The sequence below is a fragment of the Manis javanica genome, chromosome 2 (genome assembly GCF_040802235.1).
Source record: "Manis javanica isolate MJ-LG chromosome 2, MJ_LKY, whole genome shotgun sequence".
In the NCBI taxonomy this organism is placed as follows: Eukaryota; Metazoa; Chordata; class Mammalia; order Pholidota; family Manidae; genus Manis; species Manis javanica.
The window spans coordinates 213,750,468-213,822,051 of NC_133157.1; the positions used below are offsets into that span (position 1 = coordinate 213,750,468).

Sequence of the window (71,584 nt, forward strand, 5' to 3'; positions counted from 1 at the left end):
GTAGGGTCCAGCGGGTAAGCCTTAACATTCCAATCTTCAGCAATGAAAAGCCAAAGGTCTGAGTTAAAGAATATTGTTAATCCCAAAGACAATAAAACAGCCATCAATTTTGAGGGTGCGCACTCTCACTGAATCTTCCGGACAACTCAAAAGGACAGTTGTGGTTGTTATCATTCTCTATAGAAACTGAGAAAACCCAGGTTCATTTCAGTGAAATAGTTTCTCTAAGGCTCCACACCCAAAGTCAGGGCCAGAATTTGAACCTGAGCTTGCAGGGATTCACAGACCTGCCAAGGTTTAGAGGATTGCTGGTCTGTGTGCTTGCCGTACACACCACCACTGCCTTACCCTCTGCCCTCCTCCCCTTACCAACATCAAGTCCTCTTCACAAGCACAAATGTTGCCATCCTGCCTTGTAAAATGTTCCAGCAGAGAGACAGGATGTGTGTCTCACCAGGCTCTTTGGAGGTCAAGGATTCGTCCATTTGTATTTGTCCATTGTCATGACACCTGTGTTGTCTTTGACCTCTTGGCATTTTGCACCAGGAAGCACATAGCAAGGAGAGGTAAAGACTTGTATTTGACTCCTCCAGCATTTTCCAGAGCAAACTTGCCTGGTCAGCAGCTACAGCAGCAGAGAAATAGCAAGCACCTGGCACCAGGGTTGACTGAGGCTTGTGGTAGAGTGTATTCAGTCGAGCCTGTGGAGTCAAAAGGATTTGGGTGCTGGATCCCATCTCTACCACTTACTCTGTGAGTTTGAGCAAGTGCCCTCAACACCTCAATTTTCCCCATTTATAACATAGAATCTTAATCTACACCTCCTAGGATACTGTGAAGCTCTAATGAGATAATACAGTGACTTGCCAACATTTTTAACTCATAATTAGATGTATTTCACGTAATGACAAAGCTCATACATAGAGAGACAGAGAGAAAGAATTAGAGGATTTATAAAACCATACTTAATAATATTCTTTGATGGCTTTGATATTTTCTACACTAGTCCATTTTTGTGAAAACCTTGATTGCTAGCAATTAAAGTGGTTTCATGTTTCGGTAAAGGGTCATCACTTGTCATGTGAAAAGTATGACACTGTGTGCTTCTCCCTGGCCTGGTTTCTATGGCCATATTTCCATATCTCCCTTCCTCTCTTTGATTCTGATGGGATTTTCCTCTGGGTGGGATTTTAAGATGGTGAGAAAAGGACCTGCAGAGGGTGCTGTTGTAAGCCACTGTGAACTTGGGTTTGATGTTTATTCTAGTGGGTTTTTTTGGTCAATGAGTCCCATCCTGCTTCTCTGAGCAGACTCCTGTCCTATTCCACTTCACCCCAGCCTCATCAGGGCCTTGCCTGTCATCAAGGACACATGAATAAGACCTGCCCGTCAGTGGAACTGAAGCAAGGAGGAATTCTCAAAGCTTCTCTCTCTATCTTTTGATTAAAACTGGGCTGGGCTGGGCATGACTTCCTTTTGGAAGTTCTATTTGCCAAGGGCCCACAATGCACCAGGCACTGTACTAGGCCCCAGAGCCCATGTCATCTGTGAATGGCAGCCCTTGAGTTGTGCAACATGGATGCTTTCTTGGCAGATGCAAACATGAATAAGATACAATGTATTCTGACCTCAGACTTACCGGTCAAGGAGTCAGACATGAAAACCCACAGGAGCAGTGAACCATTAGATTTCCTATCACAAAAATGATGCAATGGTTCAGACTCTCAAGGGAAGGGAAAAGTTATCAGAAAAAACTCCTGGAAGAACATACATTAGCTGAATTACTAAGACCTAAAAGCAGAGACCTCAGATTGGCAGCTGAGGGCTGAATTTATCCCACAGGCAGTTTTGTTCCTACATAGAAATTTTTTTAATTAGTTGCCAACATTTTAAAATCTGAATCTCTACCTTCCCAGGAAAATTAGAAGTGGTGCCACCAATGGACCCGTATTGAAGGGTAATGACCAACATGTGCTGAGTAGCCGCTGCCAGCTTCACACAGGCAAATGTTCTCCAGTTTGTCACAATCCCCACCACTCCCTATTATAATCCTGATTTACATTCCCTGATGCGCCCCTGTAAGCATCTCAGTTTACAACCCTTGATCTAAAATATGAAAGGGGTAAATATGGGCTGGAAGTCAGAGTTTCTAAATCTGGGTGATAGCTGGGTGGTAGTCTGTACTTCCGAGGAGAATTTTTCCAAAGTCTAGGACAGCTCTCTGGAGCAAGAAAACAGACACAGATCCCAGCAGAAGCTTGTCCAGCTAGAAACCAAGGTACTCCTTTGTGCTATGGATCTTCCAGGCCCACACTCTGGTGGTAAGCCACTGGACAGCATATGAATTCAGTTAAAGGAGGGGAGTTCTAACATAATGCCTTGATTTGTATTAAATAGGAACAATGCATAATTCTGCCTTCCAGAGCTCCCGGAATTTTGCATTTTCCAGATGAAGAGGTCTATAAAGTGGTGCACACTTATAATAGCAAGCCAGTCCTGTCGTAGGTAGAGACAGGAGGGGGCTGGGCTGGGAATTAGGCACCAAACATTAGGTAGTCTCTTTGGGAAACCAGACCTTGCTCTTTCACTTGTCCAATGACAAGCTTGTACTAGTCCACCATTTTTCACGCTTGATGAAATGATAGGGGACATGGATGTCATGGAACTCTCTGTGGAGCACCAAGAAATACTGATATACTAAACTTAAAATAACTTAATACATAATTTTCTGCCAAATCAAGTACCCATACTAATCATCACTAACATTTAGTAAGTGTGGCAAGGGTCGAGAAGCTATATTAAATGCATTAGCTCCTTTCATTCTTACCACATCTTCTATAAGATAGGTGCTACAGTTACAGTAGTCCCATTTTACAGATGAGGAAAGTGAGGTTCAGAGAGGTCATGTGACTTGCCAGATTTCACAAGTGGTTGTAACAGAATAGGCCCCCAGGCAAGCTGATTCTCCAGCCTCTGCTCATATGCTGGTCTCCTACATAGCCAAAAAGGAATTCAAAACGTCTACCCATTGACTTAATTTCTTACCCAGTGGAATGTGAGCATGCATTCATTCTCTCTAAAAGGATTAACTAAACATTTTACTATGGGCCAGATCTGATCCTGACCCTGTGACATTTATAGTCTCCTGGAGAAGGAGAAAAGAGGGCCCCTTCTCTGATGGATAGAAAAGGCCGCAGTTAGTTTCAGTCAGGCATCCCCTTGAGCCCACTCTGAGAATAAATACTCCTGTTTCAGAACAGCTTAAATAGATGCTCTCCCAGACTGCTTCCAACTCCAGACTTCCATGATTCTGTAAGAGGGTCATGAGCTAGGACAAAAAGGCAAGTAAGGGGGAAGTGCTGAAGTGGGAATTGCATGTCGCTCAGAGTGACTGCACATAGACCTGTTTCTCTCAGGTACAGGTTGTGAGAATAGCTTCAGGTAAGGTGGAAACCAGAAGCATGAGGCCTGGAATGCCCAGCCCAGGTACAGCCTTGTTTCAGCCATTGGAAGTCACTGAAGGATTTTAAGTGAAAAGGAAAATTAATCAGTGCTCAAGGCTCAATGGAGTGGGAGACTAGGAATCTCCTGCTAGAAGATTCTAGCAGCTACTTGCACTGGGCAAAGGGCACAGAGGTGCCAACAAAGGAAACGGAAGACCAAGCTGAGTGTTTGGGACTGACATCCAGAGAATGTGGGGCTATGCCAGGGATTCTCAGCCCAACAAACCAGGCCTGAGAACTGCCTGTCTGGGCTGTCCTGGACACTGTGCGGCAGTCAGCAGCACCCTGACCTCTACCCACTAGATGCCAGAAGTAAGCTCCGCCCCTTTGCAACCATTCAAACTATCTCCAGACATTGCCATATGTCCTCTGTGGGCACAATGGCCTCCACTTGGAAACCATTGACTGATGGGAAACAAAAGAGCAATCATTTCCAAAAGCCATCAATTTCCCTGACAGCAGCAAAGCTGAGAAGGAAAATAGGGGAAAAGGTCATTGGCTCTGGTGATTGGAGGTCATGAGGTACCCTCATGAAACCTCCTATGACGAAGTCCACTTTAAAGGAGTTACGAAGGGAACAGACAATCTTAAAACGAGAACAACCAAGGGTAAGCTCCTCTCAGCAAGTCAGAAGCTTTGTTTTGGGACGTCTGCATGTTTCTGTTCTCACTGGCGTCCAAACGAAGGTGAGAGATTAAAAAGCAAGTTTCCCCCAGCGACTCTCCCTCACAATCACCTCCACCTCCAAGTCAGTTAGGGGCCAGATGTTGCCCAAAAGGACCATAGCAAAGACAGACCAAGTGAGTGAAAGTGTGGAAACTTCTGAGGTTGGCTGGGTTTGGCACTTACGGAACAATAAACCAAACCTTTGAAGAGCTAAACAAAGGAACCATTTGTCTACTCTAAGCAATTACAAAGTGAGGCAGGATTACAGCAAAGGACAAGGAATAGGCGAATGCCAAGCTGGAGACAAGACAAGGGTTTACTGGGTCCAGCCTAGGACCCTCTGCCAGGGTCTGAGGTCAGTGGGTAAGAAAGTAAGCGAATGTATTCAATGCGACACAGGAAATGTAAGCTCTGGAGTTTTATGTTAAAAATGTCTAATTTTTTTTCCTTCTCAGTTACTTTAATTTATACGGTATAGAACTGGGAAGGAAGATAACATTTTTAAAGCATGCAATGTTTTTTAAATGCACAAAAATTTTTCTTCAGTGCTTTTTTTATTATAATCCCTATGAATCAATGACACAGAATCATATTTTCTTGTCTGCTGAAGAACTTTCCTGTTGCCTCTCATTGAGACACATGGTTGGCATTAAAATGCTTGTGAGACCTTCCCTTCCTTTATCGTTCTCTGGCTAGCTTGGGTGTTAATCTCATGGCCCTTCTTTCAAACCGATATTTCTGCTGGGGATCCGTATTTATCATTCTCATTCACCTCCCTCCCTGACCAGCCTGACATGGCTTGAAGGGGTTTTGAAAGAGCAGTTCGACCATCCTGAGGGGCTGTCCGTCTTCCCCTGAAGTTGGAGCTAGCTTTTTGGTCACCAGGGTCCAGTTTCTTTCCTTATTAGTCACTGCTTTTATCTGTTGAAGACCAACTTGGAAGGAAGCTTTTTCAGGGGTGGGCACTGGTGTTATACAAGTCACATATTCTGAAGTTTTCCTTTGGTGTCTCTGGAAAGAAAGGGGAAAGTCTGGCCCAATTGCACATATTTCCTGCACTCTTTCCTCTTTCCTAAGTGTGAAAGCGGGCCGACTCTCATTGGGAGACCATGCAGTTGTCAGAATTAGTGATTCTTCACTGTACCATCCTAGGGGAAAGAATGTTCCCTGCAGTGACAAGGTGTTCCTTCTGTGAGGCAATCCTGCTGGACTGTTTAGCTGGCGTTGCAACCCTGTGGGTGATAATGGGATGGTAACAGAAGACCTTCCTTAGAAAAGGAGCAGCTCCAAAAACAGGAGAGACCCAGCCTTCCAGTGTCCTAGACCAGCAAGCCAGGAATGTTTGGTCAATAGACACCTTCCACTGACTTCCAAAAGGAGGTCAAAGACCAAGGTCGTCCCATCAAAAGTTTCCTTAAAAGATAAACTCCCGCAACTCTCTCTGGGTGATCAGGATTAGAAACTCTTCCCATTTTCTTATTCTTTCATGTTTCTATTTTACAATTTCTCTTTTCCAGGAAATATGCATGACTTTGGTCATCCAATGATACTATTACTTTTAATCTCTTCAACTGTTTCTCAGCCAAGCAAATGTCTCTTCTAGGTCAAATGGTTCTTAAAAGTTGCTAAAAAAAAGATGGTTAAGTCCCATAAGCTTGGTGAGATCTGACTTTCTGTTTCCTGGGCTGTAAAATGAGATGGACCCTACCTTAGTTTGGAGGCACAAACAGACTCCAAGCCCTACTTGAAAGTAACACCCCAGGTGGTGTCACCAGCCTGGGGGAAAATGAGGTTGCGTTCTGAATGCACAAGCAGCCTGACACCAGGCTGCCATAATTTTGGTAGTCAGACATTAAGATAGGGCCTATGCCATCTTTAGTAACTTCCAAAAACTACTCTTTGAAGTCAAGCTAGACCTACTATTATCCTTATTGTTTGATCCATTGGTTCGTTTTGTGTTTTCCTGTTTTTGTTTTTGTGTTTTGACCCTGTGGAGCACCTCCAGCAGAGAGTTCCAAAAGTGCCAGATTCCTGGGAAACCACCTAAGAGGCCTCTTCCAGGAAGGATGTGCAAGTTGCCAAATTTCCTGAGGGTTTATCTAGGTGATCAGGCTCTGTCAGGCACCCTTCTCTCACAAAATCCTACTTGATATACTCACACCTAGTAAGTATGCTATGTAAATTTCTCTCACATTTACTTCGACCTTTATTGCTCAGTTGTTTTGGTATGAAAACTGTTTATTAAAATGCTCCTTTAAATTTTTTTTCCCCTCGGAATCTCAAGTGGCACCCGGCCCCCATCACTATCAAAACCTCTGACTATTGTTCACCAGCCCAATTTAATTGTTAATAAAACTAAACACCTTTCGCCTCCCACTGTGCCTAGCCTTACCGAGGAAATACAGCGCCTTGCTTTAAAACTTGGTGATTAGAAGATGATGGGTTTCTGAGACGGGTGGGCTAAAGCTGCTGCCGCTGAAATTTTTTTCTTGTGCGTACTTGTTAATTTTTTCACGTTTCCCATCAATGGCATCAGGATGATGTTCATCGTCAGTAAGTAGTGATCGGTTCATTTTCACCACTGCGTATGCGGGTAAAGAGCCGTCTTGGCACCGCTTTTCCCCGCAGTAATTCCTCTTCCTTCCTCTCCTCTGCAGTAGGACTGAAGGAATCATGAAGAATGGTTTGGAAACTCTATTTAAGCAGCCGCCTCGTCGTCAGCCTCACAGGAAACCCTGCGTTCGGGACACCCCAACCCCCACCCGAGCCCCTCCCTCTATTGGCCCAGGTCTCGGGCATCTCGGCTGCCAGTAGAGGGCACGCTTACTTTACTTTCGCAAACCCAGCGCGGGTGCAGCCCGGGGAGGGGGCGGGGGAAAGACGGGCTTTGCAGCAAAACTGTGACTGTGGATTGGTCGCTCTCCGCGTATGCAGCAAAAGCCTAGAGGCTGGAGTCATTTGCAATCCTTAAAGCTGAACTGAGCTGTTCGCCGGGTTTGAAGGAAGTTACTTCTCGTTTAACAATTGAACGCTGAGCTGCAAACTCATCGGGTAATAATTTATCCTGAACACAAGCAAGCTCTACAACAGCCCTTCCCCCTCCCGAATTTGTTTCTATTTTGGAATGGGGGAGGGGTTGGAAAACTTGCTTAAAATGCTCTGTGGGAAGGACCAGGGAAGGAAAGATTGCCTTTGTTTTATTGCCACTAGTTTTATGCAAAATAGCAAATCCGGAGGAGATATGCGTTATGTATATTAAGCATACATCCACTTAGGGAGCGAAAAAATCATGTGTTGGGCAATATGGGTTGACGTGTACATGAAATGTATAAAGAGGTACGCGGATTACACATAATACACTTTCACTACGGTATTAACAAATTTTAGCGTCAATGAACTAGGAAATTAATGCCTGAAATTCGGCCACTTTTTAGTTGGCTAAAGACTCGCCCAAAAATGGTACGTAAGTAATACTTGGCTCCTCTCCTTTGGTCAGAATCGATGCATTTTGTGTGTGTGTGCATGATCGTGATTCCAATAATACAGATGAAATAAAGACCTGTAAAGGAAGTAAATGTCCGGTATGTCCGAAGAGTAAAGAGTTAACGGTTTTCTCCGCCAGGGTCTCTGCAGACTCCTCAAGCAGGGTCCACAAGCTCGCCTCGTCCAGGCTCTGGGAAGTCCGGTCCCGCGGCTCGCGCCCTCCTCCCCAGTATTCTCTCGTCTAGCGCCTTTGATTTCCCCCAAACCTGGGAGCACCAGCCTGGTGCAAACCGGCGCCACAGGACGCAAAAGAGGATTAGACTCTGAAACCTGCCGTTGGAATTGGGAACTCCGAATGAGAGGCGCGGGGGTAGGAAGGGGTGCAGACCCGCAGAGAGCGGGCGAGGGAGGGTCTTCCGCGGCGCGCACCCACATGCGCGCTCCTCCCTTATTCCGGCGCTGGGGCACGAAGGATCTCAGAAATTAATGCGTCCTAAGGGAAGAGCCGGCCCCCGCCGAGCCCGGGTGTAGGTCTGCGCGGGAGGGGCGGAGAAGGGGGATGGTCTGCCGCCTTGGCAGCAAATTGGGGGATCCATTATGGGTGGAAGGTGCTCAGTCGAGATAGCCGTGCACACGTAATGCATAACACCCCCCAAAAAGTGCAATGAGTGTTTATTCATAATATGCTCTCCAAGTTCACGTGGCAATGCGTTCTTGCTGAGTTATTTTAATAATTCCAGGCATCATTTATCCCCATCTACACTAACACCCCACACGCACTCAGGGCGCGCGTCCATAAATACTCAGCCTTTCCTCCCGGGACTTATTTTCTAAAGGCTGTATTTCCCCAGCCTTGGGGAGGCGCTCGTCCGCCCGGACGTGCGTGGCTTGGCCTTGGGTACACTGTGTATCCTCGTTGAAGGCTCAGCTGTTCCGCCTGCAATGATTTAAACACGAAGAACAAGCATGCGGTTTGTCCAACAGAGTGTTGCGCCAGAGGAGCAGCAGAGAAAGGGAGGTTTGAGCGGGAGCAAAAGAAAATGGTAGGCGCGCGCGGTTAATTCATGCTGCGCTCTCAGTGTTTACATCCGACAGCTCCGCGCTCGGGAGTGCCAGGCTGAACCGGCCGAGTCTCCTCCCCCGTCCCTCCCTCAGTGGATTGCCCCTCCCGGGTTCCCAAAGCCGAGGGCGGGGGGAGAAAGAAAAAAAGATACTCTCTCGCGAGTCCCCGCCCACCGGCCCTTTATATGCGAGGGTCTGCGCGGCCGAGGACCCCCGATCTGCGCTTCTCGCGGCTGCAGCTGTCGCCACGGCCGCCGCAGCCCGGCCGCCTCCTGGCTCGCCTCCAGCCTCGGGAAGGGCAGGGCTATTCAGAGGCTTGGCGGGAAAAAGAGAACAGAGGGAGGGATCGTACGTAGCACTATAAAAGCCGGTTTTCTGGGCTTTATCTAACTCACTGTAGTAATTCCAGCGAGAGGCAGAGGGAGCGAGCGGGTGGGCCGCGAGGGTGGAAGAGCAGAGCGAGCCGACGGAGCCTAGCGAGCGGAGCCATCCTCCGGGCGCCCGGGGAAGGGAGGTCCGGAGTGAAAGGGGGGCCTCGCCTCCGACCCACCTGCCTCCTCCCTTCCCGCCGACCCCTGCCAGCGGTCCGCAGCCGCCGCCGCATCCACCAAACTTTGCCCATTGCAGTGGGCGGGCACTTTCCCCTGGAACTTACAGCACCCGAGAGAGAACGCGACTCTCCGGACGCAGAGGAGCTCTTCTGCCTCCTTGGGGAGACGCTTCTCCCTGCCGCTGCCCAGACCCGCTCCCCTGAAAGGCGTTCCTCGCCGCTTTTTGGTCGCTGGATTTCCTTCGGGTAGTGGAAAACTAGGTAAGCACCCGGATCTTTTTGTCTTCTAATTTTTTCTCTGCCGCTCTAATGCCGCGAGTAGCTGAATGCCCGAATGAGGGTGTCTTTTCTCCCATTCCTGCACTATTGACACTTTGTCAGAGTAGTTGTGGTAGGTCGGGGTGGGGTGGGGACGAATCAGAACTAGATGGGGTATGAGCGGCTTGTCAAGATGGAAAAGGGGAAAAGCAGTGGAAAAACGGGGAACGTTTTTGGAGCTAATCTTCAGAGATTTTTTGCTTACGTTTATTGACGCTGGCCCCCGCCGGTTGGGCATTCTTGCTTTATTACATTAATGGATTTCTGCCTTTCTGGGGTAAGGGGTAAGGGGGGGTACTGTACTTCGCAGTGGGCAGAAAGCCCTTTGCATCCTCAGCTCTTTGGAATACGGATTAGAAATTGCGTGTGTGAACGAGAGCTCCGCAGCCTCTGACTTTTGCCCGTCTCAGGAAGGGCATTTAAATTTCGCCTTACTGCCTTCTGACAGCCGGACAGACACTGCGGCGGGTCCCGCCCGCCGTTCCCTGGGGCATTTCCAGTCCCCCACCCCCCGAACCCCCTGCTCCTTTTGAGTTGGCATTTGGCTTTTTTAAAGAATGATAAAATTAAGGATCTCGTTTTACAGATGTGTTGGGAGTCAGTGTTGGGGAGGCGCAGGCAGAGGGAAATGGAGGCTGGGTGGGCAAGGATGTGTCCAAATGGAGACACTGACTTGGAGAAAACGAGGGCAAATCTCCGCACCCAGCCTGGGCTCCCCGCAGCCGCCGGTGCCCCCGCGGGTATCCTCGCGCCCCTGAGACGCTGAGGGACGCGGGGAGCGAGGCTCGGGGCTCTTCCAGAACAGCTGCTACCCGCGGCGGGGAGGGGGAGACACCCGGCTAGGGGCGCGGAATCGCAGCAGGGTCTCTGGCGCAGTTGTGGCGCCGTATTGGGTGTTAAAGGGAGGTGCCCCTGTTATTATTTAACATCCACTTTTTATTTATGGGGGAAAGTGCTAAGGCCCTGCGGCCCAGTTCGCCACAGGAGCGAGAGAAGAAAAGCCGGCCGAGGAAGGAAGGGGGGCGCGCTGGGGGTGGGGATGGAGGAGGCTGGGAGGGGCCGTGGCGCCGGCGGAGGAAGGAGCGCGGCGAGGGCGCGAGTGGGAACGGGCGCGGCGCGGAGGGGCCCCGGCGCGGGAGGGGGCTGTGCGCGCAGCCGCTCCCGCCGAGGCGTCTCTCGTCTTCTCCTTCAGGTGGCGCAAAACTTTGCGCCTTCGCGTTTAGCAGATTATATTCGCCACTGCCGCCTTCCCGGCCTTGTACAGAGACCAAAGCCGATTTCGATTGCTCCGCGTCTGCGGGGCCGACTCGCGGGCCTCGCGTCCCGGGCTCCCGAAGCTCCGCTGACGCTTGGCGGCTGGTTCACAAAGTGTGTGTCCGAGATAGTGGAGGTCGCCCACAGCGGCCAAGTGGTGCCCTTTTTTTTTTTTGCCCCCTCCACTAGCCCCTTTCGAGGATTGCGCTGGAAGGGGAGTGGCTAGGGATTGCGGCGCGCACTGCGCGGCGTTAGGCGCCAACCAGGACCCCCTTATTAACTCAAGGCTGCGCCCCTTTGTGTGTGCCCCCTCCAGCAGGCCGCCGCGATGCCCCTCAACGTCAGCTTCACCAACAGGAACTATGACCTCGACTACGACTCGGTGCAGCCGTATTTCTACTGCGACGAGGAGGAGAACTTCTACCAGCACCAGCAGCAGAGCGAGCTGCAGCCACCGGCGCCCAGCGAGGATATCTGGAAGAAATTCGAGCTGCTGCCCACCCCGCCCCTGTCTCCGAGCCGCCGTTCGGGGCTCTGCTCGCCCTCCTACGTCGCGGTGGCGTCCTTCTCCCCTAGGGGAGACGACGATGGCGGCGGCGGCAGCTTTTCCACGGCCGACCAGTTGGAAATGGTGACCGAGCTGTTGGGAGGAGACATGGTGAACCAGAGCTTCATCTGCGACCCGGACGACGAGACCTTCATCAAAAACATCATCATCCAGGACTGTATGTGGAGCGGCTTCTCGGCCGCCGCCAAGCTCGTCTCCGAGAAGCTGGCCTCCTACCAGGCTGCGCGCAAAGACAGCGGCAGCCCGAGCCTCCCCCGCGGGCCTGGCGGCTGCTCCACCTCCAGCCTCTACCTGCAGGACCTGAGCACCGCCGCCTCCGAGTGCATCGACCCCTCCGTGGTCTTCCCCTACCCGCTCAACGACAGCAGCTCGCCCAAGCCCTGCGCTTCCCCCGACTCCGCCGCCTTCTCCCCATCCTCGGACTCTCTGCTCTCCTCCGCCGAGTCCTCCCCGCGGGCCAGCCCCGAGCCCCTGGCGCTCCACGAGGAGACACCACCCACCACCAGCAGCGACTCTGGTAAGCTGAACCCAGTCCTGGCCTGTCAAGAGGGGGCGTCTAGCTTCCCAATGCTCATTGGCGGTTCATTCAGCTGGCCACTTCAGTTGGCCCTGCCTTTTTCTCTTTTATTTGTAAAGAGAAATGGCAGACAGATTTGGAAGGATCTGGGAACTCATTCTCCTTGAACACTGGGCTTTAGGATTCCCTCCCGTCCCTCTCTGCCTAAGACCGCCCCAGCGGCGAGCCCCTTCCTTTCCTTCCCGCCCCTTAGGAATTTCACTTGGGTTTTTAAATCTTACGGCTTATCTTGCAACTCAATTCATTCCCTCTTACCTTTCTTAAGCATTTTAATTGCCCTGTGTTAGGGGCATGGTGTGTGAATTAGAGTAAGAGAGGACTGATCTCTTTGAGAATGAATGAATTGCGTCTTTTCCTTTAACTTCTGAGAAGTTGTTAGAATTTAATGAACTAAGGATCAGCTGTGGACAGATGCAGGGCAGCCTCCAGCCTGTGTGCTCTGAGCTAGCCAAAGTGCCTTGAGTGGATGGGCTGAGGAATTGGGATCTTTTCAGTCTATTTTGAACACTACAAAGCAAATCTTTGCCAAAATTGGGCTTCTTTTTTCCTTCGCCCATTCCCTAGGACTTTTGGCAAGTCTGCAAGGTTTTTTTTTCCCCTTTTTTGCACTTCCAGTAAAATAGGGAGTTGCAAAAGTCATACCAAGAGATTTGCAGTTATCATTTGCAACACCTGAAAGGTTCTTGGTACAGTCACTTAAAAATAGGAGGTGCTCCAGAATGTGCTTCAAGTTGGGTGTGTCCAAAGCCTTATTAAGTCTTAGGTAAGAATTGGCATCAATGTTGTATCCTGGTAAATTGTAATTTTCTTGGCCCCTGCCATAAACCCAGCTGACATTCTCTTCACTTTCTGAGACTCTGGCTTCATGGGGGATAAGACCAGGAAGGATTGGCTAATTTGTTCTCTGGGAATAACTTTGTGCCAGGGCCCTCTCATATAATGCCTTATATTTGCATAGTATTAATTTAATCTGGTCATTGATTACTTTAAGGAAATGTTGCTAACCAGGTGATTTCTATTTCCTTTCTTAAAGAGGAAGAACAAGAGGATGAGGAAGAAATTGATGTTGTTTCTGTAGAAAAGAGGCAGCCCCCTGCCAAAAGGTCAGAATCAGGGTCATCTGCTTCTGGAGGCCACAGCAAACCTCCCCACAGTCCACTGGTCCTTAAAAGATGCCACGTGTCCACCCATCAGCACAATTATGCAGCACCCCCCTCCACTAGGAAGGACTATCCTGCCGCCAAGAGGGCTAAGTTGGACAGTGGTAGAGTCTTGAAACAGATCAGCAACAACCGCAAATGTACCAGCCCCAGGTCCTCAGACACGGAGGAGAATGACAAGAGGCGGACACACAACGTCTTGGAACGCCAGAGGAGAAATGAGCTGAAACGGAGCTTTTTTGCCCTGCGTGACCAGATCCCGGAGTTGGAAAACAATGAAAAGGCCCCCAAGGTAGTTATCCTTAAAAAAGCCACAGCATACATCCTGTCCATCCAAGCAGAAGAGCAAAAGCTCATTTCAGAAAAGGACTTGTTGCGGAAGAGGCGAGAGCAGTTGAAACACAAACTTGAACAACTAAGGAACTCTTGTGCGTAAGGTGACCTATTGGAGGGAGGAACTGGAATTTCTCTTGAATTCTCACTTGTTGCTAAGGGAAAGTAAGGAAAAGAGTTCCTTCTGAGGAAACTGCAGCAATTCACTGCGAATGAACTTCTTTCAAATGCATGGTTAAGTGCAAACCTCACAACCTTGGCTGGGTCTTGGGATTGAAAGGTTTAGCCACAATGTAAACTGCCTCAAATGGGACATTGGGCATAAAAGAACTTTTTTTATGCTTGTCATCCTTTTTTTTTTTTCCTTTAACAGATTTGTATTTAAGAATTGTTTTTAAAAATCCTGAAGTTTACCCAGTTTTCCTGTGTAAATAATAAAGTGTTTATAGCAGTTATACAAAATTTCCAAACATACTATAAACCATAATTTTTTTTTATTTAAGTACATTCTCCTTTTTAAAGTTGATTTTTTTCTATTGTTTTTAGAAAAAAATAAAATACCTGGCAAATATATAATTAAGCCAAATCTTAAGTTGTGAGTGTTTTGTTTCTTCTGTTTCTTTTCTTTATTCTATTCCCTTTTCATCAATTACAAATTAACAAAATTTGGCCTTTAAAGGGAGTGAGCTTTACAAAGATGGGAAAAGAAGTTACAAGAGTTATAAGAGAGGACAAGGGCTTTTCTTTGTTAAAATGAGTCTAGGGCCTTATGGTCTTGTGAATTCTCAGGATTATAAAATGCCTCCTGGGGATTTGTGATAAAGGCCAGAGTTGATACTTGGAAGAATGTAAGGTCAGTAGTCTGGAGAGGAGGCAAGGATGGAAGAGGTTAAAGATAACAGTTAAGTACACAAAATGGTTAAGGACTGAGAGTTGAGAGGATGAAGCCTTCAGGTTGGTTAACGCATGCCATTCCGCTACTCCATTCACACCTAGAGGCTCTGCCTACCTACAAAGGTGATGGGAGAATAGGAACCAGCTTTGGCTGCTTGCCCATGACTACCTGTGCCAGATTCTTTACCTGGTTATAAGTCCCAAAGGAGCTCTGGGAGGCAAGTTATTAACCCTATTTTACAAATAAGGAAATAAAGGTCAGAGAGGTTACCTAAGTTTTCTGTGGCCATGCAAATAGTCAAAGGCTGAATCCAGGTCCTGTGTTTATTGAAAAACACTTCTCCCATGCCTTAGCTCTTCCTGTGTCTTCAGGACAGAGATCAAGAATACTTTTGGTTTGGGGCCTGATAGGCGAACTAAGGAGATCACCAAGCTCAACTATTATGTGCTGAGCATTCTAAGGATTTTCCTTATGACTCCACAGCAAACCTTTCCAGGAGGTACTTTTGATATCCCCCGTGAGAGAAGGGGAAGCTGAGGTACATCAAGTGTCATTCACGTACCCAAGGTCCACTGATAATGAAGAGCAGAGCTGGGATACAAACCAAAATCCACTCACCCTGTGCCACACTGCTTCTCCAACAGGCCAGCAGGAATCAGCCTGCTGCTCATGAGAAGGGCAGTTAACCAAACTGGTGGGTTACGTACCTTAAGTTTCAACATTTAGGCCCAATGGGACATCAGTTCCCCTTAATTTGCTTATTTTGTTTCATTTTGTTCTTCACTGTTAAACATTTCCCTTCATGTTGAGAAACCCACAGCTCATCACTGCTACCTTAGCTATTTGTTGAGGTTCCCCAGTTGCTCCTGGGAAGCAGCCAGTTTGGAAATGCTACTGTTCAGATCATAAAATAAAACATACTTAACCTTTCCATGTGAGTCATTATTTTGATAACTATAAACACCCCTTCCTTTCAACCTCTTTCATACACAGACACTCATGACACGTGCTCATCATTAGAACATGAAAAGGCGTTTTTTGAATGTAGATATTATTCATTATAATCCTTTGAAAACCCATGGGCGAACAAGAAACCAGAATGTTGACTACAGAGGCAAATAGAAGTTGGTATCACTGTTCTAACTATCTCACTGTCTAAGTCTCAGAGCAGATCTTCACGTCCATCCCTGTACTGTTAGGGATTTTATTCCAGCATCACCACCCATAAATCAATAATTACTTTTTTGGATCTGACTCCTAGAAAAGTTTACTCAAGCGCTTAATGTCTTTATCTTGATCCTTTATTTTGGATCCTACGTTCCACCCTAATAGCTTGAAGCTGTCACACCCTATATCCCAAATTCAAAGGGAGATAGAATCCACTGAAGCTGAGCAGTTCAAAGTGTTACCAAAGCCAGGTGGGAATCTTAAAGGATTCGCTCTTTGCCCCTTTGTGACAGGAGTGCAGCCCTGGAGTGACTCACTGGGGAACTGGGAAGGTGTTAGTTTGAATCACATAGTCCAGGCAAGCCCATGGAATAAGAGAAAGTGTTCCTCACTAGGAAAACAGCTGCCCATTACACACTATCAGGAAACAACTTGAGCGAAACAGAGCTTGGCTGTAGGGATGGAAGGGAACCATTCCAGCTATCTATTACACACCCCCCTCTTAGGTTTATGAAGCCAGGGAAGGCCTGGAAACAGAACAGACGCCAGCTTCTTTCCAGAAGGTGAGGCTCATCTTGATCCCAGCACAAATTGGCCCTGACAGCCAATCCTGAGAGTCCCCAGCGTCTATGCCATTGTGCACTCTATTTTGCAGATAACAATAATCAAGAATTGGAGGTGAAGGGGAGGAGCTTGTAGTTTCATCAGAAATATACAGGAAGGAATAAAGTAATACTGACTCTGCCTTTTACCCAGGACACCATCCAGGAATTAATAATTTCACCAGGGGATTCCTAGGGTGGTTTTGTTTAGGAATGGGACATATAAAGAGGAATGAAGTGTTCTTTTATACTGCCATTTGGAAGCAACAAAGGAGATCCACATCATAAAAATGATCAACTTTTTAAATGAACAAAATTTCACAATCCAGGCCTAATAAGTTACTCACAGCTAAGGTTTGCAAGGCTGGTCTTTAAGGCAAACTGGCACAGAGCTTGGGGAAGAGGACAAAAAGTTGTGTTCAGGGGTTTTCTATAGTTTATTTGCAACAGTCTATGATTGGTGAATAATAACATTTTATTATACATGCTAAGGGTCCCTAAAGCATTTCTTCCCAATAATAATTAACCCTTAAGCTAGAGAGTGCTGACGTACCCCAGAACACTATCTGTAAATGCACTGGTAGCTCCTCTTTTAAGGTCATAGACCGTTACAGGCCTACTTCAAAAGAGAGGGTAGAAACCAACCTAATACAATGAGAACAGGGACCCATTTAAAAAAATAAAACTAAAAGACAGTAATAAAACTACTGCCCACCACTGAAGCTGTAGCAATCTATTTTCTCTAGATCCTTCAGGGAAGAATTTAGACTTAATTCCAAATTTAGAGGAAACACCCAAGAATGTTTGCTTTGTTAAACTGTTTTGAGGGGACTCTAAATGACTCTGAGTTAATTTCATGTTTTGCTTTTAATTTCATTTCTTTCAATGTTAGTCTACAGTAGGCTCTTCAGGAAGACACAGTTGAGGGGAACTAGTATTAATGGGATGTAGATCTTCTGAGGGCACAAGGAATGTTCTTTGTTTTTAAACAATGCCTGGGAGCTCAGCCGGCACAATCCGCACTACTTTCTTTTCTCATTGTCACCTGTCATTCCATGAAGGAATAAAACACCCAGTGCATTCAGGGGCCTCCAGGGCTTGGGAAGGAGAATTAATCTTTATTACGCACCTATTATCTGCCAGACCCTCCATCTCACTGGCCCTCACGGCAGCCCAGCTGGAGAGCGAGTGTTGAAGGTGACTGACAGTAGTCAAGTTTGGACAAATTCAATAGCTCTCCCAAAGTCACACAAGAACCAGGAGTAGAAACAGCAATAATAGTAGTTCATATTTATTAACTACATGCTAAACACTTTATCCATGTTATCTTATTTCATCCTGAAAGCAACTCTTAGGAGGTAAATTCATCTCTTAGGAGGTAAATTACACATTAGGAGACTGAACTTAAGAAATTCAGTGATTTACCTGCATTCACAGAGCTGGAAAAATGGTAAGAGCAAGAATGATTTATCATTCATAAATATTTATTGAACACCTACTGTGTGCCCACACTGTGCTGGGGGTAAGAAAGATGCTAAGAAACACAAGATGGATAGGGTCCTAGCCCTGCATCACCTACCAATAATGGAGGACAAAGAATACTGGCAATTAGACTATAAAGAATTTTACAAACACTTTTAGAATGCTTACTATATAGCAGAAGCTCTGGGAGCTGCTGAACACCACCCCCACCACCCCACCATGTCCCCCAGGGAAAACAGAATCAAGGCTGGAGCCCAAGAAATAGTGGAAGAGGAACAAAAGAGGAGGCATGATCAGAGGGATGGAAAGAAGCGAGGAGAAACTGGTGTAACTGAAGCCAAGAGGAAGCCCCTCCATCGGAAATGTTAAAAACAACAGAGTGTAGCAGGACGCACAGAGAATGGTCCATTGGACTTAACAATATGGAGGCATCTTCTTGATCACACCTCTTCCCCAGCAGGACAGCAACCTAATCGACCCAAGACCCTCCCTTTTCCTTCGTTGTCTTCATTCATCCATCACTTGAAACAGCTGCCTGATTACTTCCCCAGTACCTTGCTTTCTCCAGGAGTTCCCAAAGTACAATTCCTGATCCATCAGCACCAATACCATCTGTGAATTTACAAGTAAAACACATAGTTTCCCTGAATTAGAATCTCAGGAGACAGGCCCCAAGAAACTGTGTTTTAACAAGCCCTCTAGGGCTTGAAAAAGTTTGAGATCCACTGCCTTCCCCATCACTGCACCTCAGTAATCTTTCTAAATCACAAATATGAGTATGCCCTTCCCCTGCTTAAAGCTCTTCAGAGGGTCGCTGCTACCCTCCAGATGAAGTTCAAAGCCATCCTACACCTCCATGGTCATTCTCCAGACACGAGCTTCTGCTTACTTACAGGTCTTGCCTCTCCAGCTTCCCTGCATCTTAGAAGACTTTCCAGACATTTTGCCACCTCTGCCTAAAACGCTGCTGGCCACCAGCCATTCATCCACCAACCCTGAGCCCTCAAGCCTGGGATGCTCTTATTCATCCTACATGGATGAATGTGTTCTAGTATTTGCTGACCACTAGACAAGTTTCCTTAGGAGACTGGGATTGCCTGCCTACACACTCCTCACTCTTTATGGAAATCACTTGCTTTGCCTTGAGGAATGGAGCCACATCGGTCCTGGTCATTGATGATTCCTCACTCAGTGTCAATATAAATGCTTGTCATCAAACAGCAATTTCACAACTCCTTGAGGAATGGGGGAATGAAGAGCCATTTTAATGGCATTGAAAGTGAGTAGGCGGCCAAGTGGAAACCTCAATAACCTTTCCAAGAAGGGTAGCTGGGAAGATAAGGAGGACTTAGTTTAGACATAGCCACTGAAGACAGGATTTTTATTTGCTTTCATTTCCTTGATGGATTTTGATTTTATCTTACTGAAGATTAAAGAATTAGTTTGTACGCTGATGGGATGAAGCTGAAAGGTGGAAACATTGAAGATACAGGAGAACAAGGGCGATGTAGCCAGATGTAACCATCTCAGGGGCAGCTTCCATCTTTGTCTGGTACCGACCACATCGCCTGGAACTCAGCTGTGTGGAATGTGAGCTGAGGTGAGAGGGCCATGCATTCCTAATACTCCAGAGAGTGAGTCTTCCAGGCAGTGATGTCTAGGCCAGACCAGGTCTCTTCTTCCAGGTTCCCCGAGCCCTCCGCTCTTGGCCTCTCATAGGCCGTATTCATCTGTGAAGAGATTATCTGTCTAATTCTTTCTCCATTGCTAGATTAGACTCTATAAACTCATGGAGGACAGGGACTGATTTTCTCCTTCATCACTGTACCCTGTAGGGCAGGTATGGTGTTTAGTATATAAAATTGTGTTGAATGAAGGGATTATGGTATCAACAAACAAATGAATGCATGAATGTATTTGCATATATTTTAAGTTTCTACTTCCTGGAGCTGTTAATCTTTATCATTCCATTTAGTGCTATGCTCTGGGCTCAGCTCATACCAAATCTGATACCTCTAGTGTCTACCTAATTCATTCCAGACAGCAGAAGCCTCAGCAGCAAGCAGACCTCTGAGTCTATCAGTCAGCATCTCTAGGTTATAAACAACAGAAACTCATCTTTAACTGGCAAACACACACACACACGAGTGTATATATTAGCTTATGTATGTCCACAGAAGACTGGATCTAGGCACTTAAATAGTAACCTTAAGATTCTTTCCATGTCTTCTTCTCAAAGAGGATCTCCTCACCTAGGGCAAAGATGGACACCAGCACCATAAGTGGAAAGGATTCTGATTGGTGTCCTAAAATTAAATGCCTAAGGCTGGTAGATTAGCTTGGTTCCCAGCCCCATGCCTGTGGCAGAGTTGTGATTGACATCCATATCAGGTAGGGGGGAGAAACAATTTCTAAAAGGAAAAGATGGGTGCACAAAAAAGACAGGTGTTCCCTAAATGGACTCATTTGGGCAATCGTGGTGTTAAGCTCCTCAGAGCTGTATAGAAGAACCCAGATGTTTTAAAGACCTGACTGATTCTCAGAATTGCCTGAGGATCTTTTTATAAAACAGAGATTCCTAGAGTCCACCTCGAGCTACGAAACCAGAATGTCAAGAGGGTAGGGCCCAGGATCCTATATATTTTTTTATAGTTCTGAAAGTAAGAGGGAGGAACAAATAGGTCTGGGGACTAATGTCGTGGCTGAGAACAGCTGGCTTCTGAAGTCCCTCAGACTTGAGTTTCAATATGAATCTGCTGCCAGCTGGCTGTGTGACCCAGAGCAAGCGACTTTGCCACTCTGAGCCTGACTCTCCCAGTTTGGAGAAGGAAAAGGAAATACAGGGATGGCTAGCAATACGTGAGAATTACACCTCTCTGCCCGGGCTTTCTAGGAATTAAACGAGGAGTTCTATGAGAAATGGTCCAGCACAGGTCCAGTAAATGAGAATGTCCTCTTTGTCTTTCTCCTCTCTCACCCTCTGCTTCTCCCTCCTAAATACATCTTGTCTCTGCCCACATGTCTCCTTGCCTACACCCACCGCCCTCCTTCTGCCTGCCTTCATCTTTGCCTGGGTCTCTACAGTAGCTTCTCACTGCCTCTTATCTGGTCCCCTCAAAGGCATAGACATAGCCTTTAAGAGATGGCTGATCAGATCATTCCCTGACATGGAAGAATTTAGTGGCTCTCCTCACTCTGACTATAAAGTACAAATATCTTCCTACCTGCTCATGATCTGCCCCCAGCTTACCTGTGCAGCCTGCTGCCACACCACTCTCTCTGATACGGGCTACAACTTGGCATTTTCTTCCGAAGTTCTAGGGGCCTTGTTTCCTCTGATCTCTGCTCTTGCTCTTCCCTCTTCCTGAATAATGTTTATCACGCACCCATCCACCATGTCTCACTTTGAATGTCACCTCTTCAGGGAAGCCCTCCCTGATGTCTGCTCCCTTGGATCCCTTTTCTATGCATATCTGGTTCACAGTAGCTCTTAACAATTAAGCACCTTCTCATTTATAAGGTTATCCACCAGTTTTATTTTATCTCACAACATCCCCACGAAATGAAAGCACTTACTTCTTCATCACACCCTCAGGCTACTGAGAATTAGAGTCATCAGCTAACTTTCTCAAGGTCATATAGCAGGGCAGTATCAGGGCAGCGATTCAACCCTGGGTCATCTGATTCCATGTCACCAGGTTTTTCTACTTCCTGCTGCTTCCCATCTGCCACACTAAATTGAACTTGCCCACATCCTCTTCTTGCTTCCCCACTGAATTGGAGCGGCTTGCTTATCTGTCTTGATATCTCTAAGCAGTGACTGAGCACATAGATGGAACTCAATTCATGTTGCCAAATAAATGCAGGCAACACACTCATGCGCTGAGATCCATGGCCAGAAAGAGACTGGCGATAACTCTATGTCCAAAGGAGTTGCTCCTATCAAGCTGCTTGAGGGTTTAGATATGGAATATGTGACATAGAGCTGGAGACAGTCTTAACCTTGGCTTTCTAGATGGAGCCCCTAAAGAAGACACAATCTTTCCAAGGGCCCTCTACTCATCTTTGGATGAATTCGTTCAAGATCTCAGGTCTTTTGAAATAAAGGATTTGTTTGCTTTCCTTCCCTGAATCCAGGATGATCTACTCAACTAGAGGCAATGCGCCACTGAGATGGACCTTCCAACCTGGTCCAGTTTCCAAGCCCATGCCAGATCTCATCCTCACCCCCAGACTGCCCCAGTCAAACAAATATTTATTGAGTACCTCCTAAACACATGGTCAGCACCAATGTGGAAGAAATAGATTCAACAATCTAGTGGAGAAGTGTGACATCAAGCAAGTATTTACACAAAAAATTCACTAAGTAAATTCAAGGGTCCAAAGTTGTGTGGTGCACAAGGAGAGAGCATTATGGGGGCATGTGACAACCTAGGGGTTCAGGGAAGGTGCGCAGCCAAGAAAGACATGGCAGGTGGGTGTGAGTCAGTCGAACCAAATATTCTGAGACCCTGCTAAGGGAGAGAGGGAGACGTGCTCAGGGAACTCACAGCAAACCAGAATGGAAGGAGCAGAGAGGACAAGAAGAACATCCTTGGATGAGACCTAAGGTGTGGGCACTGGGCCAGATCACTCAGGGGATGGAACTGTTGAAGGGGTTTAAACTGCTATCTAAGGAGACTCTGCACTGGGGGAAGTTATGTCATTCCCTCATGTTTACCTAGTTCCTCTGGGCACGGTGGCACCATCCCCAGGGCCTTGGGCTGTGGTCAAGTTAACAGTCATAGTGCTGAGTATCAGTACACTGGATTTTCTACACTACCATTGTCTGAACCCACTGTATTCCATACTTTTATTTATAACACAGATCATAAGTCTGGACCAGGTAATCACAAATATTTAAGTTCTTTCCAACTGGGATATAAAAATAATAATAAAACTAATTACACTAACATTTATCAAGTCTTTTCTGTGGGCTAGTAATGCACAAAGAAATTCAAATGCATGTTCTCCCGTGCATCTTCATGACAATCACATGAGTAGGAAACTATAATTATGCCCATTTCATAGATGAGAAATTGAAGCCCCAGTATTCTCCACTCCCCAGCCTGATTCCCTACCTGCCATACCATATTGCTAGGAGCCTTTAGAAAGTCCTGAAGCCTCAAAAAATTGATGGTTTGTGCCAGTGTAAGATATTTTAAGGCTGTTTTGGCTGCTTTGAAATGTGAACAACATGCCCTGCGTGACCCTAGAAGTTATGATGAAACACTGCAGAAGCGCTCCACAACGTATGGGGGTCTCTGAAGGCCTATGGGGGTCTCACCACGGGGGGGAAGAGAGCCATGAGCCTCAGCTCCTGTACATCACCAGATGTGCTCAGGGCAGCTAGGCATCCTGAGGGTGTTTCTCCAGGAGCCTGGCAGACCTCCCCAACCTTCTTAACAAATGAAGCTATCATTTCCCTGGCCTCCCAAATGTCCCTCCCAAGCACCGAGACTACTACCTTTTTCACAGTACAGTTGAAAAATTGTCCTGGAATGCTTTCCTGGCTGGCCTGTGGGATTTCACTCCAGGCCTCCCACCAGCAGTCCACTCTTCAGAAACTGCTCTCTCACTTGAAGAAGTCAGTCACTTGTGACCACTAGGAAGAAGGTTTAGACATAAGGAAATGAAAGAGCAGAGCAGTGGGAGCTGCCAGGGGTCAGAGAACATTCTGGATGAAAAAGACCCTAATGTCACATAAGCTGACTATCTCATTTGACAAATGAACCAGTTGAGGTCCAGGCAGAAGAAAAGCTGAAGACAGAGAACACAGACATTCACGAGCAGGTTGGGATTGGAATGTGAGCCTCTTAGGCCCACTATTAGGAGCCCTGTGGCATTAGGTGTGCAGACACCTTTCCTCTTCTTTGAGCAATGTACCCCCATCTCCTCTTAGAGTTTCCCCTTACCCAGTGTGGGTGGTCTTGGTAGTCCCAAGGAGTGTCGGGCTTCTTCCAGCTACAGAGATACCCAGGGAGACTAAGCAAACATTTTCTCTCCTGATTTTGCAAGACTTAGAGTTTTAGCTGGAGTGACTCAAGGACAGAACATAGAGCAAGCATATTCTTTCCCATCACTGTCCCTGGAGAGAGAATGACTTGTCTGGGTCTCTGGAAGATTGGCATTGCCTGTATCAGGCCTGCCCCAAGCCTGCCTTCCCAGGTCTCCTTCAGTTCTGGGAACTCTCCGATATCCTTCTAGAAAATTCTATTTAAGATCAAATCAGTCATTAGAAGTTTCTGTTTCTTCCTTCATAAGATTGTATATCAATGATACCTTAATTTTAAAAAAAGAAAAAAAAAACAAGTTTCTGTTTCTTGCAAATAAAAAGCCCTGAAGCCCTGAATGATGGGGCATTTAAGTTTCCCCCATTCTATCACACTGCCTTGTTCTGAGGCAAGACAGCAATCTTTAAAAAAAAAAAATGACCGAGAGACAGGAAAGTGAGAGCCATAACAAGGTATAAACACAATCAAATCCTGGGCAGCAACATCTGCGATGCGTCTCATTGTATCACTGGCTGCATATTTTGTTCTTTGATTATCTACAATTAGGGATAATTTGTACCGGGGTTCAGGCTCACTGACACAGCTGATAGCAGGCTGTCTGAATATTGTGGTGTCTCTGCTCTTACTGTCTGGAAGTACTTCCTCCTATCAAACCCAAATAAACTCTGCATAGCTTAAGCACAATTCTTAGATTTTTTTTTTTAACTTCCATTAAACAAACAAAAAAACACCCCTTCTATTTAAGAAATCATTATTTTGTGACAGGTATTATGCCAAGGGTTTTATCATTTCAACAATTCTATGGATTGTTCAGATTTGTGGCACTCCTATTAATGTATATTATAGTTAATATGTGTAACTAATTAGTGCAAAATATCACTATATATATATATAATATCAAAATATCACTAATGCACAATTATTAGTTCCATTGCACTGAGGAAAAACTGACCCTAAGAGATGGGGGTGTGAAGGTGTGGTAAATGAATTGCCAAAGTCACATAGCTAATAGGTGGTGTGTCTTGGATATAAACCCAGTTTGGTCCTGCTCCGGAGGCCTTGCTCTAAAACCCTTTACTGGATTGCCTGGCAATAATTCAGAGATATCCCCTGCAATTAGTTCTCAATCAGGGAACCCCCTAAGGAAGCAAAGCTGAGTATCAGAAATTCCAGGGAAGTTGTTTGCAAAACATTTCGCAGCATATAATTGCATATTTGAAAAGTAGAAAATAAAGTCAATCCCAATTAGTATTGTTTTTTTAATACAAACCAGGACAGGTTTGAGAGTGGAAGTGGCTGCTGTGAATGAGTAGGTCTGGTGCCCCCAGGCACCTGGATACATATGATCACCATTTCACAGGTGAGAAAACTAAGCCTCAGGTAGATCTCAGAGCATAGAAATGGTGGAGTAGGAATTCAGACACTGAAAAAAAATAATGGGGGCATCCAACATTCCTTGGGATTTTTTTGGGAGTCCACATTCTTCCAATCTTTCCAAACCACAATCAATACTCTCTTGCGTCAGGAAGCCCTTCCTGATTAACTGCAGCTGACTCTGCACCCTCTAGGTCTTCCATTACTTGCTTTGTACTGCTCTCTATTAGTTTTCTCCTGATTATAAACTTTTTGTGCTCTTCCAGGTGTGTATGTGTGTGGTGGGGGGGCGGGGTGCACACAGGCAGTCCTTGCTTCTCAATGTTCCATGTTCACGGAAACTAAACATCAGTTCCCACAGAAAGTGCAGAGTGAGGGCCTAGTTCTGATAGGCATGACTTTCTGTCCACACAGACCCTTGCAAAATGAGGAGTGCCTTCTCTCAGTTTTTCTCTTATGATGACTTACTAGCTTCACAGGGCTGCCAGAACAAATTACCCCAAACTGGGTGGTTTATAACAACAGAAACTTATCCTCAGCAGTGTCAACAGGGCCCTGCTGCCTCTGAAGGCTCCCGTGGGGGATCCTTCTTGACCTCTTCCTAGCATCTGGTGGACGCTGGCAACCCTTGGCATTCTTTGGCTTGGGGATATGTCTCTCCAGTTTCTGCCTCATCTTCATGAGGCCTTCATCCCTGTATTTGTGTGTATCTCTGCATCTCCTCTCCTCTTTTAAGGACATAAGTCATTGAATTAAGGGCCCACCCTAAATCAGTATGACCTCATCTTAACTAATTATAACTGCAAAGACACTATTTCCAAACAAGGTCACATTCTGAAGTTCCTGGGGGACATGAGTTTTGGGGGACACTACTCAGCCCACTGCAGAGGGTTTGCATTTATGATATAGCTCCACTCCACTCTCAGGGCCTAAAAGGGAGTACACATAGTAGGCCCACAGCAATCCTGGCTGGACCTACTCCAGAGCGCAGGGCTGCGCAAAGGCAGCCGTGAGTTCCCTTCCCAGGCGGCAGCTTCTCTCTACTTCCAGCCCTCTGTAGAGAAAGCCACTCCCAAGCCCCCTTCCTTCCCTTCTTGCATGGCTGCCTCTTTCTGCTTCTCACCCACCCTAGCCTCCTCTCTGCTTTCCTTCCTCCTCAGAGGCAGGAATGGCTGGACTGACAGGCAGTTCCGGGAAAGCGAGTATATTTGCATGCATTCCGGAGGTGAGGAAATACCTCCCCAGCGGAGGGCCTCTGTTCTGCTCCCTTCAAGCCCCCTCACCCCACCCAAGCATTTCATTGCTCTGTGCTTGCAGGGTACAAGGCTATGAGTGTCCCGTGGAAAGCCGAAGTAAATTTCCAACCCTTAATCAGATCGCCTCTCTTAACCACACACCCTTCCGATTTGTTTCTCCAGAAGTCCCACGTGCACATTTCCTCACTGCAAGCACTGCCTGTGTCTTCCTCTTTCTTTAGCTTCTGGATGCCAGATCACTTTTTCTGATTAAAAATTAGTAGCGTGTTGTCACTCAATGAGCTTTGTGCGCTCGGTGGTGTGCCGAACACTTCACACACACTGTGTCCCTCGTTCTTGACGTGATTTCCATCGGACAGATGAGAACACCGCCGTTAGCCACTGGGGTTCGCCCAGGGTCACACAGCTAGTTCAAAGGGGAGCCAGGATTTGAACCTATGTCCGTGTGGTTCCACAGCACTTTCTCTTCCTCACACCAGCGTTATGAAAGGGACTTTTGGATGTTTTCTTTTTCAAACTGCTTCTCAGCCAAACTTCCTGAAAACATATAAGACCATTGAGTACGATCTGTCATTAAAGAATTAAGCAGACTCTTCACATTTCCCAACTCCTCTTAAATCATTGCGGGGTGGGGTTGCTGTTAAAAGGGAACCCTGAACACAACGTGTCAGCCTGCAGATCATTATCAAAGATTCTCTTGGAATCAGTTGTTCTCATAGCAGCTGCTTTGGGCTTCTGGGTGCAGTATCTTAAGCTCTAAAATGCAAACTTCTCACGATTTCAAAAAGCTTCTTTTTGGCAGGTTTCCACTGAACTTGATTCAGCATGCTCTGTTTGCTGAGGACAAGTCCCAGTGTGTCCTCAAATCAGTCAGCTCACAGCCTCCCATACCCAGCCACCCAATCCTGGTAGACGTCTTGCAGTTTCATGAGCAAAGCCATTCCCTCCTGCCGTTGCACCTGCTGTTCCCACCACTGAACACCTAGCCCTGATCCCCACAATTTGCCAGTGAGTTTGTCCTTCAAGGCAACATAGCACCCAGGAAGGCATTTACCCACCTGTCCCACTCTGGAAGAGCCCTCATCTGAACCCTAAAGCAAGCCCTGACGACTCACACACAGGGTAGCAGGCGGGGAAGGGCTTTAAAATGTGGTCTTGGCCCCAATCCACTAAGGCAGGATCTCTAGGGTGCAGCATGGGAAACACGCCTCTGAACAAGTTCTCCCCGCACTTGGGAAGATGTCCTAGGCCGAACTTCCCAGAACTGAGGCACTGCTTCATCTCCTAAATATTTCTCCTATGCTTAAAAAAAAAAAATTAACATTCGCTTGTCCCCAGTGTTCTAGGCACTGTGTGCATTTCACACTATCAACTCACACAAGGGGCAGAGCAACCCTCATGAGGAAGATACTCTTATTTATCCCTGTTTTTCAGATAAGGAAACTTGGGCACAAAGAGGTTAAGAAACTGGTCCCCATTTACTCACCTGTAAGTGGCAGAGCTAGCTTATTGGTGGATTCTTTTCTTTATGTCATCCTATTTTTTAAATTAAAAGAAAATATTTAATTTCAATGTAACCTTTAGGAGGGCAGGGATTGTCAGCTATTTGTTCACTTCTGGACACTCAGAGGCTAGAACCGTGCCAGGTGCAGAGTGACCATCACTATGTGTTTGTGGAATGAATGAATGAAAATGAAAACGTTTAACACAGCATTGAAGTGCTATTTATTTTTTTCTTGTGTTCACTAAAAATACACGGACATAATCTACTATGGTTAAAAAGTGTCCAACCTAAAATCTCATCCTGCTTCTGTGCTGGCACCTCTGTCCCACTTTGGAAAGCCGTTGGCTCAAGCTTACCTCTTTCTTAGCACCAAACACAGTAAGTGGTAATTTTCTCTTCCGGACTGCAAGCTCCCGAAAACAGGGACTGGATTTATTCATTTTTGCATCCCTGTGCTGGGGTGAATGTCAAGTACTGCATTCTTCATTCCTGCCAGAGGGAACTGACTTTAGAGTTGACAAAATCTAAATCTTTTCGAATCCTTTGAGATCTGAGGGGAGGCAAAAGGGCTAAATGATGGCGTGGAATAACAGAGCAAAGGAAGCCGGGGTTAATGCCCGCTAAAGGGAGGATGTCCAGATTGGAGTTGCTGGGCCTCAGGGGACCTAAACTCCACTGCGGGCGGACCCTTCCTACCCTGGAGACAGTCAACTTCTTTGAGCTAATGGCCCTTTCTCAGGCTGTAAATTTCTCGCAGATAAAGTTCATGTCCTTCTTGTTACACGCTGTCTTCAGAGCCTGCTTAGTTCCTGGCTTATAGAAGATGCTCAATAAAAGCTGTGGGCTAAATAAATAAATGAATGAGAAACTGTTAAACATGTTCTAATGAGAGAAGTATAGAATGCTTACCCCCTCACTTTCCTGTTTCTATAATCTCCTGTGGCTCTAATATTTCCATCTAAAACATGTTTGTGAAAGGCAGTTTGGCTTGAAAGGCTGACTTGAGGTTGTGTGAGAAGAGCATTTTGCATAAGCTGGAAAAATAATGATTAGCCACATGAAAGGAATGGGATAGTGAGGAGAAGGAGAAGAGTCTATGTCCAGCCCCACCCCAAACCCCAGTAGGCACCTGAACTCCTGTCTCCTGCTGTCAAATTCCGGGGTTGCTACGGTGACCTCACCAGCTGGCATGAGCTCCAGCTCATTATTCTGATTATTGGGTCTGCTTTGGGCGGGATGCCAGTGAGAGTATCACAAGCTAGTGGCAGGGAGGCAGGAAGGAAGTCTATGGCAATTAAACTTTCCTTGGTACCCAGCAGCCAAGCTCAAAGCACACAGGAAAGACCCAGGCCAAGGCTGCCAAGAGCCAAGCAGTGAGGAGAGCGTGAAGAAACAGAACTTAAAAAGCACGGAAGGTCCTCTCTTTGCCGGAATACCCAGTTTTAGAGGGTATCCTGGTTGGTGTGACAGCCAGGCAAGTGGGAAAAAGAACAAGAAGGTTGATGGTCACACATCGGATCAGCAGATGAATTAGATGCTATGTTAAGTACTTTTCAATCCTGAGGCTCTTGATAGAAAGGTGAGTGTATACAACAGCATTTAATCACTAGCTTGACTGTTTCTTTGCATTAAAAAAGTGAGTCATCACCTTCTAACATGTCAGAAGGTCTGCAAAGGGCCAACGGATGAGAAGGGAAGGAGAGGAAAGAGACAACAAGAAATGGAAGTAGAGTGTTTACTACCAGCCAGGTTAGACCCATTCATATGTACGATGGGATATTAAATTAACTCCACTCAGTGGGTATAGCCCATTACGAATGCCCTCCCATATCTGAGGAAGTTTAGACAGGTTGGATTTCATGCCCAAGGTCACCCAGCGAGTGGGCAGTAGAATTGGGATTTGACAATATGTCTGTCTGACAGCACATCTGATGGTGGCGGGTAGCCTCTAAATGGCCCCCAGTAACCCTCACCTTCCTGACTCACATCCTTGTGTAATTCCTCTCCTTGTGCAGTGTGGACTGGACCCAGTGACTCTCCTATAGCAAATACAGTAAGGCGAAAAGCAAGGGGACATCACTTCTGAGGTCAAGCCAAAAAAGGCCGCGGCCCCCTCTGGGTACCTTCTGTGTTCTTCCTTAGATCACTCACTCTGCAGAAGGCTGTTTGGTAAGGCTGTGCAAGTAGAGGTACCTGTGGGGAGGGACCAGTCAGCAGTCAGGCAGGGCCGGAGGCCTGTCGAAAGCCACGTCAGCAATCCAGAAGGGAGTTCTCCCCACGTCCAGCCTTGAGATGATTGCAGCTCTGATTGGTCCTTTGAGTGCAACCTTGACAGAGACCCTGAGCCACAACCACTAGCTAAGCTGAGTGCAGATTCCTGGCCCAACAAAACTGTGATACAATAAATGTTTATTGTTTACCTCACTAACAGTGGGGGTTATCTGTTACACAGCAATAGATGACTAATATACCCATTTAAAAAAATTACTCCATTGAGATAGTCATTAGTTTTGTCCACCAAATATTTCCAGTTCTTCCTCCCTCCTTCTGGATGTGTCCACATGTAATCGCTGCTAAGTGTGGCCAGACAGAGAGTGGTCGGATGAACTTCCCTACCCGCTCAGTTAAGTGTGGTCATATGACCTGCTTTGGCCAATGAAATATGAGTGGATTATTATGCCATGTCTGGGCAAAAGTTTTAAGAGACAGCATGCAAGTTACTCTGTACCTGTTTTCCTGTGCAGCGATCGTGGAGGTAGAGAGAGAGAACCTCTTCCTCTGGGCTCCTGGCTGATGATGACACAGAGCAGAAACACCCAGGAAATACAGTATAGATATAAAATAAGATATAAACGTTTTTGTGACAAACCTCTTAAATTATGGAGTTGTTCATTATTGCAGCACGAATTATTGTGCTGGAATACCCAGTCACAAAGTAGGGATGTCTGTAAGGATCATTGTTGACCATACATAACTTTATAAGAATATGTGGAGTAACTTTTTGTCTCAGTGCCAAGATATGTCTCTTTTTTTTTAGAGACAGAGAGTATAACCTTAAATTTAATGTACTTATTTTAAGCTGTAGGGGCCCTAGGGAAAAAATGAATGATACCATTTCCCTCCTTGCCTTGGCTGCTAGGAAGCTTAGAGTCAAATTAATGTCTATCTGAGCAAGTCTATAAGACTTTCTGGCCCTTAGTTTCAGTACTAACCTTGTCGGTGGCTTCATTCTAGTTTTCTTATCATTTTCCCCTTTCTTATATTCCTGATTTCCCTACTTATTCTTTCAATTGGTATAAAATATATTCATAAGGTACTTGACATCCACTTTGAAATGAAGAAAATAAAAATAGAAGCAGCATAACTTGTGAACATCAGAACAATCTTATACATTGGCATCAGAAAAAAGTCTGGGTATCAATTTCCGTTTGACCACTGAGTGGCTGTGTGACCTTACGAGCATTACTGTGCCTCAGTTTCTTCTTCTTTAAAAGAGTGGGGAGTGGGTAGGGGGTGCTAACGATATCTCCCTTGAAACTTTGTGTTGAGGGTTATATTGGGAAAGTGCTTGGCCCTGAATAAGTGCTCTTACCAAACCTTGGTTCCTTCCTTCCTCAACTCAAAACCCCTTCAGCAGCTATTTGCACTTGAACTTGCTCAATCATGTTCCTGGGTGACCTGGTGAGCTCAGAAATATCTGCTGCTGAGGAAATGGATTTTAGCTGCATCAGGAAAATGTTAGGTCAGAAGGAAGCAGGGGAGAAAGATCTGGATAAGTGCCGTCCAGTGCTTGCTAAGATGCTTAACATACATGAGCTCATGCAATCACTGTGGAAAAGACAGGGTGGAAACCCAGGGCTGGGAGAAACTGAAATGTGTACTGGAAACAGCTCAGCTGTAGGGCTGCCTCTGAGGGGCTTCCCAAAGAAGAACCTCTTCATTGTTGTCCTATAGGAAAGCAGGGAGTGGGTTATACGAGTTAATATTTTAAAAATATTATCCACAATGTAATTCTGTATGATCCATAGAATGCAGAACACTATTATCATTTGGACCAGATTGTTCTCTGTTGTGGGGACTGTCCTGTGTATTATAGGGTTTTTGCAGTTTCTCTGATTTCTACCCACTAGATGCTGATAATCCCCCACTCCAGGTCATGACAACCAAAAATATCTCCAGACTTTGCCAAATGTCCCTTGCAGGGATGGTCAAAGTCAGCAATCCAGTAGAGAGTAACAAAGTATCTGACATTTTTCAGTGTCTGTTAAATACCCATAGTTTGGAAAGACAAAAACACTTATGACAGGATCTCAGACGTCAAGCAACTCAGAACTCACACTCCAGTGGGGGAGATGGACGTGTCCACGTCTAATTGCCGCTAAGTGTGGCCAGCACAATAAGAGGAAAATGAACAAGGGACGAGGTACAGGCTGGGCTCACGACCAGCTCTTCCGAGAGCTTCCAAGGGGATGCTTCAGTGCAGCCTTGACCTGAAGCAACTGACACCCTCCCCAGAGTGGGCCCCTGACCCTCTCCCCTACCACTGTGGCTCTTTTTTCCAGCACTCTGTATGTTTCCTTCAGAGCAACGACTATAGTCATTGATTTCTTTGTTTCCTTGTGAATTTGTGTACCTCCTGCGCCAGACTATAAACTCCATGAGATCAAGGACTGCTTCTGTTTTGTCTACCCTGGAAATCCTGGCCCCTGGCAAGGGGTAGAGCCCCAAACAGGGACCCAAAATCTGTTTATGGAAGGAAGAAAACTAAAAAGGAAAGAAAGGAAGCAGGAAGGGAAGGAAGAAGGGGGAAAAAAGAGAAAAACTAGGATACCCTAGGAGGCAGTGAGGGCCACGGGAAAGCATTCCAGGCAGGTTCCAAGGACCTGGAGCAGGAAACAGGACACCCTACACAATTTATAAGGCCCAAGACAAAATGAAAATGCAGGGCCACTTGTTCAAATATTATTAAGAATTTTAAGACATCTATAGCGGAACATAAACCAAATGTTCACCCTTGTGTGTGCACGGCCCCCTGTGAATGTGCAGGTCTCCCACCGTGCAGTGTACCCGGGGGAAGCAAACCTCATGAGCCACCAGTAGTCAGGGGGTCAGTCCACAAGTTGGCCTGATACAGTAGTCAATGCAGCGTCAGCAGCCACACCATGTTTTCTAGCAGCTGAAGCCATTTTTCCAGAAGAGAACAAAGCCCACTTAAGAGTGTTCTTCCAAATTCCATGTTGATATTAAGAAATACTGCAGGACGAGGTAGCTCGGCCCAGGTTCCACAAAGTGCTGCTGGGCAGAAAGCTCATGAAAACCTTCAGCAAGCCCCAAACAAAGCCACAGTGTGTGGAGTTCTGGATCAAAGCCTGCTAGCTGAAGGGGGAAAGCGGAGTGAGTTTCTACTTAACGAGGCTCATTCAGAGTCTAGTCAAGCCCTCCTCGACTGGACTCGGTGCCTGGTGAACAGGACAATTTGTTATCAGCCCACAGCATGAGCTGCGGAGAAATGCTCTCTGATACTGTCCTTGATTAAACCTCTGATTTACCTGCTCTCTTAGAGGATAACTTTAATTAGGACTTACATGGCATGTTTTGCTTCCAGTTCTAAGTCATTTGCTCAGATCCGTCTAGACAGGGCCCTGGTTCTGACACAGATTACGGAGGGAAATTCTGGCAGGGGACAACTTTCTGTGCGCTGTGAGTGGGTGTGAGTGTGCAAGCACATGTGCACCCATGCCCTCTTGTGGGATTTGCACATCTACAAATGTGAAAAGGATCATTACTTTATTTACTTTGTCTCTTTTAAGTCTTAGATGAAGCTGGTAATCCAAGAGCCCTTGGAAATTACCTTTTCTCTGGTAATGTAGAATATAACCTGGGTACCAAGGTCTCCTTTAGAATTGGAAGGAAAAGCAGAGGAAGTGTCATTCACTGGGCATCAACCTATCATATGTTAGGTTTTTTATGTATACGATTTCATGAATTCTTCACAAGAACCTGAGAGATGAATATGAATACATCCATTTTACAGATAAGTTTTTACTAAACTCAGGGTTTGGTACTATCCCAAATTCTAACACCGCACAGGATTATAACCCAGGACTCCAACTCTAAAACCTATATTCTTTCTATAAACCCATATAAGAAGTAGACAATTAATTTCTCATCTTTGAGGATAAAAAACAGCACACTATTGTTCCATGACATAGGCTTAGCTCCCTACTTTGCTGGCACTGAAAGTCTCATCTTTTTCAATGTTCAACTCCAGAGAGTCCACTGGCAATCAGGCATCATGGCTGATATAATTTCTCATAATAAAAAATCCAAAGGAATAATAATTTGGACTATATGTGACTTCACAAGACATTCTTCTCCCCTTCTGATACTAGAATTCTAGTCATTCCCACCATTTCCAGCAAACTCTTGATTCCGCAGCATCCTCTAATTCTTGAGACTCTAATAGCTCTGTCTCCTTCTGCTATTTGATTTTCAAGATACAAGAGGAAATGCCAGGTCCCTCCACACCCACAGCTCAGAGGAGAGGCAAGGGCCCGGGAGTGGCTTGAGAGAAGGGGAGCGTCTTTGTTCTCCATGGAGGCCTTCCTTATGGAGATACTGCACCCTGCCCTGAGAGTTTCTCTATCTCAAAGGAAGCAGTGAGACCTCCAGTCCCCATATAAGGGTTGGAATGCCAGCTCTGTCATGTGCCAGCTGTGCAATTTTGGAGAAGTCACTTAATCTCTCCAATCCCCAATTTCCTGGTCTATAAAATGAAGGTAATAATATCCAACATTTTTCACATTCACATCTCATCATACACAGTTCATTTAAAAAAGACTTTAAAATGCATATACCTTGGCCCAACAAATCACTTATTTATAGAAATTTATCCAAATGAAATATCCAGACAATTACACAAAATGCTATGTATATACAGAGATGTCACCTGAGACATTGTCTAAAATATTTTAAAAACCTTGAAGTAATCTGATGTCTATCCATATGGAATTTGCTAAGAATTATAACATATCCATAGGTTGCAATAAGTATAAGCATTTAAAATGATGCAGTAAATCTCTATTGAATTAGCAATGTATCTCATAGATGATACTATTATAGATGTAAAGAATAACCCTGTTAGACTATCCAAGAGCCTGAATACAGTGGCTCATTAGCTCTAAGCCCTTTTGTTTTTAGAAAGCTCAAAGTAGTTTTGAGATTATTTATTAGCTATCTAGTGTTGTATAACAAATTACCCACAAACTTAACAGTAATAAACACTTATTATCTCAAAAAGTGTCTATGGGTCAAGATTTTAGGGCAGATTAGCCGAGTGGTTTTGGCTCAAGATCTTTCAAGAAGTTGCAGTTGTGAGCCAGAGCAGGCCAACAGCACAGTGGGTTTCAGTTCTTGGTCACATGGATCTCTTTCCAGGGCTGCTGAGTATCCTCATGACATGGCATCTGACTTCTCCCATAGCGACGATTCCAAGAGGAAGAAATGCAGAAGCCACAGTATCATTTATGACCTAGCTTTAGAAGTCACATGCATCCTTTCTGCAATATCCTGTTGAGTTACAGAAGTCAACTCTGTTCAGCATGGAGGGGACCACGTGAAGGTATGAATACAAGAAGGCAAAGATCACTAGGGTCATTCTGGAGGCTGGTTACCTTAATTACATGCATGAAGAGTCTTCCAAAAACTGTTGAATGCTATCCAAATGATAAGAGAGAGTGAGTCTTACACTTTTGCCCTTTATCTTCTCCAGGGGATATCCTGACAATAGCATCTGTTTTTGCTTACCTGACCACTCATTGTTTCAACTCTGTGTCTTCAAAAGCTCTTTCTTTAAAGAAGTCTAAGTAGCATATAAGGCAAAGCAGGGAGTCAGGCCTAAGAACTTACTGCCCATCTCTTTGCCCATGGACCATACATTTTGCAAATGATGTTAGAACCTTGTTCCAATCACTGGTCTCCATCACCTACCTGTCCACTTGCCTGTAGGTGTCTTGGAGTGTCCCTGGAAATAAAGAATGGAGCCCATACCAGGCTCAAGTATTGGGGAGTTCCTTCAGGCCTATAGTAGTGTTGTATTCATCTATGTATCCCAAGGGCTTGGTACAGTGTTTGGCCTCGGCAGCTGCTAAATAATTGCTCGCTGATTTTTCATGAACGTAAGAAAACCCTAACCTGAAAGGCAGGTCTACTTCTACTAGAAGAAATGAATACAAGCAAAGGAAAAAGAACAATTTAGCCTCATAAAATCTCATCCCTAAGGCTCTACCTGCTCTCATCCTCTTCTCCCTTCCTTCAAACTTGCCTCGATCTGCTGCTTAGCTACCTTCATTTCCCCATCCTCATCTTTTTGTGGCTGATCCCTGACTCAGCCACATGTTAGCTATTTTGTTTTGTGCAAGTTACTTAATATCTCTGAGCCTCAGTTCCCTGATCTGTGAAACAAGGATAAGACTACTTCCTCATAGACTTGCTAGAAATCTGAAATCAAAGAATAATACATATGGTGCCAGAAACTTAGGAGAAGCTACACAAATAAGGTTTTCCTCTCTGCTCTTTACATTGTCATGAGCTTAGTGCACATTTCATTTGATGGTGTACTTATGTCATTTAATATGATTTTGCCATCATTTTAACAAGTTGTCACCTGGTTTTGTTAATATATGTTAATAGTCATATATTTTATTGGCTGCATAATATTTTAACTATTTCCAATTACAAGACATTTAAAGTTTTGTGAAATTTTTGTGGTTACACATGACATGTCATCTTGGATTTTTTTTTACAGGTAACTTCCTAAGATTGATATTATCAGTCCACAGGCAATTTGAGTTGAATTTTGTTATTAATGTGTAAAGTTTAGGTCTCATTTTCCCAACTGGGGTTATATTCTTTGACAGCAGAGATGATATCTCACTCTCAATGGGAAGCACTGTGCACAAGGGCACAAGTTTTGGAACCAGACTGAATGGGCTCAGTTGGAAGTCTGGCTTTGTCTACTCTTTGAAATCCAGCATTTCCAATTGTGAAATAAAGTGATCTAGACTCACACGTTGGCATTAGTATCAGTTCTATATTGCTGCATTACAAACCACCCTAAAGCTAACTGCCTTAGAATAGCAGCAATCGTTTACTGGTTCTTGCACCAGCAGTTGGGCAGCCCTCAGCAGGACCAGCTCACCTCTCCTCCGTGCAGTGTGCATTGAGGCTGCTTGGGGAATCCACTTTGATGACACCATACTTGCATGGCTGTAGGTAGGCTGGGGCTGAGGCTGTGGTCTGGGATTCTTGGTTCTCTTCCACATGAATGTTCTCATAGTTTTCTTGCATTTCTTCACAATACGGTGGCTCAGTTCCAAGAGTTAGTGTCTCAAGAGCTCCAGGTGGAAGCTGTTTTGCCTTTTATGACCTAGCTCCAGCACTATATAATGTCACTTCCATTACAGTCATAAGCCATTTAGATTGAAGCAGTGGGAACATCTTGATGGAAAGAATGCCAGATCACACCGCAAAAAAAGCTGATGGGATGGGGGAATCTGCCTGAGGACATTTTTGAAAAGTTCATTTTGACACAGAATTGTCATCAGGACTTAAAATTTAAATTAATAATATATATTAAATGCCCAGTGGAGGGCTTGGCTCACAGTAGGTGTTCAGTTTATAGGGCTGGGGAACACATGGAAAGGTAGTCAGGATCTCAGGGTAGGCCTTCAATTTAGTCAGGGTTGAGTGGTTTTCAGATGATCTATGCCACAAGTACCTGGATAACCTTTTCTTACCACAGAAGAACAAACGAAGAGTCTGTCTGACCTGCTATTTTGTTTCCCAATTGTTCTTCTCTTTTACAAGTCTGTAATCCACTTGTTTGGTCAATCATGAAAATCACTAGAAACAGGCAACACTGTGTGGCATTGTTCAGCCACAGCCCATTTGTCTCGTGGTTGGGTCTTTCCAAACTGTCCTGTATGGCTTGGCCCCAAAATAGTTTGTCTACAGTGTGTGAAAGAGGATGTAAGTGATAAGACAGGATGTGAACCTGACCTACTGTCAGTCAAACAAGAGGTTTTGGCATGGAATGTTCCTGAACCACTCAGTCTCAGTTGCAGAGATGCCATTAGTGGAGCAGAACTTGCCTCTGTCCAAGTGGGTTGGGTGGGGCTGGGAAGAACCGTTGAACGGGACCCAGTGACAGGATGGCATTTGCCCAAGTTCATAGAACAAGCTGATGTCATAGGTTACAGCAGAGTTTTTTGACCTCAACACTACTGACATTTCGAACTAGCACAAGGTTGTCTTGTGCACCGTGGGATATTTAGAAGCATCCCTGGTCCCCATCCATCAAATATCAGGAACATCCTCCTGCCCATATGTGGCCCTAGACTTTGCTTAACATCGCTTGGAGGGAAAAATTGTCCCCAGTAGAGGACTGCTGGACCAGAATTCAGATCTTCCAATTGCCTATGAATCTACCCAGCTAAAATACTATTTTGATAGGTGCTAAGGTGACTTACAAAGACTAAATTCAGGATGTATGAACTAATCCTTGTAGATCAGCAGGGCTTTTAATAGCGAAAGAACTCCTCCCCGCAACTAAAAAGGGCAACTCTAGGATATGAGGCAGTCCATGAAACAACTGGCCTAATATCTTCAAAAGCTGAAGTCATGAAAGGAAGGAGATGGGGAAGTCAATTATAGATTAAAATGATCTCATCCTTGAGCAGATCTAGTTAAAAACATACACATAGACAGCTCTAGAAGGTATTTCAGGGATAATTGGGAAAATCAGAGCATGCAATTACTGTTTAATTTTTTAGGTATTGTGATATGCTATTGCAATTAAGAGAATGTCCTTGTTTGGAGGAGTTGCATGCTAAAACATTTAGGGGTGAATGAAGTTATGTCTGCAATATTGTGAAATGGATCAGCCATCAAAAGTACACAATATGTCAAAAATGTAATAATTAATTAATTTACATGATAGATATATCCTTTTTATCTGTATTAGATTTTTTTCCTAATTAAAATGATGGGAAAAATAAATAAGCATAATGGTAAAAAGAAAGGAAAAAAAATTAAACAATTTCCTAAAGGAACCCTCACATATTTACAAAGATGTTCATTACAGCATAACAAAAAAAAGCAGAAGCAACCAAACTATTCATTCCCTAAGCAACAGTCAAATAAATTGTGACATTCTAAATGATGTGGATTGGAATACCGTGCAACAGTTACAAAGAGCAAGATACAACCCTGAGTCTGCCCATAGAAGTGGTAACATTCCAAATCGGTAGTGACTGCCGAGGGCCCCTGTCGCCCTGGGACATCCGTTCTCACAGTGACAGGCAGGACTCATGGTTGGTAATTCTGTGGCTGGTAATCAGAGGCCACACAGATGCTGAGCAATAGAGGATGAGCCCCTACATGAGGTAAATGTAAGTCTCAGGCCAGGAACGATCCACTGTGCAAGAAATAGAACTTTTCTTTTTCTAAAACTTACTTTGCATTTTAGGCTTCCATTCCAATGGGATGGTAAGGATTCCACCTCAGGCAATTTAACATTCTCTTTTCTCATGAATTGTGAATAACAGCTAGAGGAGGTTTTTGGATTGAGCCATCCAAAATGGCTAATATTTTTTACCTTAAAAATGTCAATTTTGTATAATTTAACCTAAAGCACAGGGCCATGGTCATTTGAATGGGACTGGGGAGAGAGAAGAATGAGAAAGATCTACATGTCTATATGGATGGGATGGCTTTCCAAGACAGATTTATTGTTGAGTACGTGTGTGTGTATGGTTTTTTTTGCCAACAGGTAAGTTGCAGGACACTGAGAGAAACAAAGTATACATTTTCCTTGCATGACTGTATATGTGTACATTTTTTCCCTCCCTCTCCACCTTCTGACTACTTCTTGCCATCTCTACCTATACCCTCCCTGGTCTGAGCCAAGATACCTGGATTACTGCTCCCACCTTTGGCCTCTGATGGCCATTCACACAGCAGCCAGAAGTACCCTTTCTAATGCTAGGTCACAGCACATCACTCTTCACTCAGAACCATTTCATGCCTTGCATCTAACAAAATACTGTCTTGTGTCCTACTTAACACTGGCCAGGCCCTCCACAATGTGGTGTTCCATTATCTCCCTGATTTCAGGCCCTGCTCTTCTCTCTCTTGATCAGCTGGGCCACTCCCACCAGCATCTTTGTTCTTTCTCAAACATGCTAGGTAAGCTCCCACCTCCGGGCCTTTGCACTTGCTCTACTTTCTGCCTGAAACACTGTTACTCCAGATATTCAATGTGACTCTCTCTCACCAACTTTATTACTTTGAATAATGTTACCTTCTTGGAGAGGCCTTCCTCCATCTTCCTATTTAAATTTGCAGGACTCCTGTGTTAGTTTGGTAGGTCTTCTGTAACAGAGTACTACAAACGGGGAGGTTTAAACAGCAGAAGTTTATTGTCTCACAGTTCTGGAGGCTTGAAGTCCAAGATCAAGGGATTGGCAGGGCCATGCACTCTAGAAGGCTCTAAGGGACAATGCGTTCCATGCCTTTCTCTGCTCAGCTTCTGTCATCACGGATAATCCTTGGTGTTCCTTGGCTTACACATACACCACCCTGATCTCCGTCTTTATGTTCACATGGCCTTTTCCCTGTGTATGTGCCTGTGACCAAATCTCCCCTTTTTATAAGGACACCAGTTTATTAGGAACCATCCTACTCCAGTAAGGATTCATTTTAACTAATTACATCTGCCGTGACTCTATTCCCAAATGAGGTCGCATTTTGAGGTACTATTAATTAGGATTTCAACATGTAAATATGGGGATAAGTGGACAAAATTCAACCTTTACCAACCACCCACTCTGCTTAATTTTTCTCTGTAGTGTTCATAACCTTCTAATATATGGCATAGCTTATTCATTTACCTTCTTTATTCTGTTTCCCTCCATAGAATATAAGCTCCATGCAAGCAGGAACATTTGTTCAAGATCTTCACTGCTACATCTTAGAGCTAAGAACCATGCTGAATGAACACAAAGAAAGAAAGAAAAGTCAGTTCCTTACCTCTTTCTTTCTAGCTTTTGACACTTTGCTGAGGCTCAGTGCTAAATAAATCCACACACACACAGGCCATTAAAGCTATAAAGATCTCTAGTGATCACCTTGCACAGTTCTCTCATTTCACTGTGAGACTCATAGGTGGCAAGTGTTTGCTAGTAGCACAGTGGGAGCAGGATCCAGATGTCTAGTGTCCCAGCACCTCTAACCACAACTGCTGTCTTTATTATAGGTAATTTTCCCAGTAGCCAGGAAATTCCATGACAGCAATTTAAAAGCGTCTTCTTTGTGTTTGGCCAATGACAGATGGCCACATGGTTCTGTTCACTCTAGATAAACTGAGCTGATCAAGACATTAGAGACTTTGTACCTGATGGGCCTGTCCAGCCAGCCTGTGCTATTTAGGGTTGATGTCAATCCATAAAAAGGTGATAAACCAACCGCATTAATCTTGGTGATTTATAAGGAAATGCTCCTTTAAGTGCACCACTGCTTCTGGTTCTGGGCTAGGAATTGCTCAGTCTGGACCTCACAGTTGGGCAGGAGCTCACAATATCTCCCAACTGGCTTGGATTATCTGGAGGAAAGGGGACATCATCCTTTACTTAGAGCTGGAAACACCGGGACTCCCTAGTAGTCCCTCCAAAGATATCAACAGAATAAAAGTTAAAAAAAAAGAAAGTAAGAAAGAAAGAAATCTAAACTAAAATGCTTTAGAATGTTTTGCCTCATTTTCCTTATAATCTAGTAGTTACAGCTCTGGCCTCTAGAACTAGCTGAGTCATCGTAAATAAACCACTGAAACTTTGCTGCCCTGGTTTGCTCTTCTATAAAGTGGGAATGATTCTAGGGCTTTACCTTACAGACTGCTGTGAGACTTCAGTGTGGTCACCCACCAAAATCACTCAGAACAGTGTTGGCACATAACAAGCTTTGGTAAGTTATGCCATAGTTTCTCCTTTAGTTCACCCATTCATTTATTCAATCATGTATTAACGTGTATTAAAGGCCTGTTTTAAGCACCATGTTTTATTTATTTATTTATTTAATTATTATTTTTTTATTAAAGTATTATTGATATACACTCTTATGAACGTTTCACATGAAAAAACAATGTGGTTACTATGTTCACCCCTGTTATAGTGTCCCCCCGACATCCCATTGCAGTCACTGCCTATCAGTGTAGTAAGATGCCACAGAGTCACTATTTGCCTTCTCTGCACTACACTGTCTTCCCCCTGATCCCCTCCACACCATGTGTGCCAATCATGATACCCCTAAATCCCTTTCGCCCCCCCCTTACCCCTCCCCTTTGGTAACCACTAGTCCCTTCTTGGAGTCTGTAAGTCTGTTGCTGTTTTGCTCCTTCAGTTTTGCTTCATTGTTATACTCCACAAGTGAGGGAAATCATGTGGTACTTGTCTTTCTTTGCTTGGCTTATTTCACTGAGCATAATACCGACTAGCTCCATTCATGTTGTTGCAAATTGCAGAATTTGTTTCTTTCTTATGGCTGACTAGTATTCCATTGTGTATATGTACCACCTCTTCTTTATCCATTCATCTACTGATGGACACTTAGGTTGCTTCCGTATCTTAGCTATTGTAAATAGTGCTGTAATAAACATAGGGGTGCTTATGTCTTTTTCAAACTGGGCTGCTGCATTCTTAGTGTAAATTCCTAGGAGTGGAATTTTTGAGTCAAATGGTATTTCTATTTTTAGTTTTTTGAGGAACCTCCATATTGCTTTCCACAATGGTTGAATTAGCTTACATTTCCACCAGCAGTGTAGGAGGGTTCCCCTTTCTCCATATCCTTGCCAGCATTTGTTCTTCTTAGACTTTTCAATGCTGGCCATCCTTACTGGTGTGAAGTGATATCCCATTGTGGTTTTAATTTGCATTTCCCTGAGGATTAGTGATGTGGAGCATCTTTTCATGTGTCTGTTGGCCATCGGAATTTCTTCTTTGGAGCTCTGTCTCTTCATATCCTCTGCCCATTTGTTAATTGGGTTATTTGCTTTTTGGATGTTGAGACATGTAAGTTCTTTATATATTTTGGATGTTAATCCCTTGTTGGATATGTCATTTACAAATATATTCTCCCATACTGTAGGATGCCTTTTTGTTTTGTTGATGATGTCCTTTGCTGTACAAAAACTTTTTAGTTTGATGTAGTTCCATGAGTTCATTTTTGCTTTTATTTCCCTTTCTTGAGGAGATGGATTCAGGAAGAATTTGCTCATGTTTATATTCAGGAGATGTTTGCCTATGTTGTCTTCTAAGAGTTTTATGGTTTCATGACTTACATTCAAGTCTTTAATCCATTTTCAGTTTACTTTTGTGTATGGGGTTAAACAATAATCCAGTTTCATTCTCTTGAATGTAGCTGTCCAGTTTTGCCAACACTGGCTGTTGAAAAGGCTATCATTTCCCTATTGTATGTCCATGGCTCCTTTATCATATATTAATTGACCATATACGGTTGGGTTTATATCAGGGCTCTCTATTCTGTTCCATTGGTCTATGGGTCTGTTCTTGTACCAGTACCAAATTGTCCTGATTACTGTGGCTTTGTAGTTGAGCTTGAAGTTGGGGAGTGTAATTCTCCTTGCTTTATTCTTCCTTCTCAGGATTGCTTTGGCTATTCGAGGTCTTTTGTGGTTCCATATGAATTTTAGAGCAATTTTCTCTAGTTCGTTGAAGAATGCTGTTGGTATTTTGATAGGAATTGCATTGAATCTATAGATTGCTTTAGGCAGGATGGCCATTTTGACAATATTAATTCTTCCTATCCATGAGCATGGGATGTGTTTTCATTTATTGGTATCTTCTTTAATTTCTCTTATGAGTGTCTTGTAGTTTTCAGTGTATAGGTCTTTCACTTCCTTCTTTAAGTTTACTCCTAGGTATTTTATTCCTTTTGATGCAATTGTGAATGGAATTGTTTTCCTGAAGGACCATGTTTTAAGCTCTGTAGTAGGTGTCATGGATATGATATTGCAAAAACATGGTCCCTGTGCTCCTGCAGCCCACAGTCCATGGCAGATATTGTTAATTGAGGTCCACAGATCCATAAACTCACAGGCTCATATCAATGCATATGTGCAGATATATTTTTCCAAGATGGAAGACTTACAGTCTTCATTATTTGCTCAAAGGGATGCATGACCACCCCCCAAACTGAGTTAAGGACCATCATTCTTATTAATAGAAACAGGTAGAAAATTCAATTGGCAAATCTAGTGCAATGTAGTCATTGCTATACTGAAGGTCCATATGAGGCATAATAGAACCCAGAGGACCAAAGTCTGCCTTCCAGTATTTGGTCTGGCTTCATGTAGGAGGTGGTGGCACCTTAAGCATATGATGGCATCTTGGTGCATTCATTGAGAAATGGAGAACCGCACACACACGTGGAGAAGGTAGGAGAAACGGGAGTGAGAATATAATGACCCACATAGTTTTGCTCTGGTTTCTGGGAAAAGAAACAAAGGCACAAAGAAACTGAGGAAGTCTCCTTGTGAAATGACTATTAAGAGAAGAGTAAGGAAAAGGACTTGTATTTTATAGTCAAACAGACTTGGAGTTGAGTGTTGGCTCTGTTACTTATCATCTGTTGAAAACTTGAGCAAGTTTCAACCTCTCTGAAACCTATTTTTTCAAATCTAAAATTGGGATTTGTGAAATAATATTTGTTATAGCTTCAGTGTAGCATGTGACTATGCTAGAGTAATAGATAGTATTTTTGTCCACCATTACTCACTTTCTTCCATCCTTGCCCTGCTTCCTTCCTTAGAAGTAAAATATACTTCCGTGTAATTGACACTGGGCTTTGCCATGTTAATTTGACCAATGGACTACCTTGGATGTGACATATGACAAGTCTGAGTAGAGTTTTTAAATCATAAAAATACGCTGGGTGTGGAAATGTCTCCCTGCTCTTCCACTGTGCTGTAAGAACAACTTGTGCCACATATGGGCTTGTCCATCAGCTAAGGCCCGGAAACAAGCAGATACATTGAGCCAAGTTGAGCACAGTCACAGCTGAACTGAACACCAGCAAGAAAGTAAATTGTCAGCCACTGAAATTAGAGAAATATTTGTTGCTGCAGCAAAAAACTAACCAGTACACTGACACATAATTCATGCTCAATAACTGGTTTCTCCTCTTCTTGCTTATCAAGAACAAAACAGTGAATTGCAGGAGAGCTACATGAGGATACAGAGGCTACAACACTTAAACTGTTGGATAAAACTTCAACTATAAAGATAGAGGAGGAGAGTCAGAGAGGGCTTAGCTGGAGTGGCTTGGCATGTGTGCCAGAGGCTGCCCACCGAACACCAAGCCTATTTCCTCTTTCTCTGGGCACACGGCTGGTCACTGAGTTCCAGCAAAAGGCATGTGGATGGATATAAAGGGAATCCCTGCAGGCTGGCCCTCCCTCACTGCTCCATGCCCTTTTCCCACTCAGGCAATTGGAATGGAGGCCCTTGGGCAACTTGGAAGCTACATATTAAAATGTGGAGCTGTTGTCAGCCTTGAGCCTAGATGACTGACTGGGAGGACTGCCTCGCCTCCTAGGCATTTGCCTCTAACTGTCACTGTCAAAGATGAACACAGCCAGACATTACTTACAGCAGTGAACACAGGTTTTATTCAGGAACTAGTGATGGGAGGGGAAGAGCTGAGATCCATTCCAATGTGCAAAGAAGGGACAGGGTGTTTTGAAGGCAGAATGAGGGAGTGGGAAATGAGAGGGTGCTCAGTATAGTCAGGGAAGGGAAAAAGCACAAAAAGCTGGAGTTGGGTTAGTCCATGTGAAACCCACCTCCGTCTGCTCCCTGGTGCTTATTGCGGTTCTGATCCTGCCCGCCCACAGAGGCTGGGAGGCAAGGGCCCTGTCTTCAGGCATTGCTGGAACAATGGACTCTCTTGGGGGCCTTGAGTTTTCTCAGACAGCCACTTTAAAGGGGGTTGGAGTCCTCTGAGGAACGTGGCCCTGAGCTTCTAGAAGCTGTGGTGTTTGCTCAAGCGTGCATATGCCAAGGATGCCGCCGAGGAGAGAAGAGGGCTCAGATGAGCCTGGCTAGAGTTGGGTCAAGGAGAAAGCCTTTCTTTTTCCTTCCACTGGGTTTGTTCCACTAGTTTACAAATGAAACCCAAGAAATACTAACACAGATGGGTACTCACCAAGGGATTAAGTATTGATAATTTTGAACAAATATTTTTTAGAGCTTACTATGCGCCAAACACTATGCCACAACCCACACCCACAGAGCCTCATTCAGATACCATGTAATTGAGAAACAGATCTTATTATCCCCTCTTTAAAAACATGTATACGTATAAGCAAGCCAAGGATCTGTGTGATCAATAACTTATTTTTGATTATGTGTCTAGAGAGTGGCAGAAGCAGATTGAAACTAAATCACTTTGGCTCCAAATTCACACAGCACTGTTTCTTGTGTTCAGTAAATTTGGAAAGACGTGTAGGTACCAGATAACCCATTTAGACTGGAGACCCAAGCACAAAGGCCTAGAATGTTCTAGAAAATATTCTGCTTCTCCCTTGGGCCTGAGAGCCTACTCAGTCTAGATACAGCTGTAAATAAAGGTCAGAGGAGACAAGGAAGACAGGAAGATTGTGGCCCCAAGAATCAGAGCTGGAAAAACAGCCAAAGAAACTTGGTGAGAAGTGACAACATGTGACTAGAAGGGATTGGTTAATGTTTAGTCATGAGTGAAGCCATAAGAGTCACATGAGACTGTTCATCTAACCGCCCTTAACTGTGTACATTGGAGTACTTCTAATTTGTCCCCAAACAGAGAAATGGTATCTAGGCATTCAAATGGGTCAAGACCCATGGACAGATAAAAGGCAGGCACATTCAGAAAAAAATGAAGACATGCCCTGGAAAGAGACAGTAGAGGAAGGAGACATTGGGAGTCAAGAAATCCAGCTGCTCTCCTGGTTCCACCTGTAACTAGCTAGGTGACCTTGGGCAGGTCCATTTCGGGTCTCGGTGCCCATGCACAAAAGGGGCTGGGCTGGAAAATGTCTGAGATATCTTTTAGCCGTGACAGTCTGGCTCTTGGCAGATATTGATCTAGGCCAGGTTTACAGAGGCAGATCTTTCTATTAGGTGTCCTTTCTCCTCTGGCAGGAAAAGTAAGACATAATATGTGGTCATATATACAGAAGCTGCAACTATTCAGAATCACAAAGCTGCAGACTGAGGTATGTCCTTGGACCCTCTCATTATGCAGATAAGGAAACAGAAGCACAGAGAGGGAAGTCATTTTACCTACGTCCCACAGCTCTGCACTATCAAAGCTGGAACTGGGACCCTGTTTTTGATGCTGAGTATGGGGCTTATTCCCAAACAGCGGACAACTGCCTAGGTATGGGAGAAAGAGTAGATGAGAACTAACATTTACTAAGCACTTAGTGTGGGTGGGACCCCATATTAGGTTCTTTACTTAGCCTGCAAATACTGACCAGTGTTGTTATTGTTGTTTTTTGAGTACGTGCCTATGCCCTGCAGATACAGAGATGAACAGAACTGACTGGGTCTCTCCTCAGAGCTCACGTATCAGTGAGGGGGTTGGGGACAGCCAACTCACATAAATAAATGAATAAGAAAATGTGAAGCAGTCCTCTCAAGAAAATATCTGGCTGTGCTATCAAAAACTAAAAGGGCTGCCCAAAGGGCTGCTACATTGCTTGAGGTGGCTGGGGCCCACCTCCCTGAGTTGATCTTATCCTACAAACACGCCTAGAAGCAGGTGCTATTATTTTCATGGTTGAGATGAAGAAATGGAACTCAGACCTGCAAAAGCTCATTGCAGATCCAATTCAGGTCTCTCTCTGGCATGGAGCCCATGCCTTGCTTCACTATCTCCTGCACTGAGGTTTGTTTTTTAATGAAAATATACACAGAAACTATGTCCATATATGCATATGCTGCAACTGATTGAAATCTGGTGCTTGATCATGGAAGCTCATTTTTTTCCTTGCAGCCATCTCGGTCCCCTAGAATCCTCTTAAGTATCTCAAACTCAGTGTCTCCTTTCTCAAGGAGCTCATGTGGGAGGCACCTGACTTACCCCACAAGTAGAGGATACAGCTACAAAACAGAAATTTCTCTACACTTGGAACCTGCTAACTTGGGTGTGAGAAAATGGACCCTACAATTTAAGACTCGGGAGCATCACACTCCAATCCAAGATGCTAGATCACCCAGGCCAGGATGAAATTCAGCAACAGATTTCCCTAAACTCACCTGATGTGGCATGTAAGATTGGAGACATGGCTTCTCAGCACAGACTTCTGATCTTCAACAATCACAATGTTTTGCAGGAGTGGTTGTGGCTATGTGTGCTTGTGTATTCCAAGGTGCTCGTGAGGTTCCTGTTCTCTACTGCAAGGAACGTTCCAGAACTTTATAACCTAATAAAACTAAATTTCAGGTGGATCAAAGAGTTTAGAAGGGAAGAAGGAAGGTGTTAAAGAAACTAGAGGAAAAAATAAATTCCCATCTTCTATTAAAGATGCTCTCCAAACAACAGAAACCTCAACTCAAACTGACCGAAGCGGACGCTGTTTGTTGGTTAACATGATCTAATTCCTAAGTCCTTCCTGCCTGGCTGCCTTTGCTGTAGAGGTTGGAAAAACCAAATACGTGGTATCACCTCTTCACTTGCAGCTAGCAAGTCATGTGACCTTCCAGCCAATGAAACTGGACGTTTGCCAAGGGCACTGGAAAGACTTGCTTTCCTGTAAAGGGACCACACATGGCTGGTACTGCTCACTTCACTTTGTTCTGCTTTAACTACACACTTGATGCCTAAGTCTGCAATAGCCCCCTGATAGTCACGAATGAGCTGCTGCCCCAACACCAGGTAGCCTCCAGACTACTGGTTAGTGGGAACCGTAAACCCTGATTTGTTTAAACCACTTCTAGTGAATTTTCTGTTACCTGCAACTGAAATCACTCCTCAGGGTAACCACTGTCTTAAAAAAGAAGACATATATTCTTTTTTACCTAGAGAAACAGTATCTTCTTTCATCTCTTGCTTAGGATTGAATGTTCCCTGTAGTTACTCGATAGACTTCCTTTCACATGCTATTGTCCAGAATTGGATCAGCCAATCCATTCTTGAACTGATCACTAGCAAGGGAAATCGAAGGACACACTGGGCTTAGACTGATTACTGGGTCGAGTGTATACTGAGGCATAAACCAGAACATGCCCTGCAGTAGGGAAACATGATCACAAGATGAATAATGACTTTCTGAACATGGAAACAACAGCAGTACATCACAAATTCAAAAACTAGCAGATATGAGCTTATTGAAATTAATGAGCCTTTATAAAAACAGCCCATTATAATAAAAAAGAAAAGGCAAATAAGAGATCAGGGGGAAATATTTGCAATTTACATCGCAAATGAAGTGTTAATATCCCAGAAATCAATTCTGAGAATGATTTCTAAGGAAATCATTAAGGACATATGCAAAGATTTTGTCTTAAGGATGTTTGTAGCAGTACTGTGTGTAATAATGAAAATTTTCAAGTGAGATGAATATTCAGCAAGAAGGTACTGGTTAAATAAAATATGATACAAACTTACATAGAATGCTACAGGGCTATTAGAAAATAATATTGCAGAACTATATGTTCTGTCCTGGAAAGATGAGTGTGATGTTAAGTGACAAAGTAGAATACAAATACTATACATTGGTTGATTCTTTTCCCTGAAGGAAAATGTAGGTGTGTGTGTATGTGTGTGTGTATTAACAATTTAGAAGGATATATATAACAGAGCTCACAATGGCTATTTCTGATGGATGGTATATGTGTTGATTTTATTTATTTATTTTTTTACAGTGAGCTACTTTTATTGAAAAAAAAGGAAGGAAGGAAGAAAGGAAGGAAGCAAACAAGAAAGAAAAGGAACTTAGTTTTGGGAACAAATAAGAAAAAAATAAAAGAACATCTCAACAGAAAAACAGGCAATAGGCCTAAGAAAAATATGTTCATTAAAACACATGTAATGAGGCAATAAACACATATTTGAATATTCATGATAATCCAACATGCAATTCATTTCTTCTTTCTTTCCCCCTTCCTTCTGTTCTTCCTTTCTTTGTATTTTATTTTATTGTATTGCCCATTAAACTGGAATGTTTCTTCTCCAAGAAAAAAGAACTCTTAGGTTGGGAAAGCAAGGAAATGTGCAAACACTGAAAAACAATTTGTTAATAGGCAGTTTCAAAAATCCTCATTCTCAGTGACTGGTCCATGTTGGGACATAGAACCTACAGAAGGGACTAGAGGTTTCCACCAAGACTCATATGAGTTCTGGGATTTCCATGCCAGTTTTCTACATGGTGAAGAATGACCAACTAGAAACAGTCTAGCTGCTCAGGGGGAGAGAAACGGCTATATGTATTATGATATAGGCACATAGTACATTATTAAGCAAGTCTTTAAATCATATTTAATCAAAAATATTTAATACTGTAGAGAAATTTTTGGGATATACAGATGCACTAAAGAAAAGTAGGTTATAACAAAACATGTGATATACTAATTTAGAAAAAATAAAGAAAACATATTAATATGCTCAAATTTAGCATATACTTAAGAAATATTGAAATAAAACATTAATTATAGGTTTCTCAGATAGTGGGATTATAGACAACTTTGATGTTCTTTTTTACACTTTTCTGTGCTTTCAAATCTGTTATAATAAATGTTCACCTGTGTTACTAACCAGAAAAAATCCAAACACTATAAAGATACCCAGCAAGGCCTGTGTGACAACTCTCATTGAAATTAAGAAGCACTAACATGTGGCAGGCACTGTGCTATATATGAATAGTTTCATTTCATTCTCAACCATTCTGTGATTTAGAACCATTTTACAGATGAGAAAACTGAGGCACAGACAGCTGAAATGATTTCCCAACATCTCACAGCAAATAGATTCAAGCTCAGGTTGCTCTGACTTCAGAGCCCATATTCTCAACTAGCTCGTAAGTATACTACTTCTCCAGAGGGAAAATAATAAACGCCATTTTCTCTTCACCTTCATTGATTAGCTATTACCTCAAAATATGGAGTCTTCTAGTACGGAGTCTTGAGTGATTCAATCATAATATAAACAAATCCTGTAGTGGAATTTAAGGAGAGGAAGAGTTTTGGTTTTTTTTCAGTCACATGTTTTTATTGAGATATAATTGACATATACCATTCTGTAAGTTTAAGGTGTACTGTATGGTGATTTGATATGCTTACATATTTCATATGGTTACCACATCCCAGCATTGGCTAACACTGCCATCAGGTCACATTTGTGTGTGTGTGTGTGTGTGTGTGTGTGTGTGTGTGTGTGTGTGTGTGTTTGTGGTGAGAATGTTTAAGATCTAGTCTCTTAGCAACTTTCAAATATATAATACAATATTGTTAACTATCATCACAATGCTGTGCATTAGATTTCCAGAACTTATTCCTCTCCTAATTGCAAATTTGTACCTCTTTGACTCTCTTGCCAATTTACCCACTCCCTAGCCCTTAGTAACCACCTTCTCTTCTCCGTTTCTATGAGTTCAGCTTTTTGAGATTTCAAATGTAAGTAAGATCATACAGTATTTGTCTATTTCTGTCTGATTTATCTTACTCAGCATAATGCCTTTAGGGTCTGTTGTCCCAAATGGCATGATTTCTTTCTTCTTTTTCATGGCTTAATAATATTCCATTGTGTGTGTGTGTATATATATATATATATATAAAACATCTTCTATATCCATTCACATTGACAGACACTTAGGATGTTTCCATGTTTTGGCTATTATGAATAATCCTGACTGAACATGGGAGTGCAGATATCTCTTTGATTTCCTGTTATCATTTCCTTTGGATAAATACCCAGAAGTGGAATTGCTGGACCATGTGGTATTCTTATTTTTAATTTTTTTAAAAGGAAACTCCATACTGTTCTCCATAGTAACTGAACCAATTTATATTCCCAAGAAAAGTGCACAAGGGTCCCGTTTCTCCACATCCTTACCAGCACTTATTTCTTGTTTTTTGATAATGGCCATTTCAACAGGTGTAAGATGAAAGCTCATTGTGGTTTTGATTTGCATTTCACTGGTAAGAGAGGTTTTAAACTACTAATTTTAAATGCAGCTAAATGGTCAGTTTGATTAAAGGTCATAATATTCTAAAAAAGTGTCTGGATTTAACATATCAGGCAATCCAGGGATCAATAGTGGTGACACCATCTTAAACTATGATAACTCTTTAATTACTCGTAACTTGTGAAATATAGATGTTAGTCTCCATGTTATTGATGAAAAAACTGAGACTTTGTCAACCATTAGAAAAACATCAGACAAACCAAAATGATGGACATTTCATGAAATACCTGGCTAATAATTATCCAAACTGCTGAGGTCATGAATAACAAGGAAAGTCTAAGAAATTGTCAAAGATCGGAAATGACTAAGGAGACATGACTAGTAATGTGGAGTACAGATGGGATCCTTGAACTGGAAACGGATATTAATGGAAAAACTGGTGAAATCCACATCAAATCTGTACTTTAATTAATAGTATCCTTGTTGTTTACTTAATTTTGACACATGTAATGCAAAATGTTACTAGTAATGGAGCCTGGATGAGGGATATACAAGAACTCTGTAGTGTCTTTATAACTTTTCTGAAAAATCTAAAATTATTCCAAAATAAAAAGTTTATTTAAAACATCTGAACAATATCACAGTTCCTAGAAAAATTAAAACTGGACTTGCTGTTTGATCCAGCATTTCTGGGTATATATTCAGAGAATTGAAAGCAGCATTTTAAAGAGGTATTTATACACCCATGTTCATAGCAACATTATTCACAACAGCCAAATGGTAGAAGCCAGCCAAATGTCTACTGATAAAAGGATGGACAGACAGCATGTGGTAGATCCATACCACAGAACATTAGGCTTAAAAAGGAGGGAAATTCTGACGCCATGCTACAATGTGGATGAACTTTGAGTACCTTATGCTAAGTTGAGATAAACAAGGCATGAAAAGATGAGTACTGCATGATTCTACTCATATGAGATACTTAGAGTAGTCAAATTCATAGGGACAGAAAGTAGGATGTTGGTTACCAGGGACTGGGAATTTGGGTGGAGGTAATATTTAATGGGTACAGAGTATTCATTTTTCAAAAAGAAAATAGCTCTGGAGATGATGATAATTTCACCACAATGTGAATGTATTTAGTGCCACTGAGTTATGCTCTTAAAAATGGTTAAAATGATTAATTTTTATGTCACGTGTGCTTTGCACAATTAAATAATAAATTAAAAAATAATCTGAAAAAATAGAAATACCATTTGACCCAGGAATTCCACTCCTAGGAATTTACCCTAAGTATGCAGGAGCCCAGTTTCAAAAAGACATATGCACCCCTATGTTTATTGCAGCACTACTTACAATAGCCAAGATATGGAAGCAACCTAAGTGTCCATCAGTAGATGAATGGATAAAGAAGAGGTGGTACATATATGCAATGGAGTATTATTCAGCCATAAGAAGAACACAAATCCTACCATTTGTAACAACATAGATGGGTCTTGAGGGTATTATGCTCAGTGAAATAAGCCAGGCAGAGAAAGACAAGTACCAAATGATTTCACTCATCTATGGAGCATAAGAACAAAGCAAACCTGAAGAAAAGAAAAAGCAGCAGACTCACAGAACCCAAGAAGGGACTAAAGTTATGAAAGGGAAAGGGACTGGGGGTAGGTGAGTGGGAAGGGAGGGATAAGGGGAATAAAGACATTACGATTAGCACACATAATGTAGGGGGTGGGGCATGGGATAGTCAGTATAGCACAGAGAAGACAAGTAGTGATTCCACAGCATCTTACTACGCTGACAGACAGTGACTGTAATGGAGTGTATGGTGGGGACTTGATAATGGGGGGAATCTAGTGACCACAGTGTTGTTCATGTAAGTGTATATTAATGATACCAAAAAAAAAAAATCTGAGACTTTGATGACACTGACAATCACATGGTACTAGATTCACACTCAGGTCTTTCTGACATCAAGTCCCATGTTCTTTCCAGGGGCCGCATTGGGATGATCAGTGTGGTGTTTGAAGTGCTCTGCAAAGTGTTCATTCATAGAAATCTTGCTTTCTTTACTCTGCAGCCTGAAATGTAACCATCTTGGCTTTATTTCACCTGGAGGCAGGTGAGTTGTTGGGGATCCAGGCAAGTTGGCTTAGTGTCAAGCCCCAGTTCTGCCACTTGCTGGTGTTCTGACCTTAGTCTAGACCTCTCTGGGCCCCAGCTTGCTGGTCTAACTTGATGACTCAAAGTTAAACAAAGTCTCCACCTGAGGGCTGCTCAGGGGCTGAAGAGGGGGGCCACCCAGTCAGTAACCACTGGAGGTTGCCAGGCTCTCAGAGCAGAAAGGATTGAAGTCAGGGGACCAGTTACCCTGAAACGGCAAGGGAGGGATGGAAGCCTAGTCCACGGCAATGACTATAGACTTACAGAAGACTTGGCGGGTGGAGCTATGGGCTCTCACCACTGGGCAGACATTGGGAAGAGGAGAACTTGAGGTTCTCAACAGGGGATGGGGCCTCAGCAGGGGATGGGGCCTGTCCTAGCCACTATTAGGACCCGTGAGGCCACATGGAACACAGAGAACTAGACCTCTATCAGAGATTTACTAGAACATTCTGAATAGATGCAGCCTCTGCCTCCTTCTGCCCCATAAATGTTCATTCCTCAGAATTTGAATCCTGGTCGTCTTACTTCAGCTGTACCTCCTACATGGATAAGCTCATTCCTGCCCAGTGCATCAGGCACAGCTCTCTCCCTGTGAATAACTGCTAATCTTCTATCTGTTGCTAAGATCCCTCTCATGAATGTGGAACACCTCAAGCCACCTGCTTCTTGGACTTCACTTGGAAGGTCTAAAAACTTGTTCAGCTCAACCAGTCCACACCAAGGATTATCCTGTTCCCCATCCATATCCGATTCCTCCGGATGTGTTCCCTGTTGAAATGAAGAGTGCCACCAACCCTCACGGGCTGCAACCAAAAACCTTGCCCTCCCCGATTCCTCCCTCCTTCTCCCCTGTACTGCTTCATCTGGTGGATTGGTATTCCCGAATGCCTGCAGCATTCACCCCTTTCTTTCCATTCCCAGGGCAACCACTCCCCTCCAGGATCTTACTGTTTCTCACCAGGATTTCTGCTGCCACCTCCCAACTGGTGCCTTCCTCCTTGTCAGGTCCCTCTGAGATCTGTTCTCAGCCCAACAGCCAGCGTGATCTGGTCGTGTCTGAGCCCTGCTCACAGCTCTCAGTGGCTTTTTGCTTTCTTCAGGACAAAGGCTAAATTATTGAAATTCAAGGCCTCCTGGAATCTGGTCTGTCCTTCTCTGCCCTATCTTCTGATCACTTTTTCCAACAGTGATGTCATACTCTAGCCATACTGAACTGCTTAAAGTTTGTCCAACTCTACTAGTATCCACGTCACTCCCTTTGCACACCCCCACCCCCATTCTCCTCCTTGTCAACCTGGTAAACTCTAATCTATTGTTCGAGTTTCAGCACAGTCTGCACTTCCCCTGGAGACTTCTCAGCCCATGCAATAGATGCCTCCCTTCGTGCTTCCTCCACACCTGGCACCTTGCCCTTCTCATTCTGCTATCACAGGATCCAGGGTGCCCATTCATTCATTCACTCATTGGTTCTACACATATTTACCAAGTTGGTGCCTGGAGTATGGTGACTGAAGTCCTGTGATTCCTGACCCGACAGAAAATGATAACTGCAACTGTTTACCCGTCTGACTCAATAAGCCTGGGCGGAATGATTGATGATCTTGTTTTCATGTGCCTCCAGGCCTTTGTCCTTGCTGGTCCCTTGGCCTGCAACACTCTCTCCAGTCCTCACGGCTGGCTTCTTTTTGGCCAGATTAGTATCTGAAGTCAGTTTCCCTCCTGCCTCTCCCTCGTTAGGTCTTCATTCAGATTTACTGTCTCCATAGCACTTAACACTGTTGAAAACACCTTGCTTCTCTTCTTTGTCTACTTCTTCTCATGGGAATGTAAGCCTTTCAAGAGTAGGCACCTTGCCTGTTTATTGCCCACAGAGTCTTAGTGACTAGTATGTGCCAGGCACACACAAGGGGTTGGATAACGTGATAAATGAATTAATGGGTTTTATAGATAAGGAGGGGGATGTAGAAAAGGAAGGACTGGTCCCAAGCATGAAATTATTTAGTTATAGATCTAATACTGAGCAACCATTGAAGTTATAGTTATGGAGTGGAGGGTGGTAATTGAAAAACAATAACGCAACTAACAGATACAGGAGGTAAAGTAAGGGAGAGAGGGATGAAATGTGCTAAAGTCACAGCAGGGCATTGCCTGCTCTCAAATATGGAGAGATCATCCATGAACACCATTATTGTATTCCCTCCTTGTTTTTCTTCAGCCTTTTTCTGAACCTTTGCAGAATTATTTAGGAAACAATCTCTCTCATGTGGTAAAGAGAGATTTAAAATTTAATAATTCCTTCAGCTTCCTGTTGGCTTTTTCCTATTAAAAGAAAAAGAAACACCTTAAATTTTAAAATGGCAACTTTAAGGTGTGAATATTTTAAAATACACTTATTTTTCCTATTTGCCAACCATGTATACTTATCCACACAGATGGATAAATATATATATGCATATATACATGGTTATGAAACACATTATATATTACATATATAATACCTATATATGCCTAAGACAATGTCTGGGATTTATTTAATATTCATAAAAGTTATTTCTGACTGATAAAATTCTGGTTTTCTTTTATTTTCTGTATTTTCCTGCATTAGTTTTCATTTTTTGCTATGTCCATGTATCATACCACTTTTGCAAGGAGAAAATTATTTTTTAAAAACTAGTTTCAGCAGATACACAAAAATGCAGCTGAGAGATGGTTCTGGAAGGTAGAGATATTTAAGATACTTTTGCATTTTTTTTCTGAAATTTTTTTTTAATTTTAAAGAGGAATTTCATAAAGGCAAAATGTGAATCTAAGATTAGTGCATTAGGGATCCAGAGAGGGCAAGTAGAGTCAAGGTCCAGGTTGACTGCTTCCTGGGTCAAGCTGTCTTTTCAGCCAGGAGAGGCCCCACGGCACAGAGCTCCCAGGAAGAATCCGGTGGCCAGGTCACGGACCCACCTAGGGAACGGAATGGAGGTCTCATTAGAGGCCGGGCCTTTCTTTGGCCTGCAGGCATCCAGCAGGAGGGTTCCATGCTTCTCAGGTGATTGCTCTTGGTTCTTGGGACTCACGTTTAAGCCCTTAAAGGGCTAAGTCCTCACAGCTCCTCCAGCCCCCTATAAACAGAGGCTTGACAGTCGCAAGCCCAGAGACTTGTCCAGCTCCTCTCAGGGCGCCAGACAACAAAACAAATGATTGTAAATGAATATGTGTAGCAGGTGGTATACGAGCACCAGCTGAAAAAATTTTCTTTTTCAACAGAGAACTATTCAAGTGAAGAAGAAGCCATAGGAGGTGAATACACATGAGAGAGGGAGGGGCCAAAGACCCCTGGGTGGGTTGAAATGACAGGGCAATCAGGGCGCTGGGTGGGGAAATGAGGGGCAGCCTTCGCTCCCGTTAATAGTGAAACCACCCGTTGCGTGTCCGTGTTTACCACGGACTGTGACCTCCTTCTGTGGTCTGAGTCCAACTAGTCTTTGGTCCCTCCTCCCCATTGCCTCGCCCCCTAAATGCTCAAAAAATGCCTAACTGGACAGAGGCTTCTCCTTGCATGGGTCCAATCTCAGGCCTCTGTAGAGAGAGCCAGATGAACGCATCCCACACAGGGGGCCGGCTTTCTCTTGTTCCTGTGTAGGGAGAGTTGGGCATTCTAGGGGGCAAATACTGAGCGGAGGACACGGCCCTCTGCACGGGTGTGCCAGTCGCAGCCCTTGGGGGACAGCTGGAGACGTCGGAGGTGGGAAGGTGCGTGCACCCCCTCAGCAGGCCGCTCACGCTGGTGGTATCCAAGGAGGCCCGGGGATCTCTGGGGATGAAGCTAAGTCCGCAGGGTTCTGCGCCAAGTGCTCGCATCTCAGAGCATCTGGGGGGTTCTAGTTCATTTAACTCGCCTTCCCCATCGGGCAAGTGGGAAGACTCCCTGCTTCCAGGACGCCCGGTGTGGGGAAGAGGGCAAGCAAGACTGCGGGAAGTGCGGCGCCCACGCCGGCGAGCGTCTCCAGGGCTTCGGGTGGGCTAGCTCGGCCCGGCGCGGGCGCAGCCGGGGGCCCCGGCCCGGTGCGGCGCGCGCCCTCCCCCGCGCCCCCTCGGCCGCCCGGGTCGCCCCGCCTCCGCGCGCGGCCCTCGGCGGCTGGGTGCCCGCGCCGTCCCGGCAGCGGGCAGGGGGGCGCGCGGGGCCGGACCGGGCTGCCTGGCGGCGGGGCGCGCGGGCGCCCAGGACGCACGCGGCGGGCCGGGCGGCGCGCTTCCCCTCCCCCGCGGCCCGGAGCGCGAGCCGCCGTGACGTCACGGGCCGCCCGCCAGCCCCGCGCTCCAGCGGGCAGAGCGCGTGCGGCCGCCGAGCACATGGGCCCGCGGGCCGGGCGGGCTCGGGGCTGCCGGGCCCCGGAGGGGCGGCGAGGGGCCGCGAGCGAGGATGGGCCCCGGCGCCCCCCGGCGCCCGCGCCGTGGATTTCCTCACGGAAAGGGATGTTAGCGGCCCCGGTGACCTGCGGAGACGGCTGAATCCACCTTCCAGTAAGTTAGAATTTGCTCTCTGCGTTTCTGGAAACTCGCAAGCCTCGGCCTTGAGGGTTGGGACGTGCAGTGAGGAGTTGGACCGAGGAAAGGGGCTTTCGGGTTCCGACCTGTGTGTGTTAGCCGTGCGCTTTCCTCATCACCGGACTCAAGACTGGCAGCGCGTTTGGGCTTTGGGGAGGGAAGGGGGAGGGGAGGAGGGTGACATCGAATGGCCCGTGCATAGAGATAATGCTGGATTTATGCACTTAGGATCACCTAAGCCCTCAAAGTAGACCCTCTCCACTCAGAACCGATTTGGGGTCATGGGTATGGTTTAGACGCCCCTTTTGAGAAACTAGAGGTCTGGAGCTATGTGATGCTCCCTTCATCCTTTGACAGTCTCCTCCCAACCCCCTCAAGGTGTTTTCCCAAGAGCCAGCAACTCTGGTTTTTGAAACTTTATCTGCTTTTGCATTGCGTTTACAAATCTGCTGGTGTCCCCACAAAAGAATCTGTAATTCTGTTCGGATGGGTTGTTGCTTTCATTAGGTTTACCCTTTCTAGGCTAATGTGCTGTCCTTTTTGCCAGTGTTTGTCGTCCGGGTATAGACTTTCAGGAAGGGCAACCAGCCATGGGGCTGCATGTGTCCGTTGTGTGAATACACCATGAATTTTCCTGATACTTTGCAAGCATGGAACATTCTTCTGTCCATTGGCAGGCCCTTCCAAGAGGCGAGACAAAAATCACTTGCGAGGGTTTGTAAGGAGAAGAGGGTGAAGTTTGGGTGTTTCCTTTCTGGTCCTATGCTCTCCAGAGAGTCCGGCAGCTCTCTCTTGCACAGTCCACCACTTTGAGCCCGTTTAGTTGCTGGAGGAAACCATGGAGAAACGTGTGTTTGTGTGTGGTGGGTGGGCGGGGGCCTTGAGGACGTAAGGACTGTATCTGCTCTGCTGTTCAGTTATAGGATGTCACAGGCCTATTTTGCATACTGGGGTTGACAAGTTGAGGCTTGTTCCTTTGACGCAGCCCTGTGGTCACAGCAAATCTTTCTAAAGCCCTAACCAGTGGAGAAGGGGGTTGTATGGATACTCTGAACCCTGACTAGAACTTCCTGAAAGATTTATTACGAGAAAAACCTTCCTGGAAGCAGCTGAAGGACAAACACAGAATCCCTGGCCGGGCAGAAGCCTCGTGGGCTGGTCGCCACTGTTTGAGAAGAGTCACATCTTGGAGGTGAGAACAGCCTCGTGGTCTAAGCCGTTGGCAGGCGGGCAGACTAGAATTCCGCATACGGGTCCTGTGATGGCAAGACTGGGTGGGTCTGGTATGGGCAGTAATGCTGTACCCATTGAGCTCCCCGAGGGGATCTGTAAGGTGGTCACATTGTTTTGCCTGGTTAAGGGTGACTTTTTGTTGTTGCTTTTTGTCCTTTGAGCGCAGAATTTTGCATAAACCAGGCTTCTCTTGAAAAGTAGAAGCAATCAGTTTCTTTTTCTGATTAATTTTCCTCTCTCCTGTGCCCTTTCCCTCCCCACCTCCCTCTTGCTGTCTGGTGTGTTCTTTCTGTTCAAAGCCGGAGCTTTTCTGGGCTGGGAAAAGGGAGCTTTTTCTAGGTTCTGAAATATCTGACCCCCACTGATCTGTGTGATTGTGGGTCTAAAAACTCAATGAATTTTTACTGTTGACATCCAAACAACCCCTTGTACGTGAGATTTTTTTCTCCCCTGAATGGCCGGCAGACAGGCTGTCTGGGTCTGGGAACCTGTGTTCACCAAGCCCTGGGGCCTTCTGGCTGCCCGGGATGGACACTTTTCTCGGACAGTTTAGCTAAGGAGTGTCCTGGATGAGCAGACACCCTCTCTTTCTTCCTCTTAGTGTTTGTGTCTCTGCGTTAGGTCAGACCAACAACAGATCAACCCTTCCCTGGGGAAGCCGAAGACCTTGGGTAGTGGCCGGTCTGTATTCTTTGGAGAGGTGGCTGTGGGCCTGCTAATGGCTGCACTTCACTGTGTGTGTTTTATTTAGATGTGAGATGCCCTCCTGGATGCTTGGGCTTTTAATTTTGCATTTCCTTTCATAGTTGGCTGACACTCTCCCTGGTGTTTTTCTTTCTCCGGATGCTCCTTTGTGATCTCTAAGAGAAAAGGACACCATTTTTATATACCCTGTCTCTGCAGGGGGTCCTCCTGACCCAAGATGAGAACAGAGCAAGAATGTGGAATCATTTTGACCATAGATGAACTGCACTGGCAGCTACTTTTCCATCTTCCCTAGAAAGCCTCAGAAATTCTAGGCCTTACGGGAGAATGCTGCTAAAATGGGGCTGCTGGGTGCCTCCTCTGTCTCTTCTGTTCTTCTGGCCTAGAGCAATGTAAGGAACTAGTAATAGTAATGATAATAACAGTAGTAATAACAATAAAGTAGTTCCTGTAATAACATTGAAATCATGATCATGTCAAGCATGTTCTTTGCATTTTATTCTACCTGCAACTCCCCCAGGCAGTAATAATAAAATGCTTAGCAACGATAGCATTCTTATTGTGGGCCAGCCTCAGTCATAAATGTTGTAGATGTATTTATCTCATTTAATCTCCCAACACCGCGTAAGACAGGATTATTATTATTATCACTATTTTTCAGATGAGGAACCCACAGCTCAGAGAGGTTAAAAATATCTCCTCCAGGCCACACAGCGGGGGAGTAGCAGAGCCATCAGGATTTGGACCCGGGGCCCCCTGACTCTTTAGGCCCAATCCCAGAAGTTAAAGGGTCGTGAAATTAAGAACAAGCAAAGGGTGCTTTCTGGCCTGGAGCAGGAGGCCTGAGTGTGTGCTCCTCTCCCCCAACCTTGCCCAGACACAGATAGCACCCCGACACCTTGCATGAAGACACCATGTGCTCTGGCCACCGGCCTGTTCTGTCTTGGAGCAGATTGCTAACAGCAGGGCCAAAAAGCCTTGGGCCGGGGCTTCAGTGTTGGGAAAGTTCTAGACTGTGGGTCAGGGAAATGAGGCTTTTGGGGAGGAGCCTCAGTCTTGGGGCAGAATCTATGAGCGTTGGCAAAATGCTCTGTCCAGGCTTCTGCCTGGCTTTGTGACCAGTATTTAATTACTACATAGTGGAGGGGAGGTACTCTTTTTGCAAATGCTCATATCCTCCCGCTCTCCCTGCACTCTCAGAGTTGTTCCCCCCAGAGTACCTGCCTCTCTCCTGCGTGTGTTTAGGTCCACACCACAATGAACACTGTGGTGACCCCTCTCTCAAGCTTATTATTAAAAACAAAGACAATGCCAGATCATAAAATGCAAGACTCAGATTCAAGGGGCCAAAATGGTCTCAGTCATTTTTTCATTGTAGAATTATGAATTGTGTTTTTTTTATTTTCTCTTCCCCTTTTTTTGGGCTTTGGGGGTATGGGGTACTGTTTTGCTGGTGCCTGTTAGATAATCTGAGCTCCAGTGTTGTTTATTTACCTGCCTCTTTTTCCCTAGTTGATCGTGACCTTCTTAAGAGTAGCAGGCGTCGGGGTGGGGGCTGATGGTCATCCTCACTTGTCTGGTGGCTGGCACAGCCCTGTTGCTTGGTTGCATCAGGTGACTGTCAAGAGCTGCTTTGTTTTAAAGGAAACAAGCAGTGCCCAGTCTACAGTCATTGTCTTTTTAGATGTGGAACAGCCTGACATGGTGGTAGTGAGGATTTGCCCCAAGGGAAAGGACCCTGAAGAAAGAGAAGGAAACCAGAAAGCAGCAGAAAGCATCTGGGGACCTCTAAGGGGTGGTGTAGATCTGGGTTACTCTGGGGCATGTTGCTTCACCTCGGTAAGCCTCAGTTTCTTCATCTATAAAATGGGGTTTCGTAGGTTGCTGTGTGGAGGAAATAGGGCATGAATAGCAGGCTTTTAACAGGGTGCCTGGGCTTATACTAAGCCCTCGGTGAAAGCTAATATTATTACTGCTACAATTATTGGGTTTATTACTTCCTGTGGCGCCTTGGAGTCGTGGTTTCTGAATACATTTGAAGGTGTTAAGGTAACATTCTGGTTACATAGATCATAAGATGGCAGTGACTTCATCAGACTTCTCTGCAAATATCTGAAAGACACACTGGCTAATATAAAAAAGACAGATAAATCAGGAAAGCTGCTTCTGGGAGAGCTGCAGAGGTGGGGCTCAGAAAGGACAGAAATCAGAGGGTACCCCTCAGCTGTCAGCCTGCCTTTACATCTTAAGTTGTGAGCTGCTATACAGGGAGAACAATAGCTTCTCCCTCCCAGGGATGGTGCAGAGCATTTAGCACAGAGGAAGTAGCTCTTGAGGAAGACATAAATGCAATTGGTATTATTTATTATTCTACAGGGCTCCCTTTTTTCCTGGTAAATTACCCCCAACATTTGCTATGCTGTTCAAGGTTGATTGATTGATTTGCTCATTTACTGATCAGTGGCTATGTGCCAGGTACTGTTCTAGCTGCTGGAGGTCCTGCAGGGAAGGACGGAGACATAGTCCTTGCTCTCCTGTAGCTTCCATTCTAGCCAAAGTGGCCTGGCCACCACAATGCTAATGGATGTGAGGTGCTTAGCAGAGGCCTGGCAGGTGGTGGTAACTGTATGAGAGGTAGTTGCTGGATTTGTATTCTCCTATTTCCCTTCCCGAGTTTTGTTTTTCTTCTACTTGCAATGGACTGAATGTTTGTGTGCCCCCCATCCCCCAATTCATATGTTGGAATTCTAACCCAATGTAATGGTGCTTAGAGATGGGGCCTTTGGGTGGTAGTTAGGGATAGATGAGGTCATTAGGATGGGGTCCTCAGGATAAGCTTAGTGTCCTTATAATATGAGACATCAGAGAACTCTCTTCCTCTGCATGAGAACACAGTGAGAAGGTGGCTGTTTGGAAGCTAGGAAGGCAACTTTCTCCACAAACCGAATGGGTTAGAACCTTGATCTTGGACTTTCTAGCTTCCATAACTGTGAGAAACAAACTCCTATGAAACAAAGCTGCCCAGTCTATTGTGTTTTGTTACAGCAATCCAAGTAAACTAAGGCATACTTACCTTTACCTGATACACCATATGTCTGTCTTCTCTCAATGAACTGTAAACTTGTAAGGCCTATGGCTTACAGCCATCCATTCATTCATTTTCATTGATTGAACAAATACTGTGGTCCTACTCTGTGCCAAGCACTGTTCTAGGGGTTGGGGATGCAGAAAGTAGTAAAAAGATCGCTGTGCTAATGGCATGTGTTACAGCTGAGATGGACAGAAAAGAAACAGTAGACATTGTAAGTGAGGACATGCATAGTGTGTGTGGGTGGTGGGTTCTATGGGAACAAGTAGGGCAGGTCAGGGGCTGGAGGGCTGGGCTGGGCTACAGTGTGAAGTTGGCTGGTCAGGGAAACCTGTGCTGAGAGGCTGCCTTTGGAGCAGCCCTGCAGGAGGTGAAGGAACGAGCCTAGAGGATGGGTATTTCCGGTCCTGGGAAGAGCCTGGGTGAGGCTGAGGGCAGGATTGGATCTGGGAGGTGTACGAACAGCAAGGAGGATGCACTGGAGTGGCATGGGCAAGGCGGACAGGGAGGGGAGACCAGGCAGCAGGCAGTGGTGCTTCACAGCATCGGCAGGCCTTTCTAAAGGTGTCTTTTTGTTGTTGTTGTTTAAATTGAGGTATGACGAGCACACAACATTGTTAATTCCATGTGTACAACATGATGTTCCATATTTGTATATATTGTAGAACATATTGTGTATATTGTGTAGAACTACAAAAGTCTAGTTAACATCCATCACTGTATGTACATAGTGACTTTGTTTTTACTCAGTGCAATGGGGAGCCCTTGGAAAGCTTTAAACAGAAAACGGATTCAATCTGATTTAGCTTTTGAAATGGTCAGTCCAGCTGCTGTGGTGAGAGGAGACAAAATCGGAGTCAGAAGCCAGGGGACCAGAGGCACACACACAAGAACACAGGTGCTTGGTCCTGGCTGGTTGTAGGGGATGTGGCCAGAAGTAACGGGCTTCTGGACTATTTGCTGCTGTATCCCCAGCCATCTATATCTGCTCTGATGAGGCAGCCACTAGCCTTATGTGGCCGCCAAGGTGAAGCTAGTCTGAATGGAATTGCAATGTATGTGTAAAATACACATCAGATTTCAAAGACTTAGTGCAAAGAAAGATTGTAAACTATCTCATTGATGAATTCTTTAGTGTTGATTATATAATGAAATAATATCCAATTTAGTTAAATATAATTCATTATTAAAATTAATCTCACCTGTTTCTTTTAACTTTTTAACACAGCTGCTAGAAAATCTAAAAGTACACCTGGCGCGCATTCTATTTCCATCAGAGAGCGGGGCTCTAGAACAATGTCTGTGATATAGCAGGCATTCAGTGAATGGAATGTGAGAATGCCAGGCACGGGGAGATTCTGCAGTGGGTAAGAAAGCACCCACATATTCACCAAGCTCCCAGGGTGGGAGAGAGGCAGATTGCTGATGATGACTGCTAGGAGCTGGGGGAGACGTTAGAATGGACCACGGGCAGCCGCGTGTGGTGTGGCTGAGAATCCTTGCCCAGGAGGGAAGCGTGATGAGGGGGTCTCTAGTCTCAGGTTCCTGTACTTGAAGACAGGGAACTGAGAGGTGAGGCTCCTGTGCCTGGGGACTGAGAATGAGGTGGGAGAGGCTGGAGGGTGGGGGATTCTCAAGAGCCTTAATGACCAGGCAGAAGCATTGTAAATGGTCCTGCAAACTCTGGGAACCTTATAACTGAGGAGCAACTTTCCAGACTTATTTAAAAAGGGGACAGATGTGTGGGGATGTGGCAATAGTGGGGGTTCCAAGGGGTGGTTCCACAAGAGAGGAGAGGCTCTGGAATTGGGGATTCCAGGTCCTTGTTAGACCTCTTTCCTCAAGTGAAAGAAATATCAGTTTATCTTTAAAAATCTGGGGGAAAAGTCTCTACAAGATAAATCGAGTTAAATACCATCACTGTTTTATCTTTACTATTGCTTTTTTAGGAACACAGTTGTAGTTATGTTTGTCTGTGTTTGCATTACCATTCTTAGTCTGTGTTCTTAGTTACCATTAGGTCGGAAGTATTTCTGAACACTGTTACGTACACTTTGTTCATGCCCTTTTTATTACTTAGGTAACATTTCTGTTCAGTGACTTTTTTATTGCTTAGTCATTCTTTTGATTTGGATGCTTAGCCACATAACAGACTGTTTATATATATCAAGTTTTCTACTTTTCAGTTGATTTTTTCTTCTGATAAATCCCCAGTCATAGGATTATTGCATCATGGCCTCTGAATATTTAAGTTATAGGTAAATATTGTGGCTCATTGAATTTGTATTGAAGCCAAATGTGCTGTTGCCTGGTGAGATATGTGGCATCTATTGCCATCTATGATACACTGATGTCATTAACATCTATGTCATACGCACCCGTATCAGTTTTTTCCTCACTTTCATTTGTTCAACAGATATTTATGCAATGCTTAATGTGTGATGAGTACTGTTCTAGATCTTGGGTATTCGGTACTGATGAAAACACATGTGGTAGCAGTTCTTGTAGGCTTATTTAGCAGGGGACACAAAGAAAGAAACAGCAAGTACAAAAAACATTGTAAGGAATGTGAAAGAATACGAAATAGAATAATGTAAGAGTATAGTTTATATGCGATGAGGGAGTTAATACTGGAATCTTGCTCTGGAGTGACACCTGAGAACCTAACCTGAAAAATTAACCTGAAGAAGAGTGAAGCACAAACAAAACGGAGAAGATTGAAAAATATCACTACCTATTAAAGAAAAAGCACATCAAAACAAAACAAAAAAAGCTATAATGATAAAGAACAGCATTCCCAAAAGTCAATAACAAGAAGTTAGCCTCAGAGCACGGTAGGTAGATATGAACAAGCAGTTCTCAAAAGAAGAGATCGAATTGGATGGTACATATGGAAAGTTTCCTAATCTCACTAATGAATCCTGGTTTATTGAGGTCTGACCTGTATGTAGTAGAATTCACCTTTTCCAGTACACAACGCTAAGTATTTTAATAGGTGCCAATTACTGTGTAACAGCTTTGTAATCATAGACATCAAGATACGGAACATTTCCATCACTCCCCCACCCCTCCGACTTCCCTCCTGCCTGTTTTTAGTTCATCTTACCCTCACCCCAGCTTCCAAAAGTCACTACATTGTATTTGGACCTTAGAATCTTACCTTTTTCATATAAATGGAATCACAGGATACGCCCTTTTGAGTCTGGCTTCTGTCGCTCCACATAGTGCATGTGAGATTCTTATGTTGCATGTTTCAGTAGTTTGGTGACTCAGGTTGCTAAGTAGCATTCTGTTCTATGCATATACTACTGTTTCTTTATCCATCCTCCAGTTAAAGGGCATTTGAGTTGTTTTCAAGGGGTACATTTTTCATGTTTTAAAATGTGCCAAAAATTGGTCCGACTCAAGTCTTGGCCAGACTGTGTGGGATAGGATCCCCCGACTCAGCTGGCCAATGTGTGAGGTTGCTTGAGAGTCCACCTGACAGTAGGCAAAAAACTGAAAACATCTGTGCAGTTCCACTCCTAGGTAAATTTGATAATTCACAGCTCATGCGATAGGTTACTGAAGATGCTAGAGATGGATGTGAATGTCTAAAAAATGGGCTAGAAGAATCTAGATCAAACTCATCATCATCAACTGGGGAGGCATGAGGGGATAGGGCTGGCGGTGAGGGTCAGAGGGTACTTTAACTTTATCTTTAATGTTTTTTTAAGGAAGAATATAGACATGTATATCACTTACACATTTTGAAAATATATGGAAAGGAAAACAGACTGGGAGCATATATATTCATAGTGGTAAATTCTGTTCTTTGAGTTTTTTAAAAAAATAGTTTGAGGGAAGGGTGTTCCAGCCCTAGAGAACAGCATGTGTGAAGGACCCAAGGCAGGAAAATATCTGGGGTGCTCACAGTGTCAAGAGACTCGTGTGGGTGGAGTAAATGTCCAGGGTCCAGAGACACAGGATGCAGTCCTGGGTGGGCAGCTGCCTGGTGGTGCAGGGCCTTAAAGTGCTATTCCAGGCCTGGGTCAGCTGCTGAGTGGGGTGGGGCCTGATTTGATTGACATCTTTGCTGTGTAAACAATGGACTGGACAGTCTCTACAGTGGTTAGCTGGAGGCCTGTTTGGAGGCTGTGTTGTTGCAGCAGTCTAAATGAGGGACTTGGACTCTGGCTCGTGCAGTGGAGAGGGAGAGAAGAGGATGAATTCAGCATTTATTCTGGGGATAAAAAGGACTTCTGGTTGGAAGGCAAAGTTGGAAGGTTCCAGGTGGGGCTGAAGAGGTAGCCAGGAGCCTGCCAAACCCAGCTGAGACCCTTGGACTTATCCCAAGGGCTATAGGGAGTCACGGAAAGTTTTGAACAAGGGCAGAGATAAGAATGGAGTGACACTTTGGAGAGCTCTCTCCACATGTGTGTCCCGGGTGTGGCATCTCCAAGGAACAATTCCTGCTAATGTAGTTGATAGCGCATTGGTTAGCCTCTTGCTAAATGCTTGGCTTTTCCTGTTTTTCAAAAGGACATAGGAGAAAGAAAAGGTCCTCTGTGTGGAAAGTCCCCTGGAATTTATGAGCTAGCAGCTGGAGCAGATGGAGCAGATGGAGACTGCTTCCGTCATTTATCATGACAGGGCTTATTCCATCAACCCACAAAAACAATGATTCATCCAACCCGGGCCAGGACTGGGATCACCTCAGCCAGTCTTCCCACTTAGGTATTTCAGGAGGAGTTCATTGGCGGTGCTTCGTTTTATACAAAACAGACAATTGTATTTGGTTCCTGAGAAACCCACGAAGCAAAGGCCAGACCGGCCCGGCCTGGCATTCGGAGTACCTGGAACTTCTTGCAGACTCTGCTTCCGATTGGCATTGCCTCCCCCTCTCCTCCTGCAGGGCTGCCTTCCCCTCAGAACACCCCGGAGGAGAGGGCGGCCCAGAAGTGGGCTCTCCACCACTGGAGAGGAGCTTGGAGTCCTGCCTCCCGGCCTTTGCTCTGTGCAGAGTTCTGGGCTGGCCAGAGCCTCTGTCCTCTCCCCAGGCCTCAAAGTTGGCCAGTGGCAGAATCTCTTCCCTATCATTTCCCTGGACATTCCTTACATACTTTCTCCATTAGAAAGACATTCCTTGCATAGCTCTTCTATTAAAAAAGAAAAGCAATGGGTGTTGAAAGAAGGGAGGGTTGCCAGGGAAAGGGCAGGTGATGATTTCAGTGATTGTAGCCTATGGAAGTTGTCTGGGCAGCCGCACCTTTGACAGCACAGTAAGGTTTTCACATTTTACATGAAGGACTCCTGTCAGCCCAGCCTTGACCACAATGACGCTGCCCTCTCACCTTCGGTCTGGCAGTAAGTACTGGCAGTGCCAGTGCCAGGATCCCCCGACCCCCAGGACCTCCCACCTCCTGCAGGCCCACCCTGCCTGGTTCCCTGCTCCCACTGCTAGGAGTGAGCTTTAAAAGGGCAAACTAAATCCTGAAACTCAAGGACTTGAAAGCCTGGAATGATTTACCTTTATTAGTCCAGTACCTGCTGCATGACAGGTCCTCAGCGAGGATGCAGTGCAGGGAGCTGACCTGCCCAGTGCCTGAGCTGTGGGGTTGGAATAAGGACCCAGGCCTCAGTGGCCCTAAAGGCTGAGTACTTTCCTCCCAGGGCACACACCTGTGGCTTGGATCAGAGGCAAGGCTTGTCTGGCCAGAGGCTGCTACGTAATGTGGGACTTGAACCATGTTGAAGCTTTGGAATGAGGTGATTTCTTCTAGAGAATTGGTGTCTGCAGATTCATTTGGAGCATTCACATCTCAAGTGGAGAAGCAGCCAGCCTGGGAAATGAGATGGGTTTCAGTCCCTTTCCTCACTTCCTCTCCTAACAAACTCCTACTTATGCTTTAAGACTCAGCTTAGGGGTCACCTCCTCCAGGAAGCATTCCTTCTTCTCCCCAAGCTGAGTGTGACCGTCTGCTCCGAGCACCTTCCTTATGGGGTATGCCAGCTTGCACCCCATTGTGTCATTGTGCAGTCGGCTCCTGCCAGGGCTTGCAAACTCAGCTGCTTTGGGGGGTAAGCAGAGTACATAAATTAACCAGGTGGGCCCAGTAAGATACAACAGGCAGTGTGCAGCCTGGTCAACAAGCAGTCTTTTCTCTAGAAGGGCCAGAAGGGAGATCCAGCGTGTCCAGAGCTTCCACTTTGAAAGGGGAAGCCAGTAGATCTTTGTTTTTTTCTTAATGTAAACTCCTGATTTTCAAATGTTCAATTCAGATTTTTAAAAAAACACCCACAGGCCAAACAAAGCAGAGCCTGTGGCAGATGGCCCCTCCCCGCCCCACCAGCAGTTTACATGTCACCTGGTTTGCAGCCATTGCACAAGCCCCTCCAGACATGACGGACTTTCTGTGCACCCAGCACCTAGCAGGGAGCTGCAGGCTGTGGGAGCTTTCTGCTTATATCCTTACTGGCCTGCATGCTGCAAATGGGCAAACCCCCACCCCCACCCCCACCCACGGCCCTTCCTCTGACAGGGTATTAACCTTTTTTCCTTTAGAATAGTTTACACACGTTATTCTGAATTGCTTCTTCAGCCACTTCCATGCTTTTGTGATAGGCAGCCTGTGCCTGAAAAAATGACCATTTCTTAGATTCTTTTCCTTTTCCCCTTCCCTCTTCCCTCTCCCACCCCCTCAACACATGTGGGCTTTTTTCTTTTTCTGGAGGAAGCCAGTCCTCTTGTGTCCTGCGGGGCCTATAGCCATAGGTGTTTGTGGGCTGTTATTACGCAGTGGCGGTTTCCACCCAGTTAGCCACTGCCGATTTCCAACAGGGCAGCATGCATGATTTTCAGACTTCTCTTCATTTACAGTGACCCGACAGGGCAGAATAGCCTAAAGAATCAAACCAGCCACCGTGTGGAAGAAAGCCCCGCCCACTTTGTGCAGCTTTCCTCATCTTATTTTTCTGAGCACTGTGGAGGAACAGTTCAGTAAGGACGTGGTTGGGAGCTATAGGAGCTTCATATGTGCCTGGAACTGTGTGATGCCCTCGGGAATGAGCAAGAAGATCTGCAGAGTTTATAGTCTGGAAGATCTGGTCCTGCCTTTGGGAGATGCAGAGAGAAAGCACTGAAGCTGATAATGAAGTATTAGTGGAGCTAATGCAGCATAATGTTATTTAGTATTAATAACAGCTATAATAAAGCGGCATCATAGGGACATTCAGCCCTATATGCCTGCGTTAAGAACTTTCCCTGTATTCATTCATGTAAATAATAAAGATTAACTAATTACATTTAAAAATAGCAGTTGAACAGTTAAATTCAGTCATCTCACAGGTACTGTGTCTCATAGACGCACAGCTATGCAGTTGAGAAGAGCATGGGGATCCCTCAGAGACACCCCCCAACTCCTGCACAAGTCCAGCAGAGGGCCACAGATTTTCCACGTGGTGACCACCACCACGATGAGGTAGTGGTTCTCAGAGATGGGCAAGGATGCGCGAGCCGGGGAGTGAAGCAACTAATGGCAAGGGAAGGCTTCCGAAAGCAGGTGACTCAGGTGGGTCTCTGGGGACTCGTGAGGGGGTAAAGGACACGCTCGGTGGGGTTTAAGCACAGTAGGATGAGATGGATTGGCCTATTACAGAGGGACTGTGAGTCTCTGTTTCTGATCTCTGAATGGTACCACGAATTCCTGCCTCTGACTGCTTGTGAGGATTTGTAGCACAAGTGATAGTGTATTACTAATAGTGGCTAACATTCTGTATGAACCTGCTGCGTGAGGGGCCTAGTGCCGCCTGCCTCACTTGCATGACCTCAT

The 71,584-nt window shown here is 44.9% G+C and overlaps 1 protein-coding gene and 2 long non-coding RNA genes across 5 annotated transcripts; 2 read left to right on the forward strand and 1 right to left on the reverse strand.

Annotated features, from left to right (window-relative positions):
• Window positions 1–8,929: 8,929 nt before the first annotated feature.
• MYC (MYC proto-oncogene, bHLH transcription factor) lies at window positions 8,930–14,066 on the forward strand. Of its 2 annotated transcripts, none has more exons than XM_017665107.3 (3): window positions 8,930–9,525; window positions 11,156–11,921; window positions 13,015–14,066. In XM_017665107.3, the coding sequence occupies exons 2-3, from the start codon at window positions 11,165–11,167 to the stop codon at window positions 13,575–13,577; spliced, it is 1,320 nt and encodes a 439-aa protein (XP_017520596.3). In that variant the 5' UTR covers window positions 8,930–9,525; window positions 11,156–11,164; the 3' UTR covers window positions 13,578–14,066. The 2 variants fall into 2 exon arrangements, with proteins under 2 accessions (XP_017520596.3, XP_017520600.3); XM_017665111.3 differs by having other exon boundaries at window positions 8,932–9,525; window positions 11,153–11,921.
• Window positions 14,067–26,066: 12,000 nt separating this feature from the next.
• On the reverse strand, window positions 26,067–28,642 carry LOC140845463 (uncharacterized). Of its 2 annotated transcripts, none has more exons than XR_012124231.1 (3): window positions 28,504–28,642; window positions 28,164–28,296; window positions 26,067–26,840 (listed from the first exon to the last, which is right to left on the reverse strand). It is a non-coding gene; the product is annotated as an uncharacterized lncRNA (long non-coding RNA). The 2 variants fall into 2 exon arrangements; XR_012124232.1 differs by lacking the exon at window positions 26,067–26,840 and adding an exon at window positions 27,794–27,839.
• A 409-nt stretch (window positions 28,643–29,051) lies between these two features.
• Window positions 29,052–49,947, forward strand: LOC140845465 (uncharacterized). The gene is made up of 5 exons (XR_012124235.1): window positions 29,052–29,386; window positions 35,245–35,428; window positions 40,784–40,883; window positions 41,756–41,826; window positions 49,785–49,947. It is a non-coding gene; the product is annotated as an uncharacterized lncRNA (long non-coding RNA).
• Window positions 49,948–71,584: the final 21,637 nt, after the last annotated feature.

Bases quoted from the DNA above. Each gene is read 5' to 3' on its own strand.
- MYC (XM_017665107.3), top strand. From the start codon at position 11,165: ATGCCCCTCAACGTCAGCTTCACCAACAGGAACTATGACCTCGACTAC. The intron at 11,922-13,014 runs GTAAGCTGAACC...CCTTTCTTAAAG, and splicing joins CACCACCAGCAGCGACTCTG to AGGAAGAACAAGAGGATGAG.